At 35.1% G+C, this 71,639-nt stretch overlaps 5 protein-coding genes across 15 annotated transcripts; 1 reads left to right on the plus strand and 4 right to left on the minus strand.

The window, feature by feature from the left end:
- Positions 1 to 290: 290 nt before the first annotated feature.
- On the plus strand, positions 291 to 14,022 carry FIP37 (FKBP12 interacting protein 37). The gene is made up of 14 exons (XM_068612467.1): positions 291 to 538; positions 615 to 654; positions 746 to 813; positions 1,213 to 1,277; positions 1,379 to 1,415; positions 1,827 to 1,914; positions 2,040 to 2,104; positions 2,206 to 2,283; positions 4,759 to 4,806; positions 10,659 to 10,712; positions 11,680 to 11,841; positions 12,108 to 12,177; positions 13,039 to 13,094; positions 13,718 to 14,022. Exons 1-14 carry the CDS (start codon positions 512 to 514, stop codon positions 13,871 to 13,873), a joined length of 1,014 nt encoding a protein of 337 aa, XP_068468568.1. The 5' UTR covers positions 291 to 511; the 3' UTR covers positions 13,874 to 14,022.
- Positions 14,023 to 21,286: 7,264 nt separating this feature from the next.
- LOC137810951 (26S proteasome non-ATPase regulatory subunit 4 homolog) lies at positions 21,287 to 28,002 on the minus strand. Its single transcript, XM_068612466.2, has 10 exons — positions 27,784 to 28,002; positions 27,559 to 27,672; positions 27,179 to 27,284; positions 26,336 to 26,450; positions 26,047 to 26,256; positions 25,635 to 25,947; positions 23,150 to 23,273; positions 22,482 to 22,585; positions 22,312 to 22,380; positions 21,287 to 21,630 (listed from the first exon to the last, which is right to left on the minus strand). Exons 1-10 carry the CDS (start codon positions 27,793 to 27,795, stop codon positions 21,580 to 21,582), a joined length of 1,218 nt encoding a protein of 405 aa, XP_068468567.1. The 5' UTR covers positions 27,796 to 28,002; the 3' UTR covers positions 21,287 to 21,579.
- A 10,783-nt stretch (positions 28,003 to 38,785) lies between these two features.
- On the minus strand, positions 38,786 to 43,430 carry LOC137810953 (MLO-like protein 4). Of its 9 annotated transcripts, none has more exons than XM_068612469.2 (15): positions 43,351 to 43,430; positions 43,118 to 43,257; positions 42,980 to 43,037; positions 42,661 to 42,878; positions 42,454 to 42,570; positions 42,310 to 42,370; positions 42,086 to 42,189; positions 41,517 to 41,591; positions 41,065 to 41,150; positions 40,804 to 40,853; positions 40,225 to 40,265; positions 39,844 to 40,128; positions 39,557 to 39,624; positions 39,394 to 39,454; positions 38,786 to 39,236 (listed from the first exon to the last, which is right to left on the minus strand). In XM_068612469.2, exons 2-15 carry the CDS (start codon positions 43,241 to 43,243, stop codon positions 38,904 to 38,906), a joined length of 1,683 nt encoding a protein of 560 aa, XP_068468570.1. In that variant the 5' UTR covers positions 43,244 to 43,257; positions 43,351 to 43,430; the 3' UTR covers positions 38,786 to 38,903. The 9 variants fall into 9 exon arrangements, with proteins under 9 accessions (XP_068468570.1, XP_068468571.1, XP_068468572.1 ...); XM_068612470.2 differs by lacking the exon at positions 43,351 to 43,430 and having other exon boundaries at positions 39,844 to 39,879; positions 39,958 to 40,128; positions 43,118 to 43,348; XM_068612471.2 differs by lacking the exons at positions 42,086 to 42,189; positions 43,351 to 43,430 and having other exon boundaries at positions 42,310 to 42,381; positions 43,118 to 43,348.
- A 674-nt stretch (positions 43,431 to 44,104) lies between these two features.
- Positions 44,105 to 45,549, minus strand: LOC137810955 (rhodanese-like domain-containing protein 17). Of its 2 annotated transcripts, none has more exons than XM_068612473.2 (5): positions 45,155 to 45,549; positions 44,942 to 45,021; positions 44,739 to 44,809; positions 44,555 to 44,608; positions 44,105 to 44,383 (listed from the first exon to the last, which is right to left on the minus strand). In XM_068612473.2, exons 1-5 carry the CDS (start codon positions 45,301 to 45,303, stop codon positions 44,288 to 44,290), a joined length of 450 nt encoding a protein of 149 aa, XP_068468574.1. In that variant the 5' UTR covers positions 45,304 to 45,549; the 3' UTR covers positions 44,105 to 44,287. The 2 variants fall into 2 exon arrangements, with proteins under 2 accessions (XP_068468574.1, XP_068468573.1); XM_068612472.2 differs by having other exon boundaries at positions 44,739 to 44,818; positions 45,155 to 45,429.
- A 20,808-nt stretch (positions 45,550 to 66,357) lies between these two features.
- LOC137810956 (thaumatin-like protein 1) lies at positions 66,358 to 68,268 on the minus strand. Of its 2 annotated transcripts, XM_068612475.2 has the most exons (3): positions 67,608 to 68,268; positions 66,853 to 67,513; positions 66,358 to 66,726 (listed from the first exon to the last, which is right to left on the minus strand). In XM_068612475.2, exons 1-3 carry the CDS (start codon positions 67,678 to 67,680, stop codon positions 66,468 to 66,470), a joined length of 993 nt encoding a protein of 330 aa, XP_068468576.2. In that variant the 5' UTR covers positions 67,681 to 68,268; the 3' UTR covers positions 66,358 to 66,467. The 2 variants fall into 2 exon arrangements, with proteins under 2 accessions (XP_068468576.2, XP_090154511.1); XM_090298385.1 differs by lacking the exon at positions 66,358 to 66,726 and having other exon boundaries at positions 66,849 to 67,513; positions 67,608 to 67,920.
- Positions 68,269 to 71,639: the final 3,371 nt, after the last annotated feature.

The raw sequence follows: 71,639 nt of genomic DNA on the forward strand, positions 1-71,639 counted from the left end.
AACAATGTTAAATCAGAAGGTTCCCCTCTAATCAAGATCAATATTTATTGGCTTGTCAAAACAACAAAAAGTGTAATATTGATTTTTTCAATAAAATAAAATATATAATTACGTGATAATTTTAGTATAATTTAACTTTATTTACAATTTATACAAGTTTTATAATTATATATAATTTGTAATTTTATAACTATATAATTTAATATAATTAAATGATGTTATAAGTTTTATTATATAAATGATGTTATAATTTTATAAGTATATATTTTAATATAACTTTTTATTTTTATAAATTTGGTATTTTATAGAATTTATAATTTATGGAATTGAGGCGGATGGAATGAGTAATCTTTTTTCGCATTAGTTAGTTCCTGCGGAGGCTTCTTCCAAGAGGAGAAAACTGCATTAGAAATCGCATATTGGGTGCATATTCTACTTTACCTAGCTTCTGTAGAGAACCATTGTGCAAAACCAACCTTCTTTCACATTGCTCTAGGGTTTCTCCAACTTCATGGCTTCCCCTACGCATTTCGATGATGTAAGTGGCACTATCCTCGCCATTAATTTTCCTTGGTAGTTCCCTTTAACCTCAACTTCGCTTCTGCCTAACACAGGAATTCGATTTCGGAGGTGGATTTGGCGGAAGGCATTCAGGTTTCAATTCTTCTAGCTGTTTTTCTGATTAAGGCTGCTTCAATTTGAGTTCTTGTGTTGAGTTTGGTTGTATCATTGCTTTGAAATCTAGCTAGTAAGAGGTCCTCTCCCGATTACGACGATGAAGATTACGACAACGATCCTTTTGCGAGGAAGAAGGTACTGTTTGCTTGAGTCTGTTATGCAGTGTCGGCGTTTAGGTGCAGGATATAGTAGAATGTGTTATTATTTTCTTTCTTTTATTTTTCTTTGACTGTGTTGGATTGTGGTTGTGTAGGTTGAGGATAGTTAGATAACTTGAATGATGTTATTGTTTTTTCACAATAATTTATTTTTTTCATTTTTTATGGAGGATATTGGCTTAGTTTTAGGGGTTGGCTCACTTTATGTGGTGTGCACTGGTGATATATGTTGGGTTTGGGATTTTACTGTTCATGTATGGTGAGCAGTGGAAGTTGATGTGGGTGAAGGGTATTCAACCTTTTTTCTTGCTGAATTGCTTATGCGGCTTCTAACAATATGCTTTATGAAAAAGAAATTTAATGATTTGTGATGCAGGCTCAATCAAAAGCGGAAGAAGCCTCTGGTGTTACAACAGGAATGATTTTGTCACTGCGTGAGAGGTATTTTACATAATAAATGGTGTGTGGAATATGGTAGGTTGTGAAAATTGCGGTTAATTATTTGGGTCTTAAACATGTTTGTGATCTTTATATTTTTGCAGTCTTCAGAACTGTAAGGATACACTCGTGACATGTCAAGTACGTTTCCTTAAAGAATTGATCTTCTTTGCTCCCTTCTATTCTTGCTGCTATCTTTTTGGTTTTCTTTCCAATATTTATAGTTCTTTCTGTATGAAAGAATTTGAACTTTTGTTATTAGAGAAGCAAACTTTAGTTAAGGTTGATGTGATTTAAGACTTGGTTCATAATGGTATTCGTGATGAAAAGGTGTCAATCTTCATCTATAATGTTTGGATTGTAATGATATGGAACAGAATGTTCGGGCACCATTCTCTTCGATCTCTATGTTCATAGCTGAGTCTTGTATGTTAGAATGGAGGGTTGTTTTCCTTTTGTACAAATTTTCACATATGATAGTCTTATTCTCATATCAGAAGTTTGAGCTGTACATTTTCCTTAGAAATATTGACAAGACCTTGAATTTTCCAGAATGAACTGGAGGCTGCAAAATCTGAGATTCAGAGTTGGCATTCTACACTTAAAAATGAACCTTCTGTACCAGCTGGAATCACTCCAGGTTTGTTTGTACTCTGTTTTACAAGTGAAATATACCTCTATTAATTGTTCAAGAAATGACTCTTTATACAGTTATTTTATGTGTTCTAAATGTATACTTTAACATTATTTAATCTTTCTTTCTAGATCCCAAAATGTTGATCAATCATCTTCAGACCTTGAAAACCTCTGAAGAATCTTTAAGAGAGCAGGTTTAGAATCTAGTTTTATATATTGTTTTTTCGTTCAAAATAATTCATCATCTATTCATCTGGTCTCATTGATCCTTTATCATTTTCCTTTTGAATATTAGCTTGAAAAGGCGAAGAAAAAAGAAGCTGCATTCATTGTAACATTTGCAAAACGAGAACAGGAAATAACAGAGTTGAAGGTAATATCTTAAAATAAGGTTCTTGCCGGTGATTGTTTATTATGATTGTGTGACTTGAGAAAACTACAAAAGAATTATAATGAATTTGAGAGAGTGAATTTCCCTCTCTTATGATCTCATATTTATAATAACTCTCGATACATCAGATACAATGTACGAGGGGAAGATAAGAGAATATGATAAGATATATCTAGCCACTAGGTATAACACAAAGCACACAACACCTTTACAATAAATTCTATTTAAAACTTCTCCTCAAACTGGAGTATACAAATTGTATATGCTGAGCTTGGAAGAAATAAATTCAATCTGAGGTCCTCTCAAGGATTTTGTTAACATATCTACAAGTTGATAATTTGATCTGACAAACTCAGTGCAAATTTCCTTGGACAACAACTTTTTTGAAATAAAATGACAGTCAATTTCTATGTGTTTAGTCTTCTCATGGAATACTATATTGGAAGCAATGTGGAGAGTAGTTTGGTTATCATAATATATCTTCATTGGCTGAATATAACAGAAATCTAATTCTTGGAGGAGTTGCTTACCCATATAAGTTCACAAGTGAGGGATGCCATTGCTTTATCAACATTTTTCTTATTGCTTTTCCAAGAGATAATATTTTCTCCAAGCAAAACACAATATCTTGTAGTAGAGCGTTTATCCATAGGAAAATCTGTCCAATCAACATCACAATATCCACATATTTGAGTATTCCCTTTATCTTCATAGAGTACTCTTTGTCCCAAAGGTTTTTGGAGATATCTTAGAATATAGATGACAACATTCCAGTGATCAATACAAGGATTATGCATGAATTGACTCAACACCAACTGCAAAAGACAAATATGGTCTAGTAATAGTAAAATAAATAAGTTTTCTAACTAGTCTTCTATATCTTTCTGGATCAGAGAAAACTTTTCCCTGTTCTGTCATTAATTTCTTATTTGGATCCATGGGACAATTTACTAGTTTACAATCATATAATGCATGTCTCTTTTAGGATGCCATGAACATATTTTCTTTGGGAGATTACAACTACTTCCTTTGATTGGGCTACTTCTATGCCCAAAAAATGAGATTTCCAAGATCCTTGTTCTGGAAATGTCGGCATAGGTGTTCCTTTAACTAAGATTTTAGAAGCATCATTCCCTATAATAATTATATTGTCAACATGCAGTATTAATTACACACATCTTGCAAGGGAGGTATGACAATAGAAAACCAAATGGTCTTCCCCATTGCCTTTTAGCTAAAAGGATTGCACAATGTGGCTGAACTTTCCAACCAAACTCGTGGAGATTGCTTTTTGAGACCATAGAGAGAGCGACACAACTTACAAACCAAAACAGACTTCCCCTGAACAACAAACCTAGGAGGTTGCTCCATATAGACTTCCTTTTCTAGATCCCCGTGCAGAAAAACATTTTTAATATCTTATTGATGAAGGGGCAATGACGAATGGCTGCCATGGCAATGATATTAGTTATTTCCACCGGAGAAAAATTATCACTGTAGTCAAGCTCATAGAACCGAGTATATCCTATAGCCACCAATCGAGCTTTGACGCGATCAACTTCATCGTTAGGTCTAACTTTAATGGCATAGACCCAATGACAACCTACTGTCTTCTTCTCAAAAGGAAGAGGAACTAACTCTGATGTTTTACTATGTTCAAGAGCTTGCATTTCAGTAATCATGGGTTTTTGCACCCAAGATGATCAAGTGCTTTTGTCACATTTAAGGAGATGACTATGACCTAACAGTTTAGGAGATGAGGATGCAACACAAGATACAAATGAACTAGTACCAGGTAGTACATGCCTCTAGATTCATGTCCTTAGCAATTCATTCGACCCTTACCACATTCATGTATATCAAAAGAGTTGGCATCAAAAGTTAATGAACAATTCAATGATTTAGTTAATTGGCTTAAAGAAATCAGTCTAAAGGGACGGGCAGGAACAAAAATAATATATTTTAAGTTTAAAGAGGGAGAAAGAGAAACTTCACCAATTCCTTAGGAAGCTACTTTAGATATGTTGGCTAGTGTTATGAAATGAGGTGTTTTAAGAAAGGATAGAGAAGAGAACAGAGATATATTACTAGAAATATGATCAGATGCACCTGAGTCAATTATCCATGGATTTTGACTCTATCAATTGTGAAATGCTAGTTGTTGACCTAGTTGGGAGTTGTAAAACATTTATAGGGGTTTATTATTCGTAGAAATTTTACCTCTCTTTTATTCTGTTTGATTGTGAAGTGTATGGGCACACTTAGTAGTTTGTCTGGATTCATGAATGGTCACCTAATAACTTTCAACAACTTGACGTCCATCCAATCAAAATATTCTTGGCTGCTCAAGCACTAGAGTTGGAACCTGTTGCTTTCGTTGTTGCTGCTGTTCTCTTTTTTATTGTTCTGATTTGTGTTTTTCCTTGTTAATGATTGGTTTTCTGATAACTTCTCCAGTCTGCTGTGTGGGATCTGAAAGTGCAGCTCAAGCCACCATCTATGCAGGTAAGTTTATAACATGAGTGATTAAGTGGATCTATAAATCAATATGCATGCTGATGATTCTTCTTTACACATTAATTTTAGAATCCTGTTTTTTTTTTTTTTGAGGCATTGTTGAGACTGCTCTTGATTCCTTGCCCAATTGCTCGCATTTCAAATTTTTTTATTGTATTGTAATGCATCTAGCTTAGCATATATGTACATGTAACTTTAGTACATGTCTTTCCGTACTAAAGAGCAAGGGTGGTGCAACCTGCATCAATTATTTGATTTTTTGCAAATTGTTTATAACCAAAATGAGTTGTCTAAATTTTTAATGTATATAAGAAAATTGTTGTGTTCTTTTCTTCCTTGTGAACAATGATGCCATTCCCGATAAATTCACCTTCAATTAGGCTAGTTGTAATAGTTTTGCAGTCTTTTACAATAAATGGAAAATAAATTCAAAATGTCCATGTTCTAGTGGCTGAGCTAGGACCTTAGGTTAAAAGTTGACAATAATTATTATTATAATATAAAGATTATAAAGATAAATGTAGTAGAGATTTTAAAATCATATAAAATTTTAATATCTAATCAAAAACTGACATGACTATTAAGTTTGCATTTTAATATTGAAGCTCCCTCATCCCCCTTTTTTTCTAGTGTGCCTATCCTTTTATAGATTCTCACATCTTCATTTTTTCTCGTGAAATTTTGAATTCTTTTTATTAACAATTATTCACTGTTGATGATTGTAAAAAAGTTACCATATTTTCTTATATCTAATTCCCTATGGCCATTATCTGACCCCTTCGTTTTCTCAAATTCAAATTCCTTGGATAACTTTGCATTGTTCATAAAAATTAAATTGATTAACATCATTATGAATCTTATGGATCATGTTCCTGATCATTTATTTAAAAGGAATTTCTCTTTTGTTCCTTTTTAATTTTGAAACATGTTATTTTTTATTTTTCAATTTTTAGTACTATGAAGCTGGAAAAGTAAATTTAATTTTGAAACATGTTATTTTTCAATTTTCAACATGTACATTTATATTATGCAACAAAAGTAAAAGAACATCATATTGTTTTATAAATAAAAATTTGAATTTAATGTGTTCAAGATCTCAATTGGTTGTTGGTTAGACGACGATTAATGGTTGAATTGTATGAATCAGTATAATAACTCTATATAGTTATATATGGTATATATATTAAATTAATTAACTTTATGCTAACTTATAGACTTTGGCTTAGTGGTGAAGTTCACTAAGCTTAGCATAGGTGCTGGGTTCAAACCATGATGGGTGCTACTTTTGTATTTCTAGTGATTGTTGGCAATAAACTATGAAACATGATTGTGATGGAAGAGAGCATAGGATGACTCCGTGTGTTAAGTGCACATTGGAGTTATTTAATTTATAGGGGAGAAAACAAAATTAGAAAACATTGAGGACATAATTACAGAATATCCATTGTCACTATGTAATTAGTTCAAGGACCCTACTTAGTGAATATATCTACTAGCATGGGAGTTGATAAAACTAGTAGAAATATCACAATTTGAGGCAATATGCATGGCAAATTGGTTATTCCATATAACTTATAAGTGACAATTGTGTAACCTCCCTAAACCTTAGTTGCCTTTTGACCATAAAAGCTCCTGAACGACTATAGTCGTAGCTCGATAGTTTCTAAAGCAACTGTTTGACCATATAAGCTCTTGAACAACTATAGTCGTAGCTCAATACTCTGCCTCCACAATGGACTTGGCTATAATATACCAAACCAACCTTTTGTTAATTGGGGAGCCTTAGTTTGCGTTAGAACATCTCACAACTCAAGCGTGTTTGTTGTTTTCATACAAAATACCTTTTCTTGGAGCTCCTTTGATGTATTGAAGAATGCAAGTCATTGCATTTCAATGTTAATTGGCATACAACACTTATTGAGAACGAGATATCCATGTGGGTGTAGCATTAAGGTTGTTTGACTTCCCTACCACCTGTTTGTACCTTTCAGCAGCTGGAAGGGGTTCTTCTTGATGGTAAGAATTTGACATTAAGATATATTGAGGTGTCATTTGTCTTGGAATTTAACATTCTGTTTCTTCTAGAATATCCATTACATGCTTCCTTTATGATATGATGATCCTATTTATGACTGAGCTACCTTTATTTCCAAGACATATGATACCAAGATGATCAATACTCGTGATGACAATGTCATCACCACAAACAAACATATAGATTCAACTACTAGGTGAGTGGCGATAGAAAACAAAATGGTTAGTTTTGCTTCGAGTCATATCAAATTGTTGAATCACAATACTAAATCTTTTGAATCATGCTTTGGAGCAAAGGTCCCCCTTGAGCAACAAAACAAGGAGGTTTCTCCATGTGGATTTCCTCGAGTAAATCACCATGTAAAAAGGCATCCTTGATATCCAACTAATGGAGAGGCCAATGACGAATGACAACCATAGACATGAATAGTTGCATTGAAAGTATTTTGGCAATTGGAGAAAAAGTATCCCCATAATCCAACTCAATGATACGAGTATAGTCTTTTGGGATTAGGCGAGCCTTAAGTTGGTGGTAGTAAGTATTATGGGATCCACGATACGTTTCGCACAAAATGATACAATTTGACCCTCCCCCAATATGAATCGATTGAATAATTGTTTTTGCTCCCGTATCACAACTGCATCATGCGAATAGTAAGAAGAATCGCAGGACCGTTCCGTTTCGTATTGTGTGTATCAATGGGGATTTAAAAACCCTAATTTCAAAATTTTACGCACGTGAACCTCTTCTCTCCTCTAAAAATGACGACCATCAGACTCGTGACAGCGGGAGGCGCGACACCGAACAACGACAACGGAAGGTGCGCAACTACAGAGACTCGATGCAGGACAATGACAGTAGGAGGCGCGATGCAGGACAAAGGCGCGCGACTAGAGGTGCAATAGTCGGGGGAATAGCCAGAGGACCGAAAGTAGGATGCATAGATGAGAAAAAAACAGAGAGTGATTTTTTTTTCTGCTGTCTTGGATTTTTAAAAATGAGTAAAACATAAAAGAGAGGTAGATATTACTTGGAAGTATTGTGAAAGTCTTCCTACTTATGCAACAACCACACTTTTCTTTTTGAGGTTGTGTTGTTGAAATTGTGTGGTATATATATGTAGATACAACACTTGGGATGAAATATGAGGCTGTTTTGTTATTAATTGTATCGTTGCATGTTTACATATCTTATATATTTAATTTTATGTTACATTTTTTAATGTTTATGAATCTTACGATTCATGATTCAAAATATCAGCTCTCCGATACTCTACTTGTATCTCGATCCAACTACCATGATAGATACATATTGTTTGACATAGATTTTTCTATCTTAGATACACAAAGACATTTCTTGCGTACTTCTGAATAGAAAAAGAGGACAAGGAAGAATGACCCTAATAAAAGGAAGGAGGAATATGATGATAACCAAAAAAAGTACAATAAGAAGGATTACAAGTAAAATATATATCTTTCATAGAGCAATGAGATTTTTAAACTTAGGAGACCAAATGATGATGTGAAGGAGTTGTCTTTGAAGGTGGCGGCGATACAATACAAGTGCAACACTGTTATACCTGCAGGGGTGGAGAGGGGATAGAGACTCTCTCGAGTACAAAAATGCACCAAGATAGGTACAATTGTAGAAGGAAAAGCCTGAGATGTAGTTGGTACAAACCCAAAAAAGGGAACTAATATAAAGAAGGTAACATCAACAAAGATAAAATACCTATGGAGAGTAAGGGACGGACACTTTTACCCTTTTTGAGATTGTGGATACTTGAGAAAAATACACTTATGAGACCAAGGACAGAATTTGTCAATGCTAGAGACAAGAGCATGAGTGAAACATGTACTATCAAAGACTTGAGACGGTTAGGGATGAAGAGAGTGGTGAGGATATAGAACTTGACAAGAGATTTTACCTTTTAGAATAGAGGAAAGCATGTGATTGATGAGATAACATGCAGTAAGTACTGCATCACCTCAAACCTGATGAGAAACATGATTGCAAAAGAGTTCGGGAGGTCTCAAGATGTTTTTTGTGTTTAAGAACCCCATTCTGTTTGGGGTATGAGGATAAGATTTTTGATGCAACACACGTGAGATGCCATAAAAGGATTGAGAAATAGAAAATTAATCGGAACAATAATATGACCTAGAAATTATGACTTGAACCCCTTGACGCTAGTGTAGAGAATCATTTATAAAAGTACAAAACATCTTGACGCTAGTGTAGAGAAAATATGACTTGAACCCCAAACTTTTGTTTGAACAAAAACAAAAGGGGGCAAAGCTCGACTAATAATATCTCTTTGAAAAAAACCTTCAATACCTAATTGACATGACTCAATATAAAGACTTGGATATCCTAACTGAGCATGAACTAGAAGTGGGGATAGTATCTCCAATCCAACAAATTGAAGGGAGCCCTAGGGACATAAAAGACATTATGAATGGAACGAGAAGGTACAGAATGGTTGCTAGCACCTTAGGACTGTGTTTGAGAACCATTTGTCATGGTGATAGGTAAATGACTAAAAGTGTAGAAAGAGAAGAAAAAATGGATTTATTACTTGTAATATGATTGGTGCCCCAAAATAAGGACTGAAGGGCCTAAAAGAGTAAGAGATGTAAAGAAAGGAATTATCCGAGTATGCAGCAACCATTGAGTGTCAACCTTCTTCCATAGAGATCTGCTGCAGGAAAAATTGTCTTTTGTTTCAGTGAGATGCATCTCATTGCTCTCTCCAACAAGCCAAAGTTCAATGTGAGAAGCCTAGGAGGAACGGGGTATGGGTTCATCGGATATCCCAGATCAACTTCTTGTTAGGCTCTAGATGCTGTGTTGAGAGAGGGAAACAAGAGAGCCTAGTAAGAATTGTGTGTTTAGATCACATCGAAGCTGTTGAATTTATAGGTGAGAAAACATAATTACAAAATATTGACATAAATACAGAATAGTTAGTTATCCTAGTTTAGGCTAATAATATAAGTATAGAATCAATTGTCAAGATTCTAGCACTGACTTTGGAATGTGAGAAAAATGTTTACAGGCATTTGTGCAACTCACTTCAAATGACAGCAACCGGTGATTCAGTGGTTGATTCTGGAACCTGGGCAGGCCAAACCAGGTCGCACCAGGTCAATGTCTTTGCTGATCCAATTAGAGGCTGGACCATTTGTGCCATATGTTGCTGTTTGGACCAGTTTGTCTGGCTGGTCTTAGCTGGTTTTTAAAACATTGGCATGTGCCACCACCGGCAACAAATACCCACCTCACAACAGTGTGGTTCTTGTCTCGTTATACTGCTAATGTGAATTACTGCACTGTTAAGGCATTAACTACTTAGAACACACCAGTGTTTTTTTCCTCTTTGATTCACTGTAACATGTGCCTTGGTATTGACTCTACTCTAGGGATAGAAGGTTTTTAGGTATTTCTTGTTCATCAGGTTAATATAGGGTGGTCCACATGGGTTTTAGTGCACAGGTTATCCTGTCAATATAATAGGTGGCTGTACTTTTTTAGTATTAAAATTTTGCATGAGCATTTCCTGCTTCACTAAACTTTGACAAATAAGATGTTGAATTTGTTCTTATAGTGTTTCTGCTGTACTTTCTCAGCCTGGTTAGTTTCTGCTTTATGTTTGTGGTGTCTTTATTTATATCATCTCACATCATTGTTGAAAGTTAATCTGCTGCAGAAATTGCACATCATGTTGGTTGTATCTTGTATTCTATTTTTGATCTTTTGATTCTCGGAATTGTTGCCTTGAAATTCTTTAAAATATAATTTTCAGGCTCGGAGGTTGTTACTAGATCCAGCTGTTCATGAAGAGTTCACTCGTTTAAAGGTTTGCTATTTGACTTGACGCTGACTTCTACTGAATCGAGTTTGGTTGATCTTTTTAACTCTTTTCTGTCGGAGTAACACAGGGAGGTGAGAAATTTGAGTGTAATAATTCCTAATTCATGTTGGAATAGGAAAAGGTTAGTTAGTTCAAGCTGTCTACAGATTTTTTCACTGACTGATACAGTGCAGAAACATTTTGTTACTGTGTGAACTGTGTTGTCACACCCAAAAAGAAAAAGAAAATCAACAGTGTAACAGTAATAGTTTTGTATTTTGGAGGTCACAAAATGAAATGGAACGGAATTACCACAGAAGATGGAAGAGTATAGGCAACCTTTTTACTTTGGGTAGACAGTCCTTGTATAGTTGGAAGTACAAGGGATACCTTTTATCTGTAACCCTTTGTTTTAGTAGAGAGGAGGGGGAGGGAGAGGGAAATAATATTGGTTTTTTGGTTTAGGGATGAGGGTAGAAGAAATGGTGGAACCCATTTTTTTTATTTCCTAAATATTTCAATTCATCTATCTCCCTGTCCTTATTTTCCATCAAATCAAATTGCATAACTTTCAAAACACTTTGTCTATTTCTCGCTTCTTTCTACTCTACCAAACAGCTAATCATTCAAATTTATTGCTTACATATTTCTCTTTTCTCAACCTATTTCCATCCTCTCTATTAATTTCCTTTAAATCAAATACACCCCAAATGTTTTCAGATAATATTAGAATAGGAAAATTTCAGATTTGGCTTCCTACAGATGCTTTAGAACCCATAACTGTTACACTGTTGATTTTCTTTTTCTTTTTGGCTCGAGAGAGTTGTTTTAGTTACATTTTTCTTTTCTTTCAAATGCATCACATGTCGTCATTCCCTACACATCATAACCATTTTTTTTCAGTTGTTATGGGACATAAATTTTTTATGGTTACCCCTTTTTGGTTCTTACAAGATTTTTCATCTGATAATAGAATTTAGTCGAGGAAAAGGATAAAAAAGTAAAGGAGTTGCAAGATAACATTGCTGCTATGAATTTTACTCCCCAAAGCAAGATGGGGAAGATGCTGATGGCTAAATGTAGAACCCTGCAGGAGGAAAATGAGGAGATTGGAAATCAAGCTTCTGAGGGGAAGGTGCTACCATCTCTTTTCTCTATACCTCTAAATGTCACTTTCTCCCCCACTTGTGTTTTTCTTTTTTTTTTTTAATCAGCACCCCACTTGTGTTGTATTAGTAACAAGAAGTAATGTCACACTTGTATGCATTTGCCCAATATAGACATAAGGGCTTAATCCCAAAATGTATTATATGGAAGTAATGTCGCATTTGTATTCATTGTTACTGAATTGATGCTTAAATTGTCTTCATTTTTCATTTGTGCTTCCTTCTTGGTATGCAGATACATGAATTAGCTCTGAAGCTTGCATTGCAGAAGTCCCAGAATTCACAACTTAGAAGTCAATTTGAAGGTTTGTCATTGAATGGAACTTGTTTTATGTTGTATGTTTTAAATCATGAATAGTGGTTTGCAGCGGCCGTCTCCAAAAACACAAGACACTATTTTGAATTTTAGTTTATATATTGTGAACTATACACATAAATTGTAAAAAATGTTAAAAATTGCTCGAAATAATGACATTCATAATAAACAATAAAAAGTCATTTGGTATTAAACACCAATAAAAGTCAAATACAAGTTTCCTCGATAGAATTATCGATTATCATTTTCACTATTATTACATCTAGATCTATGGATTTCAATTTTGGAAATTAAAATCCCAAAAATAGCTCTCCAACAAGCCCTAATGTCTCTGTTCTAAGGTTTTTTTTTTGGAATAAACCTGGTGCTGCAATAGTTCCTGCTACGGCAGCTGTTGGGTCTGCTACACTAAACTGTTCTGCTAGAGTAGCCCCTAGATCAAACAGGGCCCACTCCGCACTGCTACACCACTATAGTAAACTATTTAAAACCCTTTTGCCTCTATAATTCCCTGACTCTTACAGCAGCTACATAGGTAATTGCTGTCACCTTTTTTTATATTTCAAATAAGTTTATCTATAGTTTTACTAAATTTCATGCCACACTGATAGAGTGAAATGATATTGTTGCGTGTGGCTATAAAACTAATCATTTGAAGTGTTATAGTATGCTAGAAATATTATCATAAATGTGCTAGTTTATTTTAACAAGTGTTTGTCAGGAGTAGGTAGGGATAGAAGTCGGTGTCTTGTATTTTCTTGTGTATAAAATTGGAGACTGGAGGGATTGAAAGTTATCTACCTTTAGATTTTTATATATAAACACTAGTTCTTGTTCATGACATCTACAGGGTTGCAGAAGCACATGGAAGGACTGACAAATGATGTGGAAAGATCCAATGAAACGGTTTTTACTTCTTTCTCCTTTTCTCCTTATTTGTTATTTAAAGATTGCAGTATGTTCTGCAATAAAAATGTCTCTTTGATTCATAAGCAACAATTTATGAACAAATGGTGAATTTTTTGTTTGCGGACCCTGCAACTCGGGAAAACATTGTATGAACTCAACTATTGCGTTGGGAACGAGGCTGGCATAAAATAAATGATTGCTGATATGAATTGCATAAATGATTATGCAGATTAAATTTTTCTGCCTCAAGTTTTTGAAACCCTTAATATAATTTGCTTAGATCTAAATTTTGAATAAAAGTTTGAGAGGATTTTTTTTTATTATGTAAAAAGAAAGGGTAAATATTTTTGTTTTTCAAAAAATTTATGCCATGATGTTCTTAGATTTGATAGAAATTGAGTGTTGATGTTTTTAAATGGACACATTTTGTATACCTTGAACCTGTTTATATCGAGTCAGTAAAATGTTTTCCATGGTTGGATAACGTGATACTTGCGTACTGTGTGAATGCGTTGATATTTGAACGTGTTATTTATTTAAAGAATTGTGAATCAATACTTTTTGGCAGATACATGAAAATTAATATTTGAGAGTCCATACTAAAATGGATGGAATTGCAGGTTCTCATGTTACAAGATAAACTTGAAGAGAAGGATCGGGAAATACAAAGACTAAAACATGAGCTTCAACAGAAAAACTTAGAGGATGCAAGGTCAGATGCAGCATTGACCAGAAATGACAATAATGAGACGATGGCTGGAGAGGCTGCTAACTAATTTCACATTATAATTTTTTGTAGGAAACAATTGTTTTTCTTTTCAATGTCTTTTTACTCTTGTAAGTATATTATGTTAATAATTTTTTTGCATATTTATGAGATGATTATGGTTCTATTTTGAGTGGAAATATAGTCCTCGTAGTTGAAGATGGTGCCATTTTTATAATTTAGTATCTGTTAGAAGGGAGTTGTGTTTTTTTTTTCAAAAAAACTTGAAAGAAAGGATTTTTAAATCATTAGATTGTATTTCCTTTTGAAATTGTAAGTATGAACACTTGTTAACATAGTCGTTGTGCTGATTCTAGGTTGATTTATCCTCTCTTGGTGTCCATTACACAACCACACAAGGGTGTTATCAGAATATCTATAGATTTATTTAATTTTATTATATAAGATCAGAAACTTTAAAATTATGAACACAATTAGGAGAATCAACTGAAACATCATCAATTAGGAGAATCAACTGAAACATCATCAATTATGAACACAATTAGGAGAATCAACTGAAATAACCTTAAAAAGAAATTATTTAAGAGATCTGATTAACAAAGCGTTAAACAGTGTATGTGGGGTTCTCACAATGTAGAGTAATAAGTCGTTTCAGATGATTAGTTTTGTAAACGGAAGGAATTATTCAGTAGTTGAAGGTTTTTGGAAGTTTGGTAATGGGATATTGGTAACTATAGTGAATGTTTATTGCTCTGGCACTTTACGGGAAAAGAATGAGGTGTGGAAGGAAATTAGTGTTGTCATAATGAATCAACTGTCAAAGGCTTTGTGTATTATTGGAGATTTCAATTCTATTAGACGGCAAGAGGAGAGGAAGAGTTTGATGTCGACGTCAGATTATTGTAGAGAAATAAAAGGTTTCAATGATTTTATTGAAATATCGAAATTGGTTGATATCTCGTTGGTTGGTAGGAAGTTTACTTGGTACAAGCCTAATGGAATGGTAAAAAGCATAATTGATAGGGTGCTTGTTTCAATGGAATGGTTGGAAGTTTGGCCAAATTGTCAGCAGTTCGTGTTAAGCATATCAATCTCTGATCATTGTGCAGTAATACTTAAAGAGGTGTCCTTGGACTGGGGTCCAAAACCTTTTAGTTGTTGGGATGTCTGGTAAAGAGATAGTAGATTTAAGCAGTTTGTGAGTTTGATTTGGTCTTCTTATGAGGTCGTAGGAGGTGGAATATTTGTGTTCAAAGAAAAATTGAAAAAGCTAAAAGTAGATTTAAAAATATGGAATAAAGAAGTCTTGGGAGATGTGAATCTTGCTAGTAAGGAAGTGCAAAAGAGGATTGAGGTTTTAGACGCACGTGACGATGATTGTGGGTTAGCTGAGTCAGAAAGGGAAGAAAGAAAGGCTCTCCTTGTTGAACTTAACAAAACAAAGTTTAAGCAGGAGGCGATTATGTTTCAGAAAGCTAGGCAAAAATGGTTAAAATAGGGGGACCTTAATACAAGGTTTTTTCATTCGACTGTTAAATGGAGAAGAGCAAGGAATCAGTTGCATGGGTTGTTTGTTAACGGTAACTGGTGTGAGGATAAGCAGGTGATCAAGGACAAGGTTCAAGAGTTCTTTAAAGACAAGTTTGCTAGGAATGATGCATGTCAGGTTCGACTGGATAATGCTAGGTTTTGCTCCATTTCGGATTTAGATAATGATTTGTTGATTGGTGAGTTTTCTGAAGAAGAGATTAGGGTTGCGGTTTAGAGTTGTGACAGCTCAAAGAGTCCTGGGCCTGATGACTTCAATTTTGGTTTCTTAAAATTTTGTTAGGACATCATTAAGAAGGATGTGATGGCGACAGTGAAGGATTTTGCAGTTAATGGTCGTTGGCCCAGAGGTACAAACGCTTCGTTTCTTTGTTTAATACCAAAAGTTGAAAACCCCCAACAGCTTGGTGAGTTTAGACCCATTTCCTTAGTTGGTTGTTTGTACAAGATCATTTCTAAAGCGCTTTCTATACGCTTGAAAAAGGTGATCAGTAAAGTTATTGACGGCAGACAGTCGGCTTTTCTTGAAGGAAGGGGCTTGTTGGACAGTGTGCTAGTAGCTAATGAGGTGTTGGAAGAGTACAAAAGAAAGAGAAAAAGTTGTGTTTTCTTCAAAGTTGACTATGAGAAGGCGTACAACTCAATTAGTTGGGAGTTTATTTATTATATGCTTTGGAGGATGGGTTTTTGTGATCTGTGGATTCCTTGGATAAAGGGTTGTTTAGAATCAGCGTCGGTTTCAGTTCTGGTGAATGGTAGCCCAACTAAGGAGTTATTTCCTATGAAGGGTCTTCGTCAAGGTGATCCGCTAGCTTCGTTTCTTTTTCTTATTGTGGCAGAAGGGCTGGCCAGGGTGTCAAGGATGGCCGAAGAAAAGAATCTGATTGACAGTTTGGAGGTTGGCAGGGATAAAGTGAAGGTAAACATGTTACAGTGCGCGGACAATACCTTGTTTTTCTGTGAAGCTAACACCAAAAGCATTTTCAATATTAAGGCGATTCTGCAATGCTTTGAGCTTGCCTCGGGGCTTAAGGTTAATTTTTTGAAAAGTAGAATTGGCGGAATAGGGCTTGATCAACATTCGCTACAGCGTTTTGCAGCTATCCTTAATTGCGACGTGATGGATTCTCCTTTTGTTTACTTGGGTATGCCTGTTGGTGGGAATCATAAGCGCGGTGACTTTTGGAATGGGGTGATAGAGAAAGTTCAGGCTAGACTAAGCAGGTGGAAAGGTAAGTGCTTGTCGTTGGCGGGGAGGATTTGTTTGATCAAGTTTGTTCTTTCTTCTATCCCGCTATTCTTTATGTCCTTATTCAAATTGCCTTCCGGGGTGGCAGATAAGTTGGTTAGGATCCAAAGGAATTTTCTTTGGGGGTGGAGTTCTGAAGGAAGGAAGATCGCTTGGGCTTCTTGGGAAAAGGTTTGTAAGCCTCGCGAAGTTGGGGGGCTTGGTATTATTGATTTAAAGTTTTTTAATCTGACTTTGTTAGGTAAGTGGATATGGAGGTTGGGTTTGGATAAGGGCGGTCTTTGGAAGGAGATTCTCGTTTCTAAATATGGTGGGTGAAAAAGTTTGAGAGAGGAAGGAAAAAGTCGTAGGAGTTCCCTTTGGTGGAAAGACTTGAAAGTGGTGTGGGCTTCGGAGGGTTGGGGTAGAAGTTTTGAAGATGGGTTCAAGTGAAAAGTTGGTGATGGGAAGGATATTTCTTTTTGGGAGGACAGTTGGCTAGGTAGTGATGCGCTGAAGAGAGTCTTTTCGAGACTGTTTTCTCTTTGTTCCGGCCAATGATGCAAAGGTGGTTGAGCTTGGGTCTTGGTCTGACGGTGTTTGGGTTTGGCATTTAGCCTAGCGTAGACCTTTTTTTGACTGGGAGAAGCCTTTGGTGGATCAGTTGTGTCAGGCACTTCTTGAGGCTAGGCTGGCTTTGGGAGAGGCGGATAGGTGGGTGTGGAAGGCTGGGGTCTTCAGACGTTTTCAGTTAATTCTTGCCTATTTTCTTGTTAAGAGGGATTGTGAGGTGGATTTTTCTTCGGTTTTCAGTAAGTTATGGAGTTGTAAAGTTGTACCGTCTGCTTTATTTACATCTTGGAGGGTGTTGGAGAATAAGATTGCTACTAGGGTCAATCTGGAAAGGCGTGGGGTGTTGGTGGAAAGTTCTTTGTGTTGTCTGTGTGGGAAGGAGGAAGAGTCTCATCGCCATTTGTTTTTCGCTTGCAGTTTTGCTTGGCGGGTTTGGTGTTTTTGCTTTAAGTGGTTGGGAGTGTCGTTTGTGTCTCACATTGATCCTTCGTCAAACTTTGCTCAATTCAAGTTGAGCATGTTTTCTGATTCATTTAATGATGTATGGAGCACAATTTGGGTTGGGGTTGTGGGGGAAATCTGGAATCACAAGAACTCTATCATTTTCAATAAAAGGGTGGCTGACGCTTCAGAAGTGTGTACAATGGTGCAAGCAAAGGTGTGGTCTTGGATTTCTGCAAAATTTCGTTCTACCTCGTTTTCCTTCTCTAGCTGGTGCTTGGAACCTTTGGAATGTATGAGAATGATTTTTTGACGTATGTTAGGTTTTTAGTAAGATTCGTGCTTTGGTTCGGTTAGTTTGGTGGCTTTAGGTTAGAAGTTGTTCATTGTATATTTTGTATAAAGGTTGAACTATCCATGAAGTGGTTCACATTTATTTAATTTTTATTGCTGATAAGAAAAAAAAGTTGTTACATCATCCTTCTAATGTTTCTAGTCTTAAAGTCTTCTTTCGTTCTTATTTTCTATTTTTAAAGTAGATTTGTATTTTATGCAAGAATTTAGGACTTGTACAAAATGTAATAAGAACGGTCTTTTATAACTTAATTTTGCATAGACTATTTAATAATTGCTTTGATCATTTGTAGAAACATTTTTTCCGAATTACACTTTGACCTTAGAAGCTTCAATAAAGATACTTGGACTATGAAAAGTAGAAAAAGTTGAGTCTAACGAGTTAAAATTTGCAAATTGCACCAGACACTCAAAAGTCAATGATCAAAATCACTAGACAATCAATTAAAACTTAAAGAAATTAAAGTTAGTTTTGGAACAATTTTGTGGGTCCAATTTCGGTTAGAACCAAGACCCATCCATTGTGTAGCCTTGAAACTGTATATAAAGATTGGTTGAACAAAAATATATACATAACATGCTTAGCAAGTAGATTAGACACTTTGTAACAGTGGTTTAGTTAGTTTACTTTTTAGTTTTCTCTACTTTTAGTTAATTTGAGGATGTTCTATTCAATTTCTTGGGAGTTATTGTTTTTCTCGCATTTCTTCTTCTCTTTGCGTTATGCATTTTCTGGAAAAGTGAATTCAATTTTGGATTTTTTTTTTTTTAGTGAATTCAATTTTGGATTTAGGTAATAATGAACCAAAAGTCATGTATGATAGGATGATGTTGTGTTTTTAGTGTTTTCTTTTTCCAAATTCGTTTCAAATTTCTATTTTCCATTGAAAGTGATTTTCTAATAATATAAAGTAATTGGTTATGTTTTTTTCAATAACAAAGAACTTGTATTTGGATTCCTTCTATATGAAGTGGAAGATTAGTGAATCACGACTTTTTATTCTTATTTTACGTTTCTAAATTATGTAGCAAATACACGGACACGGATACGAAGATACGTATAATCTCTAAAATGTAGGACACGGGGACACAGATCTATATATTATATAATTATGAATTATATAAATTGAAAATAAATATTTATGTGCACAAGTATGTTCCAGATTACTTTTTGGAGTAGAAAGATGTTTTTCATGACTAGCTCAAAATGAATTGTTTCTTATTTTTATAATCATAATAAAAATTTATACAATAAGTTTGAGTTTTTAGAAAATTAATATATTTTTTCTTTTTAAAATTATGTTAGAGCCGTACTAGAATTTTCATAAATCCAACAAATACTTATTGAATTGGATACTTCATGGATACGTGTCCTACAAGTGTCATGCGAGTGTCGGTGTCTGATACAAGTATCCGACACCGACACGCCATTTAAGAGAAATTTGAGCTTCATAGTTCTTGTTCTTGTCAGTTGACCTCAAAGGCAAGCGGTGACTCCTCCTATTTCTGGTGGATTTTGTGCTTCCCTTGGATGTTGGAAGGCGGCTCCGTTGAAACAGAGGGGGCCCTACCTGTTGATTGCACTCCGACGATCAAGTCAGTTCAGGGCTTATAGAAACAGTGGGATCTCAAGTCCCTTTTATGGTCTACTTTTAGGTTACCTCTTGTAACAACCTTCTCTCACGAGAGAACCTTACCTCCAATGAAACCATGTTTGATTAGTACTGCAACTGTACAAAATCTTATCTCCTTGGAGTGCATAAAATCTTAACAGAATAACCACCAGGATACCAACTCATGTACCAACATCAGGCGTCCAATTTGTCCCTTGGAGGCATACAAGCCTCCACGTACCATGCATGCAACCTATTCTCCTCAACCCTAGCTCTCTTGGGTTTTGGGCTCTATAGAGAATGTTTTACTTGTGCTAGACACCACATGTACTAAATGTACCCCTATATTCATAAATACCCTTCATTAGTAACCTTATGCTCACATATAAAAAAAATACTTCAACTATGTCATACTGACCAAACATTGCCCATTTTACTAGTCCAACAGTCGAGCTGACCTGCCTATACCATGCACCGAGATCCGACCCTCGAGCACTGAGTCCCAAACACTCTGTTGAGTACATTTCCTAAATTGAATTTGTTTATATTTATGCTCAATTTACCGTTTTAAGGAATAAACCGTCTTCATTCGTTTTTATTCATGTTAATTCAATTTCAATTACAATTTACATTAATCATTCAATTTGCAATTTACAATTTTAATCACGGTCTATTTTAAGTTTTCTGCAATTTAATGATCTTTTAGGGTTCTTTTACTTTATAATGGTTGTAGTTACTCTAAAAATAAATTATAAAAAAGTAAATTTATTTAATTATAGTTATAAAATATAATAAATATATAAATTTATTATAATTATGCAAATATTAAGTTCTCCTATCTACTCTTCTAAATTCGATTTGATATTTGAAAATATGTCTATGTTCATAAAGTAAAAGGACTATTTCCAATTGAAATCGTTAGTTTTCAGTTGAGAAGGGTCAAAATTCATTAAGTGCAATGGCTGTAAGCTTATATAATGTGAGGGCAATTGACCCTTCAATCCTTGTAAGCACAATCAACTGAAGGCGGTGGCTGGTCAGTGCGGAGAAGATGAGACAAAAATCCGATGATCCCTTCTACATGTACTGAGTGTTGCGCAGTATATGTTTCTTTTTTTATTTTTAAAATTAGGATGAGTAATAGATGGCCTAAGCCCAAACTTTATTTTAACATATTGTTTTATTATGTTTTTTTTATTAATAATAAATTAAGCAATACTTTTCTAATTTTGAAGTATTTGTAAAAAATTATCCAACGATTTAATTTTCTAATTTTCTCAATTCCTAAATTTTATTCTTATTAATTTTGTAATGTTTAACAATGTGTCAAAATGTATAATTCCAATTTTTTTATTAGTAATATTGACAAAGGTACCCATTATATTATGCTTTCGAAAGAGTTTGATTAAGGTTAAAAAATAAAAAACACTAAGTTAAAATTTACTAAATGCATTTTTTAATGAACCTGAGCATCTTCAAAAATGAAGAAATTACAGCTACTAGAAATCCCCCCTTTCAAAAATTATGCACGATAATCAATATTTAAAGTCACATGACCACTACTATTTGTTTTAGCGATAGAATTTATTACACTATTTCGATAACTAAAAAAACAAAGCAGTCACTGAATTCATTCACGGCACAGCATAACCTAAGAACATTATACTAATTAAATAAAAAAAATGTAACATTGAACTGAAACGGATTAGCATAAATATCGAGATGAGATTGAAAAATATATTTAACGTAGGAACTTTCTTCAGTATAATAATAGTTCTTTGAAGCACTTGTCACATTATATGCACCAACCAAGAATAAGACACGACAATGAAGACCATCTTTAATCGTACACAGTAATATTCAACAATACATGCATTGAGTTCCAATTAGCTACGGAGAGACAAAAATTGGAACATGCTAAAGTAGTTCCCAATTACTATCAGCCGCGAAAATGCTACCAACATAAAACCATACACAGGGCAAAGCGGCTCTTAAAGATTACTTCTTTTCCTCCTCCTCTGAAGGCTTCTCGTCGTTCTTCTGTTGAGGCTGGATAAACAACACAATCAGAAAACTGATAGCAGCATAGGATATATAGAGAAAAATACCATGTACCCCACCCCAAAAGCAAAGAAAAAGTTGAAATTTGAGATAGTAGCACTAGGCATAAAATATCAGAAGCTTAGTAGCAAATTAATCTTTGTACAAAAATCTTCTCATCCATTCAAAAATATAAATACTTCAGGCCAAATTTACAATAGCACGTATAAAAATATAATATTACAGCAAACATTTTTCACGGAACTGCAAGCACAGTATTAACCCTGAAAATAAAACTAAAAATAAAGCAAACAGCCATTGATGGGAGTGAAATAATTTCAAAACTTGGGCTATTAAGAACATTCATTTTCTAACTCAACCTAATAATCAGGTTTATGCTGTCTTGTTGTGTTTCAATATTAAAAATAAAGCCCACGACTGTCCTCATGGCCTTCAATGGGCAGACATCATAAACACTTCACTCGGTATTTCCATTATTAGTAGGATATTACCAAGCAAATTCAACTATTCAAATAATGAAAAAAATTATATCAATTAAAGGAGGGGAGAGTGGAAACTTGCTCAAGGTTATAATAGGCCAAGTACTGCAACTATGCCTGCTCAGAAATTTTCTAAAATGATTCCTTTCAAATCCAATGTATGTTTTTCCATAGTAGAAGAAAGACTAACCTCAGACTGATTTTGCATGGACGCCAGTAAATCCTTGACAGAAGGATCATTTGGGTCAACCCCAGGAAGCTGCAGAAGCAATGAATTATTACTTCGTGCAAAAAATACAGTGCACGAATATACTGCGTTATAAAAACTAAATAAATAATCATTGGATTTATTAGACATACAGATGCAAGGATAGAAGATACAAAGGATTGATCAGCCAACAATTTGCCCATGTCCGACTGACTTGCTTGATCCTTTGCACTATCTGCTATTGATAACTGGAGAGCTGCAAGCAACAGATGACCAAAACCAGAAAAGATCATAAACACCACCAAGGCTTTAATTGACTTAGATTCTAATATAAAAATTAACACATTAACCCTGTGTACAGATCATAGTAAGCTTATCAAAATCCTCAAAACAAGTAGGAGTTAGCTGAGAAAATATGTAAATGCAGACAAAACAAACACTATGCATTGGAATCTATCTTTTCACCAAAATGGAATAAAACCTATCTCCTAGATCAAAGTGCAAACACGTGATCAAATCTTCTCAGCACCAAGATATTTGATAACTAGTTCAATCATCAAGATATATAAATAAGGCATTTATCTGCATGCTTCATGATTTGTAAAACAATTATCCGTGTTTAATGGAAGAAAGAACTATGATCCACAAAATGTTGGACACGTTAAAAAGGAATTGTGTCTGTGTTTCCATGCTGGACAAATAACAGTCATCATGCAACACTTCAATGCCCTATGGGACACTTAAATTTTACTGTCTTGCAGAGTATCCATGCCTATATCTGTGTTTCTTACATGAAGATTGTATAAACATAAAAACTCACCTAGAGCCAACTCGGGATCACTTGCAGATGCTTCTGACATATCTGTATCTTTTACATCATGGCTAATGGCAGGATCGTCCATTGACATTGCAAGTGCCTGCTGTAGAAGGGCATTCTCATCGTCCTGTTTCCATTACAAGGTCAACACAGATAACAAAAATACTGATGTAGTAGGGTATTTTCATACCCCTAAGATTTTCCCAAAATTACACTTACATCCCCTACTTTTTTTCATGATTACAATGACTTTATTAGGGTGTGAAAGTGTAATGTAATAAAAAGGGTGAAAATGTATTTTTTTTTAAACAAAGGGGAGGTTTGTGTAGAATTTTAAAATACTGGGGGGTCAATGTAATTCAAGAAAACTTTGGGAGGTGCTAGTAACTTAATCAAAATAAAACATGAGAACTAGTTTGAAACTATTGGAGATCCTACGTCAACCAAAAATCATGATCAAATTATAGTATACAAGTAGGCATAAATCTTATCTTATAAACCAATTTTTTGAGCTTGAATTAGACTTAAAGTCCACCTTTTAAAAAAAACAAAGCAAGTAGGAAGAAACAATTTTTTTATTGAAGAATATGATGCTTTTTATCATCTAAACTGGTTCAGTATATTGCATAATAATTTTGGTTATTCATAGATTGGTACAGTTTGTTTCATGATTTGATTTGTTTCATAAGTGAATTTTTAACATTCCTATCTGGGCTAGTGTATGAACATGAGTAAACCATAACTCTCAATCTTGGAAAAGGGTGCAGAGTGGTACATACAAAAACACTATAGCAGGATGGCTGCTAACCAAAGATTATGTTACACTTTCTTGCACATAAATGCTCAGAAAATTTTAAATAAAAAATACCACCAGAGATTTTATACTTCATCGTCATCATTAATAATTTATAAGTCATAGTAACTTAATATACATACATAGTTAGTCACCATAACATACGGCTGTGACTAAACAACACAAAATAATAAAACAGACAGATGAATTTGGTAGAAAATCATAGCTTATCTTGAAACATCTTGAATGTATGTTAGAATAATTTAGAGTGTCTTTAGTAGATCTCCCATCTCTTAGGAATAGTGTCGTCCATACTTCATTATTTTCTTGATTTGTTTCCTTTCCTTATATGATTTGATTAGGAATCTAATACTACTTCAAATAGGTGTAGTGCTTTGCCTTTTGTAACACACAGTTATCTAATTACAAACAATAGATCAATAATATACTCTACAGCTATTATTCAAGTTTCCCCCCTGCCTAAATCCCTAGACTTTTAATATAGGCCACAGACGTAAGAAAACAGAAAGCTGAGAAGAATCACAGGAGACAGGACCTGCTAAAATATAGCAGAGGCGGAGCAGAAGGGGATGCTCAGTAACAGACAGGGGCAATGGACGGGAAAGTGAAGATGATGGCTTTCCCAAAAGGGGGATTAGATCAACAGAGTCATGAGGTCAAACCCTAAGAGTGGTGCTGGACAGATGTAGATGAATAAAGAACCCTATGGTGATGTTTGGTACCAGGAATTTTTAATTATAGACAAAATTTATAAAATGTTAGGTCATCATTCGACTACCTTGGAAGTAATATAGTTATGGCCAAGTACCATGGGACAATTTAGTAAGCTTATAATTAAATAATATGGAAAAGTGTTTTTGCCCCCACCAATGAAGACGTGAGAACTATATTCCTACATTTGAAGAATTAACATTTCTAGAAAGCTTATCAGAAAACATTTATTCTCTTCTACCAAACATGGGAAATTAGTATTGCCATGTCATTTTCCCAGGAATGTTGAAGCACTCCCAGTAACATACATCACCTAAACACTGTAGCCTGTTTGGTTTACCGAAATGTAAAGAAATAATCACTTTTTCAAAATATTCTCCGAAATAACAGGAAGAAAACTGAGGTTCTTACCTGCTTGATGAAACAGTGGTAATTAATGACTTAAAGCTACGACATCACAAACACAATGCATTGCAATGGCCAGCCCATCCAGAAATAGTCACGATTAACTACTCAGAAATAAAGGAGATGTAGCTATACGAATGGTAAACAGAATAGCAATGGTGATTCACTACAGAGGTAGATTGTCCAATAGATGGGATCTATGATGGAGTGGAGATGGTTCTATTTTGACCAATAGCATCAGTAAACAAAAGATTACAATCAGTTAAGTGCTTCCACAACAGCAATGTGGAAATATTATTTAAAAATAGGTTTCAGAAGTTTCAGTTACACACCTTCACTGAAATTCGAAGGCTCTCCTGGAATCACTATCTTCCTAGAGAAGTTTAAAGTCTAGATTATAATATGACTTGGCAATTTAATCACTCAACAATTACTACAAGTAGCCCAACCAAGTGCACCAAGAACTAACAATTATATGCAGTAAATTATTATATTCCAGTTGAGCAAGAAGGAAAGCATGCAATTACAGCAATAAATAAATGCAACAGAAACACCAACCATCAAAACACTTGTCTTATTCTCAGCTTCAGATGTTGATGCACTGGCACGCTCACTCATTGTTGCATCTTGAGAGCTGGCTTGCTGCTCACCTCCCTTCTCTTGCTTGGCCGCATCCTCTGCAGCCTTCTTTGCAGCTGCTTCCTGCCTGGCTCTCTCTTCTTCCATTGAAACTCTTAGAGCAAGAGCCAATTCTGGATCCAAGTTTGGATCCACACCAAATTCAAATCCAGATACACCACCAGCTGCTGCTGCAGCAGCAGCTGCAGCAAAACCACTTCCACCTTCCCCATCACCGGTAAAAATAGGTGTACTGCCACAAAACGACATAATATGAATATCTTTAAGTTCGACAAAAAAAATTAAATTGAACTAAAAAAGAAAAGTAAAAGATGAAATTGATCCCACAAACCTTATAAGTACATCAGAAAGAGCATTTGGACCAGATGGAACATGTACGATATGGCTTGTATCATTATTGTTAACAGCTGCAAGGAGTGCTTCAAGCTTCTCTGACTTCCCCTCGTCTTCTTCACCAAAATTAACAATATCAAGTGCAACACTATTCTTTTTCAACTTTCTCCCTATCATCTCCAACATCTTCTTTTCATGCTTGATAGGACTGAAAAACATTGAGATAAAGAAGACAGATAACTACAAAGAATACAACTTCAATAAGGAAAAAACTTAGATACACATACCTTCCAGCAAAGACAATAATTCTCTGCTGTTGCTTTTTATTTTGCCGATGCTTAAGAGCCAGTTGTGCCACCTGAATGCCAGCAGCTAGGTTCATCTCACCACCTGTTTCTAGTCCTAAATGAGGGGGGAAAATGAAATCATTTTTCAAAAAAAGCAGAATCCACCAGGACACGCTATGGTAGAGAAATATGCAGCAGAAATGTTTGATTATTAATATCGTATTAGTAAGCAAGCAGAATCCGTTCCCTGCCAACTTTGTTGAATAGCTACAATTAATATACTGTTAATTTTTGTTTGGATATTCTGATAGTGTTTTAATTATTAGATTTTGCATTGCATACTCTTACGAGTTTACAAGTTGAGTGCTTGAGTCTACGTTCATGGAAGTTCTGAGTTTGGGTAGACTCTGAAGTTTGACAAACCTACTATCTCCTTCTATATATTAACGGGTGACTTAAAAAAATACAAGTGCATCAGCATTAAATCATGAAGAAATTACAGGTATTTATGCAACAATCCTCAAATTATAATTTTAATGTGTTTTGTCAATATTTTTATGGAACAAACATTAAAAAACATTTCCGTCACACACAATTTTTCTGTAGAGAAAGTACAGAATGATTTTTGGATTTCCATGATATTTGATGTTTGTACTAGTCATTTTAGTTACTACTCTTACTGTTTTAACCAAAGTAGTTTTCTAAGCGCACATGCTAACAAAACTATAAAAGAATTATAGCCAATTCATAAGGAGGTTAGATTTACCAACAGGGCATGATCCATATAACAATCTAGAGCAACAAAACAATAGTAAAAGGAACAAAAATGTATGAAGTACTGACCATGCATGCAGGCTAAGATCTTTCCCAGATCACTGGTAGGGGTGACCAAAACTCGAACGCCTTTCCCTGCCATTGTGAGAACTCCCACTGTATTTTCTGGATTAGACTGAATGTATTATTAAAATCAAGACAATTCGTCAGCACAAGTGAACCTACACAATTAGTTGAACCTCGAATTTGAAACCTAATCTGAATCACAACATCAACAAAAAACGCTTAGTTCACCTATCTCTAGCCAGCTATAACATTCCGATTTCCGAGTCTTATCCAATTCTAACTAATTTTCCAAAACTAAATAAATTAATGAAACGATAACAAATATAAAAGAGAGAGGGGGGAAATGTAAAAGCAGAATACTGTACGGTTTGGCATAACCTAACCTGGGTTTTTGCCCCGCAAATGAGATTGACAGCGTCTGCTTGAGCTTGAAATCGAGAAGGAGTATAATCCCCGTTACGCATCCATTCAGAATTGTCGATACAGATCATGGTCGCCTGATGAAGAAAGAAACTCAACGAAACATGTACCGTAACATCAACCAAAAGTCTAAAAATTGGTATGCTAGAGTTGGTGAAATCAAAGCGAGAGGGGAAATCGGGAATTACCTCGAGCACCATTGTTGAAGATTCAGAAGCTAAAGAGTGAAAGAACTTTGCTGTGAAACCAAACCGGCCTAATTCTCTGAAACCAATAATCTGGTGCACCGTAATACAAAGGGGGACGGAACTTGTTGGAGGCCTTTCTTAATTTATTACAACTGTTACTGATAGCAAAAAGAAGGTTTCTACTTCCTGCACCCAACAATTTCTAATTGCAACTCCATCATCTTTTAAATGATCATTTCACCCTTTATAAATGTGACTTCTGATTATTTTGTTCTGAAAATCTAATCTTTCCAAACAAGTTTTTTTAGAATTTTCAAAAAAATATTTTCAGTATATAATTTTTAAAATAGAACCCTATCAGATCATATCAAATGCATTTCATAGCGAATTTTTTATGATAGGATTTTCAAAATAAACGTATAAGATGTTTTTGAGAATGAACCTTCCATAATAAACTTTCTGAGATGTCTTATAAAATAGAATTTTCAAAGCAAATTTTCCAGAACATATAAGAAGTAAAACCGCAAAAGAAACAAAGTGCCCTATTATTCATACACAAGTATTTCCAGCTAATTTTTTTTACTTTTATTAAAAAAATAAGAAGGGCATGGCCCTTTTGAAAATTCATATTTATTCTTTGAATATATAAAAATTACAAGTGTTTGTTAATTTCTAGGATCATTAAATTGTAATATTTACACTTATTTCGCACTAATTTTTCAAAGACTAATTTAATATAAATTATAAATTTTAAGAACCATTTATATTTTTTACATGTGATTAAATTATATTTATTATTTAAAAACAAATTGTCTTCCAAAAACTAAAATGATCATTTATCTTAAAAAACTACTCTCGATGGGATCCATTTACTGTAAGAGTAACTAAAATTAATTACTCTTAATTTAAGTCTTTTATTTAATTTTAAATTATCAGATTAATTAACAAATAACAATAATGAGGTGTATTTAGTTTCTCTTTCATGAAAAAAATAACATTTCATATAAATGTGTGCATCATCAATAACATGTATTGCAAATTTATTCTCTCTATTGTCTTTTCCTTGTTAATAAAAAAATAACATATATAAATAACATTATATATACACACATTTACAATTGTAAAAGCAAAACTTATTTGAAGAAAAAATAAAAGTAAGAATTTAGAACATGAACAGACATATATTTAAATTTTTCTAAAAATTATTCTCAATTTCGTACCATTTTATTCATAACAAGGTAAAGAAATTCATTTGAAGAGGTAATGCATACTAATTCAACAACTTCTACATATAAAACAAAGTATAATATGCCATTTTTCTCATTTATTGGATTGAATATTCATTATCAATCAATTTTGTTTGGTAGTGCTTTATTGTAAAATGAGTCCAAAAGTTCTTTTACATGATTGTTTCATACTTGGTTGGAGACAATAAGTGAAGAAAAATATGCATCTATCCTAATAGATCAATATTTAGAAACTTATTGCGAAAATATTTTCAGAAACGTGTCATTGTGTTTGCTTATTAAGAAAATAATAATTATCAAATTATATGTAATTATTGTATGTAATATTGTAAGATATTGTACCCAATTATATATAATTAATTTAATAAGGATAGAATCTCATGATTAGTATCCTACCTAATTAGATTGTAATTTGGAGAGAGAAACTCCTTATATATTTTCTATAAATGTAACTATACACATAAGAACATAGAACATAAGAGAATAAGAAACATCTCTTTTTCTTACCATTTTTTATCATTTTCTTACATGGTATCAGAGCACCTATTTTGATGCCCGACAATCTCTCCATTTTTATCTCCTAAATAAAAGATATGTCTGACAAAGAAGGCATCAATAACGAGTTTGATAGAAACCTCGTACAAGGCTTCAGTGCCGAGCAAATTCAGCAATTGGCAAAGGCTATTTACTCGTTCAACAATAACGGTAAAAATGACACGTTTGTTAGCTCTACAGGTCTGCTTGCCCATAACTCCTCTTCTAATTCTGCTTTTATGAAACCATGGATTTTGGATAGCAGAGTAACCGATCACATTGCATCTTATTCACAATTTTTCACATACACTTCATCATTATTTATTCCAAATGTTAATCTGCCAACCGGCTCAACTGCACCCATCTCATCTACGGGCACAATTAAATCCAATGATAAAATCACTCTCAAAGATTCTTTGTGTTCCTTCTCTTAATTTAAATCTTAAGATAACCAATTGACTAAATTATTGTGTCGTTTTTACTCCACATGGTTGCGTTTTGCAGGACTTGGCTACGAGGAGGATGATTGGCTCGGGGCAGGCTTATACTACATGTCCCCTCTTCCAAACCAAGCCCACGCATCTCAAATATTGACCAACCCTGATTTGTGGCACAAACGCCTCAGACATCCTTCTTCGGCGTGTCTACAACTTGCATCTTCCTTACTACCTATCCCTATCAGTAAACATCTCATTCTCATTCATAATAATGGTAGTATTTGTCCCAGAGCTAAACAGATAAGGCTACCCTTTTCTTTAAGAACAATAAAATCTCATTCTCCATTTAATCTTGCATTGTGACATTTGGGGTCCTCATAAAACCCCAACTCATTTTGAAAAACTTTTTTTCTCACAATGACTATACTAGATGTACTTGGTTATTTACAAGTCTGAAACCCAACATCTCTCAGAATCATTCATTACTTTTTCACAAAATCAATTTCAGGCATCTATTAAAACCATCCGCGTTTACAACAGATTGGAATTTATTTCTATGCGTAATTTTTTTTTCAAAAAAGGTATTGAATATTAACGCACTTGTGTGTACACTCATCAACAAAATGGAGTAGTAGAACGCAAACATAGACACATTTTAAACACAGCACGAGCCCTCCTATTTCAATCCCATTTACCATTAGAATTTTGGGGGAATGCGTTTTAACTGCCACATATATCATTAATCGCTTGTCAACACCTTTACTAAAAAATAAATCACCTTTTGAGATGTTATATAATCGCCCACCTTCACTTTCTCACTTAAAAACTTTTGGTTGCCTGTGTTATGCAACTGTTGTTTCACCTAAGCAAAAATTTGATTCGCGCACTCGACAGTGCATCTTCATTGGTTATCCTCTCAATAAAAAAGCATACAAATTATTTGATATAGATGCATGTACTTTTTTACAAGTCGGGATGTCATCTTCCATGAAAGTGTTTTCTCATTCTGCCAATAGTCACATACACAATCCTCACCTCCATTACAAGGTATTTTGCCCACTATTGACATTGACTTACCCACTCCTGTCCAACATTCACTCGATCAACCTTCTCCTCCTACTCATCACAATGCACCTGAACCTCCATCAAACCAACCTTCTTCTCCTACTCATCATAATGCATCTGAACCTCCAGCAGACCAACCTTCTTCTCCCACGCCAAGAAGTCTAACACCCATTACCAAACCTTCTCCAACTGACCTTCCTGTTCGACGATCCAGTCGCACATCAACCCCACCTTCTTGGCTTCAAGACTACGTAACGGGATCCCAAGCCAATCATTTGACCACTGCCCAAGACCGACCGAATGGAACCAGGTATCCTATGCATCATTTTCTTTCTAATTCACAATTTCTTCTACACATAGTGCATATCTTGCTAACATCACAACCACCAAAGAACCTCACACTTATGCTCAAGCTATCCTTGATCCAAATTGGCAAAAAGCAATGGGCGAAGAGTTTTCCACCTTGCAGCTAAACGTGGACCTTGACACCGTTAACCGTTGGGCAGAAACCCATCAGATGCAAATCACAACCACCAAAGAACCTCACACTTATGCTCAAGCTATCCTTGATCCAAATTGGCAAAAAGCAATGGGCGAAGAGTTTTCCACCTTGCAGCTAAACGTGGACCTTGACACCGTTAACCGTTGGGCAGAAACCCATCAGATGCAAATGGGTCTATAAAATAAAGTACAACCCAGATGGCAGCGTCAACAGATATAAGGCGCGCCTTGTCGCAAAAGGGTACACTCAGATTGAAGGTGTCAACTGATGGATTTGTGTCCTCCTCTTTTTGGTTTTGTAAATGATTTGTGGAAGCTTCATGGATTGGAGATGGAACAAGGTCCTCCTAAGAGTGGTGATGACCTTGAAGGTGCATGAGAGGTAGGATTTAAGAGTGGTGAGGCCAACTCTACTTGGAAGGTGACGGTTTAGGAAGATTAAGAGGCTAACCTAGGAGGTTTTGGGCAAAAAGTGATATTGGCACAATTTTGGCAACAATTTACTCATGTATTAATCTTGCATTTACATGACCCAAGCTCCTCTATATATAGCAAGAGTGGGCTGAATATGAAAAGAGAATTGGAGGGAAATTCAAATGTTGGCACATGGGAAGGTGGCTCCTAAATTCAACATATGTGAGGTAGGTTCTAGAATTCTTCCATGTGCTAGGAGTTCTAGAACCTTACGCTCCACTTAGGCAAAATGTGGGCTGGACCTAAGTTTAATTAGGAGTAGGAAACTCTAATTAAACTTAGGTTAGCATTTTAGGTACCACTTTGCATGTTTCAACAAAAATACAAAAGAATTAAATTATGCTACTTTTGACAAAAATGTAAAAACTACTCTACTGAGTTTATGACATGTAGAATGTGTCCTCTTGACCTCTCTTTGACCATAACTTTAGTGGTTGCCTCAATTTGACATTTTGGTGGCCTTTCAATGGATTGGTGTTGGGGCCTCTTCCATCATCGACTATTCTGAAACTTTTTCACCAACAACAAAATTAACAACTTTGAGGTGTCTCCTCACCATTGCAACAACCAGAAATTGGTTTACTCACCAGCTAGATGTGCAAAATGTCTTCTTACATGGCACATTGCCTGAAATTATTTACATGTATTTGCCACCCGCGCATCATCGACAGGGGAAAACATTGTATGCCGACTCAACAAATCTGTAGGATTTCAACCGTCCAAGACAGACTACTCTCTATTCACAAGACAAAATAACTCAATATTTATTGCCTTTTGATTTATGTGGATGATATTTTTTGACAGATAATGATTTGACAGAAATTCAGCGTGTTAAAGACTGTCTATTACAACAATTTCGCATTAAAGATCTTGGAGACTTAAAATATTTTCTAGAGATTCAATTTTCCCGTTCCAAAGCTGGTATTTACATGTCCCAAAGAAAATACGTGCTTGATATTTTGTAGGATACGGGACTCACAGGTGCTCGTCCAGACAAATTTCCAATGGAGCTACCTAAAACTCACACCAGACGATGGAGAGTTATTAAAGGATTCAGTCAAATATGGGCGACTTGTGGGACGAATAATATACCTCACGGTTACTTGGCCTGACATAGCATTTTCGGTTTGGACCCTAAGTCAATATATATAGACTCCACAGAACCTCATTGGGATGCCGCAATTCAAGTCCTAAAGTACATCAAAGGATACAAGGATTGCTATTTTCATCCGAGAACAATCTGACATTGACAACTTATTGCGACTCAGACTGGGGAGGTTGTCAGACAACTGGTATTGCATTTTTCTTGGTTCTTCTATTATCTCATGGAAGTAAAAAAAAATAGACAAACATATCAAGATCATCAACGGAAGTAGAATACCGTACGATGGCCAATACTTGTTTGGAGATAGTTTGGTTGCGATCTATTGCAGGATTTAAAGGTGCCATGTAACTTGCCAGCTCAACTTTTCTGTGACAATCCAGCGGCATTACATATAGCAACAAACCCAGCATTTCATGAATATACAAAACGAGATAGACCGTCACATTGTGCGAGAAGGAAGAGAAACCAGGCTCCAACGGAAGTCGGAAAACAACTCTTTCTTTCATGTCTTTTCCATAAGTTTTATTTACATAATACACTATTTCAAAAAAACTTTAACAAGAAGAGTACGCTTAATCCACATTCTCAGCCCACGTCCATTGGATCCTTCCCAACATCGTTTGACTGATTCTCTACAACGTCAACTTCGATTCTCTACAACGTCAACTTCTTCTTCCAATTCTTGAATAAGAAGGCGTGGTTAAAAAGAGTAATGTTTAATACATGTCTTAATTGTGATAAAATTACTTTCTATTCCTGCATAAAGATTAAATTAAACCAAAAGAAAAAAAATATAAAACACAAAGAAAAAAAAAATATAAAGAAAGAAGACGAAAAGAATACCAATGATTGACGACAAAAACTACTTTCTTGAATGAAAGTTTTTAAAATATATAAACTTTTTCTTTATATCCTTGTAACCCATTATTCTCTCTCTGCTTATCACGCTCCCTGTTGAGCCTATACCATGCATTACAAAAAAAAAAATATTGAAACATTATTAATGTGATGACATAAGCATCAAATATTTCTAAAGAAAATGTCAAAATCTTTTTAAAATTCTGAATTCTTTGACTGGAATTAAAGAAAATGTTAAGAAATCGTATAAAAAACTTTCATGAAGATATGTGAAGACGAAAGGTGGGGAAATGGAGAAGAAAATAAAATATTAGGAAAATAATAATACCGACGGGACCGATGTGAGGTGAGAAGAGCGACGACGACGGACGTTAGGTAAGAAGACCACCAACGGAGTGAGAAGTAGAAGCAAAGGTGAGTCGGTCACCGATACGAAAGCAGTGAGGAAGAAGAGTGAGCAAAGAAAAAGTAAAACTTCAATAAAAACGAAAAAGTGGACGTCACGTCACGTTAGACTTTCTTAGAAGATTAGCAAACTTTGTAAAGACTGAACCATTTTAAATAGTTTTAGAAATTTAATTTTCACTTGTATTTTTATTTAAATACATTTACTTCTAAAGTCACTCTAAATGAATTTTTATTTTGTAAATTATTGGTGGAGTAATTTTTTTACAGTTAATTCATACATATCATAAAAGGTATATTTTCAAGTGTGACTTTAAGAGATGCATTTGAGACTCACGTGGTATTCAAATATTTGAACAAGAATGAAGTCATGGAATAATTGAGTATAACTTGGAAGGATATGAATGACTTCAAAGGTATATACATAAGAAAAGGATGAGATCTATTGACAATAGAAGTACTCTTTTTTTTTGTTGGGATGAATGCTACTCAAAGAAGTGAAAGTATTTGATAACATGTTTTGTTTTAGTTATTGTCTTTTCTATTTTAGTTCCTATTTTTATTTTAGTTATTGTTTGTTTTTATTCTAGTTACTGTTTTTATTCTAAACTATTATTTTTTGTAAATAAGCAGCCCATACCTTTTTGTACCGCTCCATGGACTATACTCTGTACTCTCAAATTAATGAATCAATAATTATATTCTCTTTGTTACTTATTCGTTGTTGTGCATTTTATCACTATGATAGGGTTTTCATACCCCTTCTCTTTCACACTGTGTCGTTCACAATTGCATGATCACTGCTCATCGTCTTCCTTCAAGAAGCATTACTTTGCCTTTATCTTATTCTAAAAGTATTAATGTGTTTTTATTCTTTTGTGCATTCAATAATAACCCTTCAAGAATTCATGGTTAAGTTTGAAAAGGTTGTTAATAGTCAATTGGAGGCAGAAAGAATGAAAGATTATGAATCTAGCACAAATTTTATATTTTTAGTATAGATCCAAACTTGGGCACCATCATGTATATACAAGGAATATTTAAAAAAAAAATTCAATATGAGCTTAGGAAGATCAATTACCTTACTAAAAAAAACATAAAAGTCAATGAGCTTATGTCTACCAAGTGTCTAGTTGTTATGATGTTTGTGATATATTTATTCTTGATATAAATTTGAACTTAAAGATTTCTAAATGTGATGGTCAACTTTATAATTTTATGGGAATATTATACAGTGACATATTGATAATTTTTCAAGAAAAAAAGATTATTGAAATTCCTAATTAATTTATTTAAGGATGCAAACAAAGGTCTTGAAGACATTTATATTGAAAATAATTCATCCACCACACCTAGATTTGTAAGAAGAATACAGCACAACAACAAGCAAACATACTAGTTGATTTTGTTAAAGAATTAGAATAAGAAAAAAATATATAAGTTCAATATTTTAAAATTGGTCAAGAATCACATTAGATTCTGGAAGATCCACCTATATCATAAACAAAGGAAAGAAGAAAAGAATGGAGAAACAGTGATTTAAAATGGTAGATTTAAGAGTGGTCTTGAAATATCACTTAATAAGTCATTAATAAAAAGAAGAAACATGTCATAAACATGGAGACCACATTAATAATAGGGCGTGGAAGAAAAAAATGATTTAATTTTTTAAAATTTTATTATTACACTTATTTTGATTACCCATGTAATAATATGTAAATAAAATTATTTTTCTCATCGTTCATAAAATATACGCGGTTTACTTGAGTTAATAGTTTATTGTAAAATTGTGACCAAATACTGGAGTGAATTGAATTATTTATTACAGAATAGCATCAAAATATATTAGAAAATTTTGAGATACAAATGAATGAAAATAAAAGGGAATGAATACAAGGAAAAAAAACCATAGAGGTAAGAGGAGGGAAAATTGTTCTTTCCATCTTTATTTTTAAATATATATATATATATATATATATATATAAAATAAAATATGAAAACTTACTTCTCTCCTTTTTTTCTATCTTTTTCTTTATTTCTTCCATGGTTCTTTTCATTTCTTTCTTCTTCCGTGATTATCCTTTACTCCATCTTAATATCTTTCTTCTCTTTCTTTACTCACTCTTTATTTTTTAACAATATTAATTTAAAATGTATTAAATCTTATATTTTTTAATCATTAAGTGTTTTTAAGATATTAAATATTGAAAAAAAAATGTTATAGTAAAAATTAAATTATCCTTTTCAAATTAAGAATTTAAAATTTAAAAATATGAGTTATTTATCTAAAAATATTCAAAATAAAAAATAATTCAATAATCTAAATTTTAATTCACTACAAGAAAATCATGAAATAGAAACCAATTTCTAGAGACCAAAATAAATAATTAGTTGCAATAGTAACTAAATTAGAGACCATTTTAAAAACTAAAAAACAAATTGGTTTCTAAATTAGTTTATATTATTGTTAAATAGTTTCTAAATTGATGTCTAATTAGCAACCAAGGTTTTAACTATCAATTATTTAGTTTCTAAATTTTGTTAGCAAAAACATTGGTTGCTAATTAGATACCAATTTAGAAACTATTTAACAATAATAAAAACTAATTTAGAAATTATTTTTTTTTAGTTTCTAAAATAGTCTCTAATTTAGTTACTATTGCAACTAATTATTTTGGTCTTTAAAATTTGGTTTCTATTTCATGATTTTCTTGTAGTGATGTTTAAGATCCTTTTAAATTTTGTTATTGAAGTACAACTTAAAAGGTAATTAAATAATAATGCCTTAAGTTAGACTAAACTAGTGGGATGCCACATATGTATATTGATTTATCATTTCAAATAATAATTGTGTATTTTATTTATGGGATTATAATGAAATTTGGTTCAACAAATAAAGAAACAAATATGCTATTCACTAAAGCAAGAAAACATTATTTTGCATTTCATCTTCAAAATATGATTGATCTGAAAATTATTTTAGAATAATTTTTTATTTAAACTCCCTCTATCGATTTTCATGTAATGATTCTTAACTGAAGTAGGTTTTGAAGAAATAATATTTTATTGTTCTAACGTTACAAGAAATAATGATAGTAGAGTCCCCAAAAGAGAGACACAAAGAGTAAAAAAGAGACTCTATATGGGACTAGTGTGGACTTAGCGTCCCAATAGAAATGGAAACTAATATTTTGGTGGCTATGCATTAGAGACGACCTCCAATGGGACACAAATTTACAAGGTAATGTTGGCTAAGCCTACATAAAGAAAAAATACATTATTTAACTATAACGTAGGTTTAGGGGACACTAAAATGGCTATAAAATTAAATAATTATTAAGAAGTGGACTTTAAGTCTTTTCACCTACTTATATATTGTCGATGTGAGACTATATATTATGGCTGGTTCGATAACAAACCAATAGCATGTGGCCTGATAAGCCCAACAAACAATCGTTAGGATAGGCTTAAAATGACTCTGATACCATATTAAGAAGTGAACTTTAAGCCTAACTCAACCTTATAAAATTAGCTTATAAGGTGAAGTTTACACCCACTTATATACTATAAAATGTCCTAATATCTAGTCGATGTGGGATCTTCAACAATAATTAAACTTAGCGTCGCCATTGAGAACACTACATGAGATAACAAATGAGAGTAAATTGTCGTCATTGGAGACACTACCTGAGAAACAAATATTAGTGTCGCCTAGACCTTCGCTACATTTAATAAAATATTAACTTGTATCCACTTTGTGTCCACATTCTCGACATAGTATCATCATGCAACTTATTTTTTGATTGCATCTACTTTGTGTCCACATTCTAAACGCTAACTTATTATTATTTTAATAATTTTTAACTTGCATCCACTTTGTATCCACATTCTAGACACAAATTATTTTGTCACTTTTTCATTATATCTACTTTTTGTCCTCATTCTAGACGCTAACGCTAACTTATTATTATTTTAATAATTTTTAGTGTGAGTTAAATGTCTCCATTGTGAACACAATGTTTGACATTTATTTTTGTGGCCAACTTGAGTAGACTTCACTCTTTGTTGGAAGCTAAAATTGATTTTTCTTGTAGTAGGTCTCAAAAACTAATAAAAACGAGTGATTATTTCTCCAAATTAAGAAAACACACTTGAAAAAGGCATTTAAAATTTCACAACCGGGCTATCAATATTTAGTTTTTGCAAAATTTTAATCTCTCTTATTTACAATATGTAACCTTGTTTAATGTTACAAATTTTAAATTACCCTCTTCTTCTTGATTACAATTATTGTTGCATGGCTGTTTTTGTACTTTAAAGTTTCTTGTCATGTCATGACTCTGTGTCATTTTGTTATGCTTTAATAAGGGAAAGAATTAAAGAATGTGAGGTAGATATGGTAGGTTTGTGGTGCACTAAAATAAAACATGAAAGGATGATATAAAGTATTTCAATTTAATTGATCACACTTTCCACAGCAAAAGGAAAGCAATCTCAAGACAGTGGAGGGGGAGATGAATGATGGATTATATCATGAGAATCCTGATCATTATGATCATTTTCATAACTTGGAAATGATGCATTTGCTTGAGTCCTTGACTCATGATCAAGATAAGAGAGACAAATATCTTTAGTCCCTGAGGAGCTTCCTTCCTCACTGATTGAGGCACGATCGTTTCCATAGATAAAAGAACTAATTGATGTTGGTGATGTTGCAGTAAGGAGTGCAGAAGAATAGCTTTGTCTCCCCTTCACTCTTCTCTGCCATTTAGAGAGTGATTTTCTCACATTTTCAGAGACCACGGTCTTTTTGAACCTTGAGCCCATCTGCATTCACGTAACAAAGTATTTATTGAAAAGAGTATTAATACACTACCCCAAGAGTGTTTTGATAGCATTTCTCAGCATGATTAAATGTAAGGTTCAGCAGTGCAGGCTACAAAACGATTTTTTTTAACTCCAACAAAAAGAGCAAGAACTTGACCTGTGTGATGATAACGTAGAGAGGGAACGTTATAAAGCTGCACCAGACTTGGGAGATGACCCTGTGGCAACCAAAGAGCAAAAGTGCATACTAATTTTGGTGAATTTGTGTTTCAATTTAATCTGTGAAAAGAGTAAGAACAATGATAAAAAGCAAAGCATACCCGAATGACAAGCGAATCACAATAAAGGTTCGGTTGTTCATGAAGCAAGAAGGATCTTTAATTTCCCACTGAACCCAAAATAAAGGCAAGAATTAAAGATTATGCAAGTATACCATTTTTGCCAAACCAAAGAAAAAACTATGGCAATATGGTTAGTCCATAAAGCTACAAACCGAGATGTGGCAGCATGGAAAGGTGTTGGAGAACTAACATACTTATGGTACACTATCTACTACATAGAGGCCATAACTATGTATTGCAATATGAAAACAATGTTAGTTTCTCACCAGAGACCATAGGAATGTAGCCATTTCAAATGCATTCTGAAAGATAACAACAGGAATAAGGAAATTAAGTGTATCAGCAATGAAAAAGCTAAATGGAAGAACAATAATACTTACCAAGAAGGAAATCAATTGAATTAACCGTAATAGGAACCTGGGCTTTCCAAACCAAAAGAGCTCATCTCTTAAGTTAAATTGGTTAGGTTTCATATCTGGGCAACGATTTATTATTTCAACAGCCAACTTTACTACCACTCGATGCAATTTAGTACCAATAATGAGGATCAACTAGAATGCAAGACAATAAAACAAAAATAATTAGTGAAATCTAACTACTAGTATATGGTAAGAGGAAAAGCCTTAGCAAACAATTTCAGGACTTACAACTGCTGGAACGAAGGAAAGCCAAAAGTAAAAGTTGCTACCTGAATGAAGATTATGAAGTTTAGTTTCGAACTAGGTCACCAAAAAACTAGCATAATATTTCAAAAACATAAGACTATGCCAATGTTAAGCAAGACCATAAACATGCTTAACAGTCTAAAATAAAGTAATACTTTTCATCGTCACAAGACCCTGCAATATGGCAAATGTTATCAGTTATCACCAAATTATCATGTAATTGCACGAACATCTTTATAGAGTAGTAGTTATTAACGATATGATTTCTGGTGATAGCTCTCTCTTACTGAGTTTTTTGTCCTAATTCAAGGAAGAAAAATGTTTACCCAAATAGACAAAAAAAAATTATGTTGCTTATGATTTCTGCATGTCACTCTTTCTCACAATAAAAGAACATCTACTCTTACATTTTCGCTCAGAAGGGTTGTTCACGCCATCAACTAAAGTTCTATCGTCTATACAATATGATTTATCGAATTGGTACTGTTTCAGACATTTTGAGTATCCGTTAGCTGAATTCACCAAGTTATCTGAGCAACATACTTTTAAGCTAAAGCTTACCGTGAAAATTTAGGAAAATACAGCAGATTGCATATACCCAGAGAAGTACACTGCAAAACAAGTCCAGAAATTGTCAAATTTGTTTCACGAACCAGAACAACATAGAACACAAAGAAATTTTTTACAAAATATAGCTAATCATAGAAAAAAAATCCTATATTAAGCTATTCCTCCTAAAAATCTAATTAGTATGACAGTAGAAAATTTAATAAGATAAAAAAAAAATAAGCCACTAAATTCATCTGAATAAAGAAGCAGTACCTAACACCAACTATGTCACGAAATTCTTCATCCATGCTTCGAAGCATATAGTTGTGGAAATCGTATGTTGTGGGAAGATCATGGTTCTATAGAACACCATAAGAAAGAAGAAAAGGAAGAAAATATTAGCTAGTAAACTTAAAATGTCATCTTCAGTTATTCATTTCCCACCTTTTTTTTTTGCACAATGAGAAAAAAAAAAGGGGAAAAAAGGTAATACCGGTTCACTCATGAGTCATGCATGACTAATTAACTTTCCTTTCTTTGTTTTATGTGATTGTAAAGCAACCTATAACACGTACTAAAGGAAAAAAAAAATCAATATCGCAATTAATTTTCTCCATCAACTTGGTGTTGTTATTCATTGAATTCAAAACTATGGACTTATGGCTTATCTAAACTTTTTTATTTGATCGAAGATACTGTTATGCTGTAACAAAAAATTTACTCACAGTAATGAAGCCTAAGCGCAATGCCATGTAATCAGCTCGATGAATGGAACTCCAAAATTGGCGGCTGAAGCATAGCTGCAATACAGGTTCATCAGTATTCTAAGAAGCCAAGGAAATTGCTACTGAAAGTGTCAAAAACCTATACAAGAAGAAAAAACACATTTCATTTTGCTGGCATGCTGCTTCTGAAAAGTAATGCAGGAGACAAATTATGGCAACTAGCAAACAAGCAGCACATTGACACACTTCTCTTATTGGAAACAATCATTACTGAACATGTTCGGCAGAAAGAAATTTTAATTGAGCAGGTACTATAGTTGACAAACTATAGTTTGACCTAAAACAGAAGTATAGTTGGACCGATTTTTTCCTTTTGGAATTAAGATATAATTAATGAAATCGATCCATTCCATCAACTTTTAGTTCAAACAATGAAATAAGAACAAAATGTAGTATTAAAGCACGAGTAGATTCAAAATTTCTTGCAGATGCAAAACTTCTTACATTTTCAAAATATCTTATTGCCTAATGAGAGTAATAAGACAGAACAAAATGACTGTATAGAGTACCAGCCAAACAAGAATTTTGTGATGACTCCAAGGATGGGATGTATGGTGAAAGATGAATGTATTAAGCCGCCTCAATCTTATGCTTGATGTACTTTGTGAAGTATCTAAACTAAGACAATTTGATCAAAAGGGATTATTATGGTAAGTATATCAAGCTTATGTGTTGCAAAATAATTCTCGTCTCATTGCAAATTTGCAATTATCAGATGCTTAGAAGTCAGAACCTTGAATGCTTTGTACAGCAATAGTCTTTGCTTCGTTTTCCCATGTTCTCCAGCTATATATCTGAATATACTCTAAAATAAGATAATCAGTGCTTAGCCAACAAAATTAGAATAGGAAGAAGGTTTGTTCATGACTATTTTAACCTTGATCAAGGCCAGGGCAACAGCAAGAAAGCTATAGGTAACATGGGTTATCCCAAGAACAAACACAAAGCGATGAAGCTGCTCAAGACTTTCATAAGAGGCCAATGATTCGCGACCCTGCAAAGAAATCGATTAGTTTTCAGTGAAAGTGGTATAAGCTTAGCAAATTTACAATTGAAACGTCACTGGAAGGGATAGGACAACTACCTCAGGGCAATAATTTCTCAAACCATTATTCACTTGCCCTTTAACAACTGTTCTATTTGAATATTCTGAACTCAACCAGACAACATCTTTCACAGAATTCTTTTCCAATGCGCACGGAAAAAATCTGCTGCTTAATACCGAAGACTTAACGCAAATCTTTGCCACAAAAATAATCCAATGACCCATCAACAATGATAGAAGCCCAAAAAGCATCAATTCTGCTTAAAAATCATTCAAAAAACTTATAATAGTAAGTTCCACTACTATATATAACAGAAGAAAAACACTAATGAAACCGTTTGGGGTTGCAAATCCTTACCTTCTTTGATCTTTTCCAGAGCAGAAAGCAGAGATTTTCTCTTGGTTCTGTCCAACCACTGTGACATTATTCAATATATAAGGAACCTATAAATGTGAGATATTGGAAGAAGAGAAAACCAATCATAAACGTACGTACCTTTACCAGCTTTTTTAACGTGCCCTGAAACAAGAAACTAAGAGAAACAAGGACAGCGATCACAGTTGCCACTGCATAGGTGGGGGTTTCAGCTAAGGATCTTCCTTCGCCATTTTCTTTCCCCATGTCTGGTATTCGTCCTAAAAACAACACGCACTGTCATGAAAATTATGTCCTTCAATGGGGCTTATAATGAAAAGAAAAAACCATCAGAAAAGAACAAACAGCCCTACAGTGTGTATTGTCTCTTCAACGCATTACATAGTTTGGGCCATTAATACGGAGATAGAGTTGGTGGTGGCTTTTTTGAGGCAAAATGTTGAGACTATGTCCTCAGAAAATTAATATGCACATGCATGTGCTGCCACGAACTGGTTGAGAATAGTGGTCCCATTAACTGATCTCCTAACCATGTCAGGTTCGGTTAACCAGTTACTTCAAGTGGGATCTGTCGCAAGACTACAGTTGAACAAAAACACAACGTTATGGTCACTTATCACTTGTTCACCAATAATGCATCATCAAATCATACATATCTACGTGCGTTTAAAGCTGAACAACGTATTTATTATTTTCATATTCATTGAGGAACAATTAGGTCCATTGACCCGATGTCACTAAATCTTGCCCTTGCTTTCCATCACGTAGTACCGGTTGGTGTGAATTTTAATATTGAATTATTGATCTCCTCAACTATGTCGATCATGTCATTCCAACTCCAAATAGTGCCAAATTATTTTACCAAATTACTCGAACTTCATGGATCTTTTTTCTTGCTAGAAACGTTATAATATTAGTAGAGTTTGTTTACTAGTAAATTGAGGTAATGATACTTCACACTTGTTCTGGGAAGGAAAACAGATACACGTATCTGCCCTTATTTTGCATTAGTTCTGAACCGATATATAACATTGTATTCAAGAAAAAAATCTGTTATCAAGAAAACTGAAAAAATCTAGCAAGTCAAAGTTAAAACAAAGGACAACATTTGTAGACACCAAATAAATCGGTTCAACGACCTTGATATGAAACCAATTTAGTTTTTTTCAAGTAAAATACCAAGACAATATCAGATCATAGGTCCATCTTATATACACACAAGAAAAAGACTAATGAACTTTATGAAGTTGTACATTTAGAAGAAAGAATTAAGCTCCTATCTATTGCATATTATAGCTCCTCTTTGGCTAATGGTATCTTCACTGCAAACTTGTTTTGACTCCATTCCGCATAACCACCTCCCATGTCCTTCACATTCTTAAAACCCTGAAATTCAAATCAAACCAATACAAGTTAGTATCATCAGCCATTAATGAAGTAAATAAAGGAAAAATATAGCTAAAGTGATGTTCAGATTTTTACAGCCACAACTATATATTTTATTCAAAACTAAATTGAGATGAATAAGTATACTGATGTTGACATGAACCAACTTACATCAGACAGAAGAGCAGCAGTTGCATACAAAGATCTCCCCCCAGTTTGACAACCCTGAAATGCAGATTCATACAAAATATAAACAGATGTTGGCTTTAACTAGCATTAACCAGTTGAATTTGAAGATTGTGTTTTGAATGCAAATTAAAATGAATAAAAAGGAGCAAGAAAAAAGGATAGTTACCACAATGAGATGATCTTCTTTGTTACAAGCCAAGGAAACCTCTTTCAGAAAATCTGGATTCATTACCTTGCCTGCCCTCCCTTCAAAATCACAAAGTTGTTAATCGTAGAAAAACTGTAACCTAACTGACTGATAAATAAAGATACATACATACGCATCCCAAACTGATCTTAGTTATTATTAGGGGTTAAAAAGTTTCTTACCCTTAGATGTATTCAACATGTATGGAATGTTAACGATATTAACTGCATCCACATGCCCTTTCAAGAATTCTTCCACCGTCCTATATATTGTTTACCAAAAGATTTAACATTTTTTTAAAGAAAGAAACATACATTATCAAACACTGAAAAAAACAATTACAAAAAGGAAAACAATAAAACTCTTTAAAACATACTACGTATTACATGTGTTACCTAACATCAAGATAAATGGAACCGGTCTCGATAAGATCCTTGGCTGCGCGCACATCAATGGTGACAACCTTTGCTCCTGAGCTACAAAAGACAAGAAGCAAAAGAAGAAAAACCGACCAACGAGGTAACTGGGCCACCGAAAATGCCATATTCAAGTTGTATAAAAGCTGAGCACAAACACGTTATTTATGTGTACTTAGCACGTGGATTTGAGTGATCAAATCTCTGTATCAGGGTGCTCTGTTGCATGGTTTAACCCTTTGAAATCAAACTTCCCGGGAAAAACAAAACAACGCCGTTGAATTAAGATACGAGGAAACATACTATGCTGCTGGTGCTTGGATGCTGCACTGCAGCAGCTGTTTTGGTTTCGCTTCTGTGGGCGTGGCGTCGCCAAATTTCACTCATTATGAAATTGTTCTTTATATAACACTTGGATAAATTCAGTGAATTAAATTAATTAGATTTTTTACACAACCGTATCTAATATGAACCACATTGATGATTCCTGGTTTTTACCAATTCAAGTATCAGATTTATATATTTTTTAAATTACATGAAAATCAAATTAAATTCGGTTACATATTAAATAAATATTGTAGAATGTTATATTTTTTATTTCACAAATATATTTTAACTAATATTATTAACTTGATGTTATTGCTTTTTAATGATATATTAATATATTTTTATAGCAAATTTATAAAAATTTCGTGTACTTTTAAAAAAAAATATATTTAGAAATTGTCCACGACCCCATCATCTAAATTCAACTAAAAATAATGGAACTGTCTACAATTTTAATAGGTTAGTTTGACTTCTAACTCCAACTTTCAAAGTAAAGTGAAACAGATTATTCTTAAAATCGATAGTTTCCACGAGTTTCACAATAGAGGCATTCAAGTAAGAAGAGAATCTCATGCAATAGAGATAAAAATACAAAAATTAAAATATGAAAATATCCAAAAAATAAAAATATAAAAGTACAAATAAAAAGTTAATAATGAAATAAGTAATAAAAATGGAAAGCTCACTTCCTATTGTCCATCCTGTTTAAGCCCGCATCCTTCCATTCAGGTCCAGACACAACGACCTTTCGGCTGTTTCTTTCAGCAACTCGTACATATAAAAATACATTCCACACGCCTGGAATATGTTTTTGAATTTTTTTTTCATAATAATTTTTTTGTATTGTGTATTTTTTTATCCGAAATGTGCTTTTGATTTTTTTTTCTGGATTTTTATTTTCGGAACACAATAATTTTTTCTTTTAGAATGTATTGTTTTTAATTTTGAATTTTTTTATTTGTAATTAGATTTTGATTTTTGTTTTCAGATTTTTATTTCCGAAACACAGTAATCTCTTTTGGATCTATATTTTTTGGAATGTATTATTTTCGATTCTGGATTTTTATTTTCAGAATAAAGAACATTTTTGGAAACTTAAAACTGTGTTGGTGTAGGTTCAAAAAGATTGAGTGTAGGAAGAATTTACCTTGAAACTATAGTAAAATTAAATTGGGCTACCAGCTGTACTATTGGAAACTTTAAAATAGGGTGTTTCATTCTGCAACCCCTTGATTTGAAAGTGCATCCAGGGAAGTTATAAAATAACCAAAATACCCTCGAGTCAATTTATATACCACGTACTTTCATTTATATTCCACCTTTCTTTTCCTCAATTGTCGGAGCACCCCTTCATTTATTTATGTGTGTGAGAGTTCTATTGGACCAACATTAAGAACCAATCATATATATTTTTTTGGATAAACGAAGATAGACTATTTGTATTGTCACATTGTTATCCACATTATTCAAATGATAACAAGATACAATCAGTCTTACAAAAAAGTATATTTGTCCAGTGAGTAATTTCTCTTCTTTTGTATCTTTTATTTTAGCATGGTTATTTGTATTAATATTTTAAGTATTAATATTTTAAGTGTCTAATGTTAGTTTAATGAGTATAAAATATATACAAGAAGGTTGTCGACATCATACAATGCATGATTGATTGTGGACATGTATTAGAAGACACTTAAGCATATGTTGGACCCAAAGTACATTGCAATTAATTAGTCAATCTCATCATGAATGATGAGGTTGTCTACACTAGACGCCGACGTATTGGTATGAGCCAGACGACACAATCATAATTCTTAGATAATTTTCACATGCTTTTAAATTTTGCATTTTAAAATTAAAAAATATATTATATGACAACGTATAATCATTAATAATATGAAATACTCTCGTTATTTATGGTAAATGTGTTATAGATTTCCTTTATGTGAATTTTATATTAACAATTTATATTTGACTAATTTTTTATTTATTTTGTATTAATCGATTACAAAGAATAATAAAAATTAAAAAAATATTAAATGATGTATTATGAGATGTATAATTCGAAATAACTTTTAAAGGATAAATTTAAATTTTCAACATATACGAGAGAGTGTGGTTTCAAATTAGGAAAATTCTTCCCCTAGCATATCAATTTGAACCTTCACTTGATTTTTCAGAAAATGTTTATGTAAAATGACAAAACTAACCTTAAATGAAATGGGGATGCGGATAAAAAAAATATTCTTGGAATCAATTTTTTGAAATACATTTTTGGATTTAGATTTTCGGAACACATTTATGATATCTAGAAACTTTTTTCCAGAATATATTTCCACATTTTATGTTATGGATTTTCTTTTTTCGAAATATATTTTTTGCATTTTGAAATTATTTGTCCAAAATGATTTGATTTTCGAATTGTATATTTTAAATTCTGAATTTAAAAATCCTGAATAGGAAATAATTTTGGAAATTTTAAAAGGTGATAAGGTGTGGGTTTAATAAATTGGTATGGTGCAGGAAGAGTTTTCCTTCAAATTATGGGGGTGTATAATGCAATTGACATTTAAATATTATTTCAATTGGGCTCGTGTTTTCTATAACATTAGGTTGAAAGGAATTGCCTTTCACGTCAATGTAACCGAGCACTGAAAATTGTAATATAAGAACAAATAACGAACTTCAGAACTGTTGCCAATTTTAGAAAATGGCCCTTAATAAATCAGAATTAGAGTTTTTGGCTATGATGTTATTTTTTATTTTTTTTTATCAAAATGAGGTCCGTTTAAAAAAAATTACAAATTTAAACAAGTCGTGTCAATTTGGCACGACTTCATATGCACAAATCGTCATAATTAAACACGATTTTGCCATGTCATACTGAAGTCGTGTCAACTTGTGCATATGATCCTCTATGTATTTATTCATTCAATTCAACCATGATCCATACACGATTATCCAATTTTTTGTTCCTTAAAACTAATACTCTTAGAAAATTATGTATCAAATTAATTTTTAACATTACATAACTTACTACCTAATATATAAACAATAAAATTAAAAATAAATAAATTATGACTGGTAAAAGTCGTGCCAAGTTAGCACACGATTTGTGCATATGAAGTCGTGCCGAATTGACATGACTTGCCTAAATTTGTAATTTTTTTTAACCGAACCCCATTTTAGTAAAAAACAAAAAAAATAACCCTAGTAAAAAACCATGAGAATTACCCTAGTCAAAAACCATGAGAATTACCCTTATATTTACCCTTATATTTTCTTTTTGAATATATACTATGCATGCATGGGGAATATTTCCTTTGTTTGTAGACTCTTACTAGACCACACATAACATAACGTATGTATTTCCATAGGAAAGTGCAGACAGAGGCAAACCACAAACCCGACAAATACGAAGTACTGTTCTGGTGTTACATCATACAAAAGTTGCCAAATGAATTTGCATATATTTTAGGGTTCACCTTAATCGAATAAATTTGACTCCAAATGAAAGTGGTACACCAGGATTTAAAAACACCAATCCTTTTTAATCCACTTCATCATTGCATCCAAGAAAGAAAAAAAGGAAAGTAAAAGTTCTTTTATATTGCTTTGAATATAGTTGTCTCCGTTATGTAGAATGGTGAGGGAATAGTAGATATTTGTTGACGTTACGGTTTTCGATTTGCTATTGGTTTCTACAATCAAAACTTAGAAAGAAAAAAGTTTGTTTATCTTGAAACTTCAAAGTAACAAATGTCCATGAGTTTAGATAAAGCAATAGAAGCTAAACGAGGGGTTTAGCTAGAATTTAGATTGGTGTGCATGCTTTTTTCTACTGTACGTTACAACAATGGGATTCACTTTGTTATTTCCTAGGTTTTAAAAAATATTCATGCCAATATAAAAGGTTTTTTTATACACACAGCATGTGCTAGGTATTACTTCAAGAACTTGATTTTCCATATGGAACATGTAAAAGTTCCATGGTAAACCAAATTATTAACTATCACAAGCCTATGTCAGTTACGAACTATGGGGCTGAAAATAAACTCTTCTTACACCAAAAAAGAACCGGAAAGTAGACAATCATAAATTTGGCTAACCGGAAAGAGATTCTGCTGGCAATTGGCAGATAACCTAAAACTTTTTTCTTATCTCATATAATATTTAGCTATGCCTAAACTTAAAATTGCAAAAAGATAAATAATTTTTTTATGAAATGGAAAATTTTTAAAATTACATTAATAAAAAATTTCAGTTGTAGTAATTGTTAACTAATAAAAACATGTCTTTCTATTTATAATTTTTAAAGTAACATCTAAAATTCAAAAACACTAGTTTACGACTGAAATTTTGATTAATTTAAAATTGTTTTATTTCATAAAAAATTACTTTTTTCAGTTGTAATCTTGGTTGGTTGAAGATAGTATATGTATCAAATATTTGTTCACGTTCTATACCTATTTTTATGCACTCTTTCTAAAGAACTACTTGGCATTTGCCTTTGGCGTGAAGAAACATTTGGGAAAAAGTTGAAATTAGAAAGAAAACAACCACTGAGTGAAATGGACATAAGTCATCTTCATCATCTCTTTGGGGCCAAAAGATGATTTGCTTTTTTTCTTTGTGTTACTAGTCATGTGGGTTTTTATCTCAAAGGCCAAAAGATTCTATTTGGTGATAGGATCAGTAGCATTCACAACAACTCTGTTCTTGAAAACTTGAAATGGAATCTCGTATGATCAGAAGGGAGTGAAAATTTGGATCCCCCAAGTTTTGTCATCTCTGTAACTTTATTTCATTTTTGGATAACAACTGGTGTCTGAAATGTGCCTACAGAGATCCTAAAAAGCAAAAGCTTTTCAACCATCTCATGTTGAATGCGATAACAAAACCCTTCGATTTACTTTTCTAGCATGGGATGATGCAGTTGTAGACCTCACACTAGACCCTTTAAAATTGTCCTTAGTGTATAATACGCTTTTAGTTCTTTCCAATATACAATAAATATATAATTCATATCATGAGTTTAGTTACATTAAATACTTTAAAAAAATTATAATGATCTTATCTTATAATACAATATACTTCGATTTTTTTTCTGGAAAAAAAAGTTTCAGATACTTCAAACTTCAATTTAAATAAGTTCTTAAAACTAAACCAACCTTATTCTAACTTAAACACTCTTATGTAAAAAAGTGTTTTCCTTTTTCTTAGATATATTGTTGTCTGATTCAGTGGAAGTCAATGTCAATGTGAGGAATGTGTTGTAAATGAAAACATGAATAAACGTACAATTGAACACATACAATAATGTTCACATACAGATTTTATCATATCATGATTCTCACACAATTAAAAAGGAATAAACACTTACCTTAATCTATGAGTGATCCTACTTGAACATCTCCTTTGTCCCAATCTATCTTGTAGCAATTTCGTTCTTGTCACACACTTTCGTGATGGTTAACAGTGAGACAACTATTATTTGCAAATTGACCTTAATTCCAAATTTCATCAGATGTAGGTTTTCATTAGGTATATCATCAGATATATATATTTTTCATGTTAACCAATGTACCCTTTAATTCTATTATTATTATTAAATCATATTTGGGTCCAAAGCCCAAACTCTAAGTCATATGAGTCACTTTATGGGAATTAATTTACATAATTTTTTACATGTGTTTTCGAGTAATAATATTTCACATCCGTATTTTATATACAAATATTTAATAATTTTATTATAATAATACAATAATATAAAACCTAAAATTTTTCTTGTTCGTATGTGTGTATATACATAAATTGTTATAATTAGTTGTATATAAAATAATGATTGTGAAAATATATTATTCTAAATTAATTAAGAATTGTATTTTTTTTTCTAAAAGATGTCCCTCAAAAAAGTATTGAAATTGATTATACCAACAATTTACTCACCTAAATAATTAACTAATTAACGCGTGGAGAGAGAATAATGATTATAAAATTATCTTAGAAAAAGAAAGACAACGTTATCTTCGTACAACATTATAAATGAATTAAGAGCATTTTAGTAAAACACCATCAGTGTAAGAAACATGTACGAAAGAGAATTTCATAAAAAGTAAATATAAATAATTATATTTTCTCATTATTTTCTATTAATTCAAATCTTTCTTTTTCGTGATAATGTAACTTTAAATTAAGAAAAATACAGTTCTCTATACATCATTTTTATTAAATTAAATATTGATACCCATTATTATAGACATATTTAATCATATTATAAATATATTCTTCTTATGCTAGTATAATTTTTTTATCCAAATATGCATGTGTGTTATGTCAGAGTGTACATGGAAAGTTACGCATTAAATGGAGGCCATTATTGTAGAAAATAAAAACAACAAATATAAATTAGGTTTAAATGTTTTTTTAGCTCAAAAAGGCACGTGTTTCAATGACTAAATGATCAAAAATTTTGAGACTATAATAATCAAATTTGTCAAGTACTCTTTTTCTTTTGGAATTGTATACAAAACTTTTTAATTGTTTTAGAAATATTATACTAATACCTTTCAACATCATACCAATTGTTTCAATTATTTAAAGAAAAAGTATGATCTCCTGCATCCCAATAACAATAATTGTTTAAGCATTAAAAAAATTAAGATATTGTGTGAAAAAAAACAAAACTTTAGGTATAATTGTACCTGTATAGTTTTAGTGTATATTATTATTTGTTATTGGATTATAATTGTTAATGTGTCGGTGGATGTATAATCATATTTAAATTATCTTAAGTCTCACTCCTTCAATGTTGATGTTCGGTCGGGCGGGGTACTTGCGAATTGTACTTTGACGCTTAATTCAGTGTTCTGATTTAGGTGTATTTTAGCGCAAGATAAAAACGGACCTCATTCCTCAACATAGAGCTCTATTTATAGTATTGGTTCATGGACCCTCACTCTGATGGATCAAATATCAGTTATTAACTGACGCGTAATGATCCCTTAATACTAGGAACATGTATCTTTCAGTTAGTCAGTTTTATCTGTTATGTTGGAGATATTTCCCGTATATTTCAGGATGTTATTTCACTCATTCAACGTTATCATAATTGTTGTTGCTCGTTTATTTATTCTATTCTTTTACGTTATTTGACTCGGGTGACCAATCACCAAGACTGAGACAGGCTCGTTTGAAACTTACCGGTACACTTGCCCTCCAAGCTTAAAGAAATGAATTTCTGATGCAAACCCACAAAGACCCCAAAACCAAGTCCACAAGAAGATGACCAAGGATACCAACTATGAATGGTCATCTCAACAATCAAATGAAGACTCCATCAGTAGGAGGAATGGACAAGGACCGAAGCACCTAAAGTTCTTCCTGCTAGTTTTCTTAATTGTTTAGAATATTTTGTAAATAAGTTGGGCTCACATGAGGGGTCCAAATAGTAAAGAATAAACAAGAGTGGGTCCATATAGCAATATTAGGAGGTGAAGACATAAGAATGGGCCATAAGAAGTCCATTAGGGTAGAAAGAAACCCTACCTTCTAGAAACACATATAATGGTGCGACATTGACCTATGGTCAACACCTAATAACTTTCTTTGTGACTTGTTTTTGGCGCCAAATTTGAATAATTTAGTTTGAATTTTGCCTTTTCATTTTCGGCCCTCTTCTACTTTAAATAGAGAGGCAATGCTCATGTAAATTCAAAATTTAGAAATTGAAGAAAGGAAACTCTACTCAAATTGAGAGAGATTTGATCTCCTTCACTAAGTCTTATCTTGTGAGCTTTGGAGGGCTTCAAGTGGCGGCAACTAGCACTCATCTTGGAACTTTCACCATCCAAGTGGCGTGTCCATCCAATTAAGTTCCTTCTTCCTTCCATCTCCATTTCCATGTTTCTAGCAATTCAAATCGGTAGTTTGTCTTTTTAGGTGTTGTTCTTAATTTCCACCGTTTGTTCTTGTTTCTCTTGTGTTTCCTTTTATTTCCAGCACTTAATTCTCCTTTCAATCGGTTTATATGTGTTAGTTGCTGTTTTTAATTAGTTTAATTGTTATATATTGTGTTTCTACTTGTATTCATGTGTTGATCTTGCTTTCCTTTCCATTTCTGCCCTATATTTGTGTATAAGGATATGGCACTCATCATTCTTATGAGTTTAACTCTTCATTTGGAAGGCAATGTCCTCCATTGAACTGTCCTTAAGCCTTCTTATTGTATTGTACCTTGTCTTATGCCAATTCAACTCTCATCACTTCACATCTACTTAACACTTGTTAAGTTAATGTCCAGTGGGAATTTTTCTTAGGCTTCTCGCCTATATTTGTCCTAAAATCTAAATCTAAGTAAAGTGTCACTAATCAAATGAACAATCCTAAAATCAACTCACATCAATTTCTAAAGAGCCAAAGATGATTGTTGGGGTTCTCGAGGTGAGATATGACCGCCTATGAGCATTAAATGCTTGGCAGAGATGTGACGTTTGCTTTTTAGAGAAAAGCACCGCCATTTTAACAAACACTATTCAATCAGATGTATCTAACAGTTATGATTTTGTGTCGTTTTGTATGGTTATGATGGGAGCCGTTGGATGAATATGGATTTGACGGTTTCGAACGGATGATAGAACAACCTCTCTCCTATTTGATTTCTATAAATAGGACTGCATTTGAACATAATAGGGTTTACACTTTCTTTGCCACTATAGAGCTTAAGTCGTGTGCTCCGAGTGTCGAGTTTGCCAACTTGCTTTCATTCTTCGTCTATCATTTAGGTTAGTGGTCTTCCACTTCTGATTCCTCTTTTTTTTTTGTGATCAACAACTTCTGATTCCTCTAATAGTGTTGTAAATATAGAGTCATCGAATTATACTGGCATTGCATTTGGTAGTGCGAGAGACGCTAGTGGATCGAACGATTCTAGATCGGACGGTCCGAGTTACGAGTGGGTTGATCCACGCGTCTTGGCTATCCCTACTTGCTTCAGGGATTCCAATAATCTAGATAAATTTTTATCTAAAGTTGCTTTCTTAAAACTCGACTCACCTTCGAATGTGCTGTTGGCTGACATTTGCAGCTACACTGACCGAGTTTTCCATGGTCGGGAAAATGCACCCCACAATTTCTTTTTTGTCTATAATAATTTTTTCTCGGACTTAAATATTATGCTTCCCTTTGATGACTTTACCATGGGGGTCCTTCGGATCCTCAATGTGGTGTCGATCCAACTACACCCTAACTCATGGGCGACTCTTTGGGCGTTTTGGATTCTTTGAGATATCTTTAAGATTATTCCTACACGTCAATCATTTTTGTTTTATTATAATTTCTGGCCAAGTTCTCCTGTGAGTTGGTTGTCTTTGTCGAATCAATCGAGGAGTATTCATTTTTCACCTTTTACTACCTCGTACAAAAATTTTAAAGCAAAATACTTCAAAATATTTGTGGAGCTGAACGATCGAGATTATTTTTATAATATGGAGGGCGAACAAAATTTCCTTTCCATTGGACTTGAAATCCTATCCAAGTTGTCACCTGGCCGAGGTCGTCAATGTCAATACTGAATCAGGTAGTTCTTGTTGTTTTTTACCAGCTTCCGTATAAGTTACCTACGCGAGAGTTGATAGCATTATACAGGTCGTCCAAGAAGTGGATGTACTTTACTGGTATGTAGATTTCTTATGCGTATGGTTGTATTCATTATGTTGATGTTGTTTAATTCATTTGTGTCTTGCAGATATCATAACCTAGATGGACCTAACTTTGGGAAACTTCATGACCAGTTTGAGACGCCAAACGACTAACAGAAAAATAAGTAGTTTCGAGGCGATTGGGAGGGTAACTCGGTCGTTCCGGTTAATATTATCCCCCCGAGCACCAACGCTCCTCCAATAAATTGAAAGAGGGGTCGTCCGGCAAAGACGATCTAACCAAATGCAGAGGCAAGGTCATCCTCTCGGCAACCCTCAATGTTGAATCCACTCCTTCAAGTGTCGCAGGGCATACAAATTAGCATGTCTCCAAAGGATGAAAGTGTGTTGGCGGCCTTCCCCCAAGTAATTTGATCTCAGAGTTAATGGAGTTGCAAAATCTGGTGTTGGTGGTCGGTCAGACTCTTGGAGAGGAGTTAGAAAGAGCCACAACTACAGTGGCGACTAAGCCGAAGAACGAGTTGGCCGAGTCAATTAGCTCATTGAAGGCAACATTAGAGGCGATGGAAGCTTTCAAAGAAAAAATGCGCCAAGATAATATTGCAGCCGAGAGGGCCCAGGAAGCCTTAAATGTTGAGATGGCGACGATTGAGACGGAAAAGGTCAAGCTCGTCAAGGAAAGGGTCGAAGCTGAAGAGAGGGAGAAGGCATTATCCGCCGAGGTAAAGAGGTGTCACTCCTTTATGCTACGCATAAGTGAAGAATGTTTTCAACAAGGTCTTCGACAAGCGGCCTTTTATCACGATGTACCTGTCGTAGACCCTCGTTATGATTTGGACAAAGATGTTGTTGATGGGAAGTTGGTGCAGATTGGTGGGAATGTCGATACCACCATGGAGGAAGCTAAAGGTGAGGAGAATGTTGTCAACTCCGGGTCGAGCCAGAGCCATCTTTCGAGGAAATATTTGAACCTCTTTAAATGATTTTAACGTAGTTTCTAATACTGGGGGCTAGGAAACACCAAAAAACATTTAGCCGTCAAGCCTGTATAATCTGTGTGTGTATTCGCGTAAATGTTGCGTACCTTATTAGGTTTGTCACTTCCCTTTATATACTCTAGGGTTCCGTTGTTTCCGCTACCCGTATTAGGGTTTCTGAGGGTGTGCCTTAGCGCCACTATCACCCACTCTTAGGACAATCTAGCGTGTAAGGCTCCCTCACTGGAGTGCAACCTCCGACGGAATGACCACCTGAATACCAACTTGTGCACCTAATCTCTGGGGTCATTCGTCCTGGGAGTGCCCTAGCTTTTCACGTGCTATGCATGCAATCTACCCCTGGAACGTAACCCTTATGGGCCTTAGCTCTTCGAGTGGCTCTTTACTTGTGCTACGCTTGAATGCGCTATTCACACCACACGCATGGGCCCCTCGTGATCTAGGCTTCTCCCTACTGGTAACTAGTGTGTTGTCTGAGATTTACCTCTCGTGGCCCAGCTCCACTGTTTGACTCGCCGATGTTTGATGACACGTCAGCACATTCTGATGACTGACGCCTGAGCACTCCTCGACACTCTGGGCGTACCGTCTGCGAGGCACTCTGGACGTACCGCTTGTGGGACCCAGCTTACGTGACCCCTGACCACTCCTCGACATCCTGGGCGTGCCGTCTGCAAGGCACTGGCTCATGCCGCTCGTGAGACCCAACTTACGTGGCCCCACGTCTACTAGCAGTCAACGACGTCCGAGGACTGGTCGGTACACAAGCCCTCCAGTCTCGAGCTGTTAACTTATTCAGTGAAGAGACTAAGTCCTCGTCTCTAGCGACCTACGTGGCTTTGTGTGACGGGACGCGAACAATGCAGCGAAGTGACACTTCTTTGTGCCCGTTTTAACCTGCGCACACGTGTCTTGATCAACGACAAAGACTTAACGTCGCTTGCGCTTCTTTGTTTACGTTAAGCATTCAAAAATGCGCGCTTCGATCACTGTTCCATCACTTTTTGAAACTCCTTTGCATGCTTCATCTTCTTCCTTCGAGCGCTCTCACTTCTCCTTCTCCAAAAACCAAAACTTTCAACTTTCATCAATCAAAAGGTATGATTTTTATCCATTGATCACTCTCATTTTTCGATTCCGCTGCTTGATGACTGTCTGGGACTGTTTAAATTCCTGCATTTTAGGTTTTCTCTGTTTTTTCCTCTGTTTTTCTGGGTTTCTTCTTTGAGTCTTCTGTCTTTCTGGTTTTATTCAGTTACGCCATCACCTTCTCCTGAACCCTCATTTTCTTCCTTTCTTTTCTTGCTTTTTAGCTTTCTTCGAGATGCCTCGAACGAAAACCACCTCCAATCCTCTCCCCAGCGTAAACTACAAGGCCCTATACCCTTGGGCTTCCACTAAACTCCTCGCTGAGACCTCCACTCTCACCTTCAGCGAGGATGTAAGGAAATACCAGGACGACGAGCTTGATTGTAAAGGGCGCGTCTTTGGGAGAGAAAGCGACGCCTACGTCTCGGTTTGCCCTTGCGCTAAGGGCGAACTAGTATGTGCTGACGATCGCATCAACGAAGGAGAACCCTTCTTCTTCCTCTACTCCACCATTTTTAAACGGATCAAACTGCATCTCCCACTCACCGGCTTCGAGAGGGCCTTGCTTAGAGATTAACATGGCCCCCGTCCAGCTGCATCCCAACAGCTGGACCTTCATGAGAGCATTTGCCATACTGTGCAACTACTTTGGGCACCCTCCCTCCCTCGACGTCTTCCTTCATTTCTTCGAGGCCAAGAGCCCCGGGAAGAACCTGTGGGTGAGCTTTAGCGGTGTGGTAGGGAGAGTCCTCCTCACGCTCTTCCAACAATCCTATAAGGGCTTCAAAGGGAAGTTCTTTAGGGTGTGCTGCACCGATCACGACCCCACCCTACTGGATGGGTTTCCCCTTTACTGGGTGGGGAAGTTGAAGCTTAAGAAACCCAAGACCCTTGAGGAATTGGCCCCTCCTGACTGCAAAGTGTGCCAGGTTCTCGCCAACCTAGGGGAAGTGTTCAACACTGCCCAATTGATCAAGCACGAGTTCAACTCGTCGGACCTCAAGGGCTATATTGGTTTGTCTTTGCTTCCTCCTTTACTTCTACTGTGTTTACCTGTTATCGTTCTGTTATACTGCTTCTTCATGCTTATGTATTTATTGACCTCTTGCATTCTGATGACTACTACCTTCTCATGTCTTCTTATCTTGGTGTAGGCATGGTACTGAACGAAGAGAAGATGGCAAGGCTGGCTTATGCACTTGCCCGCCGTCAAGGGGCACTTGGTGGTGCGGGTGCCTCAGCTCCTTCTTCCCCCTTCGACACTGCCTAAGCCGCGCCTGCTCCAGCCCCTTCTGCTCCCATTGCTGTAGTCCCCCTCGCCTGCTCCAACCCTCCTTGAGAAGAACAAATGGGTCATGGAGATTGACTCTAAAAACGAGGACTTTGCGGAGGGGCCCGTCATCAAGAGATGAAGGGTGGTTGTAGCAAAGACCTTCCACTCTACTACCATCGGTCGCCCTGCATCATTCAGGGATCATCCCCTAAGTGCTTCCTCCCCCCGCGGACTTCTCGCGCTTGAGGGAGGTGGGGAAAGCGCACCTGGGGATGACCGAGTGCCCCCAACTCCCGAACTGCCTTCCGTTCTCCAGTATGCCCTCAAAAGCTTCCAAGAGAAAGGGGTGGATGAAGGTTTGGACGAGGATATGATAAGGGAGCACATGGGTCATAGCCTAGGTTAATTCCTTGTCCATTCCAACGCCCTCACGAGCAAGGTCAAGGTGAGGATTTAGGAGTTGCTGGCTCTGGTGGAGGCAAAGGCAAAGGAAGATTTGGCCTTGGCGAAGGAAAGGAAGAATGATGAATTGGCCCAACTGGCTCGGGCCTTCGCTACTCGTGAAACTGCTTTGGAGCAAGAACTAAGCAGTCTCCGCTAGTCTGAGATGGACGTTAAGAAGCGGCTCTTCGACAAAGGTCAAGAGTATATCGATCTTGAGTCGAGAGTCTTGCCTCTGCGCACTAGGGTGGTGGACATGGAAGAGGAGGCAGAAGTAACCAAGGCCAAAATGGCCAAACTTTAAGAGAGGGCCACTAATCAAGAGGTGCAGCTTGGCCGGGTGGAGGCTGAACTTACCCAGCAAGCTAAAGCCTTCAAGAAAACCGAGGCAGAACTCATCGAAGACGAGGCCGACGCCTATGATGTAGGGTTCGAGGATGCCCTTGCTCAAGTTGCATGTGTGCATCCTGAGATGGACACCTCAACCTTTGCGATGTTGAATCATGTCGTAGATGGGCAGGTTGTGCCTAGGGCCCCTCCTTCTTAACTTGTATTTGGTCCCCTGATGAACAACTTCTTTATATTTATGAATTGTTGTTGCCTTTAACTATTTTAACTGCTTTCTCGATCTTAACCTGTTGAATTCCACGTCTTTATCTTGCTTTAACTTACATTCTTCGTCTTTGATCATTCAATATCGTGCCTTGCACTAACCATTTGCTAACAACACTTCTGACGATCATGCATAGTCTAGGTAGCACGCCTAATCACCCCCGCCCTACCTTATTCTCCTCTTTAGGCAACAAAGACGTGCATATGAAACTGTAACTGAACTCACCCCCATACCCAAAGGTGTTGGAACTTCTGGTATTCGCTCTCCGAACCTGCTTCATAAGGCATAAAAGAGAGGGACCTCCTAACTGACCTCACTCCTATCTTACTGAATAAGGAGACACTTTACTGATGTCGTTGGCGAGCCGTGTTGTCGTCGCGCTGACATTTTTGCTCAGGAGGGAGACGCACTCCGCGCTATCCCACTTCGGGTTTCTTAGTCCAAGGAGAAATCCGTGTCTGTCCCCTATCTGTCCACCATGGGTTTGGGGAGAATTCACCTTTTGGACCACACTGTCTCCATTACGACGCTCTCACTCGAGAGAGGGGGGTGTCCTCTGCGAACCAACCTGCCCAATCTCGAGTCTACTAGCCCGAGGAGGAACTCATAATTGACATTGTCCCTGCTGTGTAAAGTCAAGGGAGGATTTAACTAGCGAACCTTACCTCTTTCCCCTAGTGTTCTCACTCAAAGGAGGAGGGAGGCGTTCTCTACAAACCATCCGACCCACCCTTGAGACTTCTAACCCATGGGGAAGGTTCTGAACTGACCTCGCCCTTGCTTAAAGTTAGGGGAGGATTTAACTGTGGACAACACTGTTCAACGTTGGCATTCTCACTCGAGGGTAAGGTGTTCTCTGCGAACCTACCTTTCCCACTCTCAAAACCTCTAACCCAAGGGAACAACTTATAACTAACCTCATCTCCGCTCAAAGGAAAAAGAGGATTTCACTGGTGAACCATACTTGTTCGTTCTTGGTGTTCTCACTCAAGGGGGAGGTGTTCTCTGCGAACCTACCCTTCCCACTCTCGAGACTCTAACCCAAGCGAACGGTTCGTAACTGACCTCATCTTCGCTCAAAGGCAAAGGAGGATTTCACTGGTGAACCATACTTGTTCATTCTTGGTGTTCTCACTCGAAGGAGAGGTGTTCTCTGCGGACCTACCCTTCCCACACTTGAGACTTCTGACCCAAGCAAACGGTTCGTAACTGACCTCATCTTCGCTCAAAGGCGAAGGAGGATTTCACTAGTGAACCACTTTGTTCAGCCTTAGTGCTCTCACTCGAGGGGGAGGTGTTCTTTGCGAACCTACCGTTCACTCTGCCGAGACTTCTAACGCAAGTGAACGGTTTGTAATTGCATTGTACAGGAAACTCAAGAATATTCTTCAATCGAAATTTATTGGGTGACCTCATTAAAAAACTCTTATAAGGGAAAAATAGTGTCCCCTAATAACTATGTGTAATGCTAAAGTTCAACTGAAGTAAAACTTGAGGTTGGTCGCGTTCCATTTACGAGGAATCGTGCCTCCCTCCAACGTCTCAAGCCTATATGTCTCGTTCACAAGGGCCTCTATCACTCTGAATGGACCAGTCCACTTGGGGGACAACTTGTTCTCTAGTTGGTATGGGTGGGCCTTCCACATCACTAGGTCAGCGACCTGGAACTGGCGAGGCTTCAACTTTGAGTTGTGCTAGTACTCCACCCTTCTCATTAAAGCTTCAACTGTAATTCTTGCTTCCTCTTTGACTTCATCCAGTAGGTCCAGGTTCACCTTTCTCTCTTTGTTGGACTCTTCCGCCAGAAAGTTCTAGAAGCGTGGCGAGCTCTCCTGGATCTCCACGGGAATCATCGCGTCCGACCCATACACCAAGCTTAAGGGTGTCTCTCTGGTGGTGGACTGGGGAGTGGTGTGGTAAGCCCACACAATTCTAGGAACCTCCTCTGCCCAAGTTCCTTTGGCCTTCTCGAGCCTTCTCTTCAGACCTCTGAGCAGTACTCAGTTGGCAAACTCGACCTGCCCATTCGTCTAGGGGTGCTCGACTGATGCGAACACCTGCTTTATTCCAACTTTTGTGCATAACTTGCCCAACTATTGGCTTGCAAACTGTGTGCCATTATCAGACACCAAACGCTTCGATACCTTGAAGCGGCACACTATGTTCTTCCACATGAAGTGCTGGATCTTGTGGGTCGTGATTTGCGCCACGGGCTCAACCTCTATCCACTTTGTGAAGTACTCTATGGAGACCACGAGGTACTTCATCTGTCGTATCGCCAAGGGAAAGGGTACCAGGATATCGATTCCCCAGGTATGAAATGACCAGGGGCTGTAAATCGACCCGAGTTCTTCTGGTGGCACCTTGTGCCAGTTATCATGTTGCTGACACTGCTTGCACTATTGTGCGTACCTCGTGCAGTATTCCCTTATGGTTTCTTAGTTAGTTCACATTGTTCTAATTAATTTTCTTGGGCGCATGATTAAAGAGAGAGGAGATAAACATTCCCATGGAGTATACGCATGGAACAAAGTGAGTATTGATTAAACCAGTAGACGCATGCTTTACTAGTGAGTTTCAATTGAATAAGATTGGCGCATGTTCAATCTGGTTTAACTCTATTGGAGGATTGAGAAATGATTAATCTTTAGAGAACCTGTGAAGGATTCAATAGTGGAAGAACTTGGGATGAACCGCTTTTTAATTGCTATTTTAATCTCTTTTCTATTTTCTGAACAACTATCTCAACCCCCTTTTATCATTATTATTATTATCGCTAACTTTTATTGCTTGCAGATAGATTCTAAACACTTTTACTCTTTGGGTGGATACCGATCCCTTTGAGGAGATCGATATGTGTTGGTGTCCATCTTTTTGGCCGATCTCTTGATTAAGCTTTTAGTGAATCGACTTGGTCGGATTGCCGAGATGAGGTGATGCATGGCTATCTCGGGCATCAAGTTTCCGATACCCATGCAAACTTCGTTGAATCTATCCATAAATTCTCTCAAGGATTCTCTTTTTTCTTGTTTCACATTAAGGAGAGACATGGATGAGGTATGATGCGGTCAACTTGTTGCATATTGTGTAATGAACTTCGTTGTCAGGACTTTGAAGTTTCCCACAGAGTTGGGAGGGAGTCCAGTGAACCAACCGAGCAGTCCTTCTTGGAGGGAAGTTGGAAAGACCTTACACCATACTACCTTGTTGGTTGTGTACAAGGTCATCTGTGTTTTGAAGACGTTCAGGTGCTTTGTGTTGGTGGAACCATCATAGAGTTTGATAGTTAATCCTTTTCACTTTGGAGGGAGTGGTGTGTGCATTATGTCGTCCTTGAATGGATGTTCTCTGGGATCTTCCTCGTCATCCGGAAGTGGAATGTTTCTAGAACTTTGGTGAGTTTGATGGGTCTTAGGGGCTGGATGGGTTTGAGGGGCGGTCGGCGGTGCTCGGAATTGTCCTCCCGTTCATGTCCATCAAGTCGTTGCTGTAAATATTTATTTTGCTCCTCCAAAAGGGACATCTCCTCCATGTATCGACGCTGATCCTCCTTATTGCGTAATTGATACGCAATGCCTTTTTATCGTAACTCCTCCATTTGTGCTTGGAGGGTTTGGATCATAACTATCTGCTCATCCGTCATATGGTTGTTGTTAGCATTATTCCTGTTGACACCATCGTTGCTGGTTGTTACTTGCCGCTGAAAATTGAATACTACATCGGCCCCACGGTGGGCACCAATTGTACCTGTATAGGCTGAGGGGCCCATATAGTACCTGTGATTGGATGTACAATTGCTGACGTGTCGATGATCTCCAAATTCTTTCAAGCCCCCTTCCTTTGATGCTGATGCTCGATCGAACGGGGGGTGTGGGTACTTGGGAATTGCACTCCGACGCTCAAGTCAGTGTTCTGATTTAGGTGTATTCTAGTAGAATGTAAAAATGTACCTTATTCCTCAATAGAGAGCTCTATTTATAGTATTGGTTCATGGACCCTCACTCTGATGGGCCGAATATCAGTTATTAACTGGCGCGTAGTGATCCCATAATACTAGGAACATGTATCTTTAAGTTAGTTAGTTTTATCTGTTTTGTTGAAGATAGTCTGTTTTATTGAAGATATTTCTCGTATATTTCGAGATGTTATTTGACTCATTCAATGCTATCATAACTGTTGTTGCTCATTTATTTATTCTATTCTTTTGTGTTATATGACTCGGGCAACTGGACACCGAGACTGAAAGAAGCTCATTTGATATCGCGACCAATACAATAATTAAATTTATTCTAATATTTTATCATCCTTAAGTAAAATTGCAACACACAAAATGATGGGAATAATTTTACTTAATATGTTTTAATAAATTATAATAAACAACTAAAAAAAGTTTTAAAGCTTCAACTAACCCAATTAAATGTGTGACACCTTCCCCACCCAATCAAATGTTTTTGTATGAACACCCTATTCCATGATGCATAAAAGCCCCCATCGATCTGGAATTGACATATTAAACTTTCAATTCATTTTTTCTCACTTTCTCTATCCTTTTCATGTTCTTTCTTTTTTATAGAAATCACAATGAAAAGAAAGAACGCATGTAACTTCATGACACTTGAAAAAGGGTTCGAAAATACAAGTTAATATCTTAGCTGTTTATGATATATTCCTCTCTGCCAATTAAATCATGATAGATAGTTTAAGCTTTTTGTGGACGATAACGCAACATTCATCCCAAAGTTGTAACCATTATCCTTTTCAGATTCCCACAAATATCTTCCCAAATATCTTCCATCGGTTTAAATTCAAATAATTGAATTTTGTACTTTCTTTTAATTCTCACCCTCTTGTCATTTTTCTGCTATTTTTTCATAGATTGTACAAATACAATTATTTTTTTCAAATGACTATCATAAAGATTAATATTTTTTTTTTATCAAATTTATGTAATTTAAGAATGTCAAATTGTTCTTACATGTCGAGGTCGAGATCTCGATCTCATGTAATTGACACTTATAAATATAAATTTTTTATACGTCTTCGATCTTTAATAGTCAGTTCTTGATAGGTTATGGTTTTCTGTTTAGTTAGATGGAAAGGATAATTGCAAAATGTATTTTAATGTTCGATATATAATATTGAAAACGATAAATTATATTAAATAAGTATTTCTTATCTTGTTTTTAATAATATATTTAAAAGATCAAATATAATCCGAGTGGTAATAGATTTGATTTAACATAACTTACCGAATTAATTTTATTATTAAAAAAGATTTGGTACATATCATTTATCTTTAAATGGTTTTTAATATTGAATTATATGTTTCTTCGTTCGATAATGATCTCGACTATTAACGGTGTACAATTTATTTAATTTTTTCGTTATCTATTTATTAATATTTTTTCCATAAAAATCATTTTCTTAATATAGAAGAATAAAGTTAAAAAAATTATGTTGTCTAATTTTATGAAACCTGAAGGAAACTATTGTAGTATTTCTTTTAATATAAAGAAAGAAAGAAGTCCAAGAAATGTAAACTGGTGTCTCTTGTTTATATAAACATGATATGATATGATAATATAATGTGGCGAAGGTTAAACCCTTGTGCATTTGTTTCTCGAATATTATTTTTTATTTTAAATACATTTTCGGTCAAAATATATTCTGATCAAGAAAGAATATTTGGTGTTTTTGTAAAGTTCAGATCAAATTTCTTATTCGATTTTGCTTTTTCAATTAAAGGACGTCAACTTTTAGTTTTTTTATGTCTTCTATGTTTCAAAAATAGTTTTTTTTAAAGTGTTCTATATGAATGAAGGATAAAAATTAAAAGAAACCAAAGATTTACAATATTAAATATAGTGTAACTTTTTTAAAATTTTAATATTACTTTTAATTTATTTATATAAACAATATTTACTCCTCCTATACAGTTATGAATCTCTCAGTTTATCAAAGTTTATTTTTAATTTTAAAAAAATTAATCCATCAAAGTTCAACATACATGTAATAAGTACTGTTTTTAATACAATATCACATTAACAAGTGATATAATTGACACTTTATAGTATAATTTTTTTGTATTAGTAATTACATGTTAATTATTATCGATTAACTGAAACACAGCAGAGTTGTGGCTATATATCCACATGTTTATTGCATGTTAAAATTAGTACATTGAGAAAAATATAATACAATAACGTTTATATTAATTTTAATTAATAAATATTTTTATGAGCTATTATTTAGTGGTTGTCCTCGACAATGTATTAAAAAGATTGTTATATACACACAAATAAGAATAGGTAGAATACACAGTATGAAAAATATTTAAAAGGCAAAAAAACGAATAACGAAAGTGTCTGGATCACCTTTGGCACTGATTGAAAGTTATTTTCCAATTAAAGTCACCCATTTTGATTTTATTCTTTGCAAAGCTCCCTTGTGGGATACCTATTGCTTTTTGTTTGATCTATAATTTGGGAATAGAGTCTCTTGCTAATGTGTATAAATTATACAATATTGATCTCTTAATTGTGAGAAGCAAATGCAGGTGTAGTGGCATTTGGAAAAAATAAGTGAGCCAATTTTGTTTGCTCTTCTCTATTTATAGATTTATTTATTTGGGGTGATAGGATATGGTTGGTTAAATTTTGGTGGTGTTCTTATTTAAAGTTGATGATGGGCCTCAAAACCCACTATGGATGCTATTTGTTCCCATTTTGATCATTAATTCCCTCTATACCCTACCCTCCAATTCCAAAGGTTAAAGATTAAACAAATGATTGAAAGGCTCATATCATTACTTTTCAATTTACACATATAGAGAATTTAGCCATCACCATAGTACTCTGTGTGTGGCGAGATAGAGAAGGAGACTGCTGCGACGTCACTAGGAGAGAGAAGGACCCACCGAAAGAGAAAGAATGAAAACAACAAACACCCAAAAAGTCACCTTTGAAGTGACAAATGGCCGTACTCGCGTCGAGGCCCCTGTAGCCGTTGCCATGTCGGCTAACCACGACGTAGAAGCCAATTCAGATTGTTCCACCGATGAACCTGTCCCCGTTACACTCCCAGACCCAGACCCAGACCCAGACCCAGACCCAGAATCTGTGTCCTTTGGACTCGAATCCGTTGAAGACTTCAAACTGCAAAAACACCAAAACGAATCTCAATCACCGACCATCTTACTCTTCCATGAATTCAAAATTAACAAGTAAGAAACATAAAACATACGACTAAGCCAAACTAAGGTTGTTTGTTACTTTGTTTACCTAGGAGAAGAGGGACAAAATGTGATTGTGTAGTCGGCGCCGGAACACGTGAACGTGCTAGTGGCATCATCGTACGCGTAACTATAGGCTTTGGGACATGCGGACTTGAAAATTTGCGAGTACGTGGAAGGCTTGCACGTGGAAGGGTTACCAAACGCACCGTTGCAGCAATACTCCGGTTTCCCAAACGCGCTGCACGCGCTCTGACACGCGTCGCCGCCCTCCACCCTTAGTTCCGATGGGCAACGCCGATTGAGATCCTCGCCGCACCCCGTGGCGGCGCAGGACCCCGACCCGCCTCTCGGAGCCACTATCATCGGCAGATTATAGCCGTCGACGAGGCTCACGTCGTAATAGTCCATGGAACCGGTCCCGAGCGTGAACTCCGCGAGAGTCGCCGGCGGGGTGGCTCCGGCGCCGTTGCAGTTGACCTCTCCGGAACCGCAGTCGGCGGTGGAGCACGTCCCGCGGCCGGAATTGTCGAACTGGCAACCGGTTCTGCCCCAGAATCTACCGGACCAACCGGTCGGAGCCTGGAAGCTTCTGGAGCCCCCCTTCGCGAGTTCAAAGCCCGTGCTTGCGAGTTCCGGTGTCCCTAAAATCCCTGGCCACACCGTGTAATCGCACTTGTTGACGAAAGTAAAGGTTGCCCCTGAAACCCCTGCATTTGAAAACATGGTGGTACAGTTTAGTTATTCCATGTATGGATTCTCCAACACCCATTTTATTAATTTCGTAAAAGATTTTAAATTTACCTCTGAATACGAGGAAGATTGCGATGGCGAAGAGCACTTCATAAGGGTGTGGGGTGTGTGAGAGCAGAGCCATTTTTTGTTAGTGTGTGGGTTATGGAAAAATAGAGTTTGGTAGTATGATATGATATGTGTTGTTTATGATAACAAGGGATAAAGAATGGGGATGATGAGAATTGAAGCAGAATCTCTGCTTTATGAAGTGCTGGTACTAATAACATACATATAATTACAAGCGTAACACTCACTCTCTTTCTAGGAAGAAAAAGAGTGAAGAGATGAGAAGAAGAATTAGGGGAATCTGAATGCTAAACTCTGCATCGTTATTTATAAAGAAGGTATAAGCTAAAGAGTGTCACAGCCACGCTTTTGTTTACTGTAACTGGACGAGTGAGTGAAAGAGACAGAGCAGGGGAGAGAGAGGTGAAACCCAAGTTTCCACCCGCCACTGTTTTATTTTTTGGTTTTTTGTTAGTGAGTGCAGCGGAAACAAAAAAGAAAAGAGAAAGAAAATATTGGTAGTGTCGGTCAAAAAATGTGCAGCGAAGTGATTTTTCTTCTGTTGCAGCTGGGTGATGTGTCTTAATACTCATGGCTCTCTTGATTGCCACATCCACATTTTTCACCCGTGCAAGTAAAACCAACCCTTACCTTATACTATACCATTTTATAAATCAGACCCTGTTACTTTTATGTGAATATAAAGGCTTAATTTCATTTGTAGCCTCTGTTGATCATGATCATGCAATTTTATTTTTCTCTGTTCCTAAATTCGACTTATCTTATAAAGATATTTGAAATGGACGAGAGAATGTTTTCTTATAAGAATATTACCACGTCATTAGTATAACAAAATTGTATCATTAATTAGTTCAAAATCATTTTAATTATAAGATATAACACAATTATTTTGCTGATAAAAGAATATAGCACAAGTGATACCTTTATATGTGTGATTCTATATTTAAATTGAAGGTGATGAATCACTAATTAATTACATATAATAACAGTAACTATATTTATAATATAATCTAATAGTATATTATAATATATAATTTAAAAAATATAATTACATTTTAAAATTATAATTGAAATATTTCTTATCAACTAATGATACAAAAATCTTTATGAAACATAACGTTTTATAGTATAATTTAATCATAATTAAACAAACATAATAAATTTATTAATTTTATAGCCACGAGGATGATGTTACAGGTGTACCAAAACTTTATATCCAAACAACCTAGCCAAATTTAGTGCCGACAACCACACCGCACTCTTATTTTGTACTATACTTAGTTTCCGAATTTGAAGTATGATGATGTCATGCACCAGCAGGATCCTGGTAGAATAGAAGAGTGAAGAAGGTGTTCAGGATGAGGATAAGAAGAAGGTATAAAATTCTCTTCATTCTTATAATTTAAAACAAAAATACCTATTCATATAGTCAGATAGCGTTATACTTATCTTATGTTGGTTCACATCTTTTTTACTCTCATGTGAAGTACTCACTTTTTAATCAACACTTCACATTAATTCTTTGTGTATTTTTCGTTTTTATTTACCTTTTATATGTTATTGGATTTTTTTTTCTTCATTTTAGTCTATTGTGATAGTGTGGTAGAAGGTGTATGTAATTGTGAATTTATTCCGCTTACACAAGATATATAGAAACTAATTGAAGGAAATAATGGAAGACAAAAGGTTGTAGAAACTGATTGAACGTAATTATACAAAAATTGCAAAACTGCTGAACTGATACATTCATTTATTTTGATTTACTTCAATAATATATATAATAAAATTTACAATTACTGGAAGCTATAAAATAGGAATACTAACAACTTTGTAATCTGACCATTAGTGCAATAATAACGCTAAATAGTTTAAAGGTAATAAAATCATAATTAAACCAACATTTAAGGCTAATAAAATCTGAATTAATAACCAACATCCTCCCTGATTTGGAACCACCTTCATGCCCAATATATCTCTAACTTGATGAAAGCATCAATCTTCAATGGCTTAGTGAGAATATCTGTAATCTGATCTTTTGATCTACGGTATTCCAATTTGATCATGTTCTTCCCAACTTGATATCAGAGGAAGTGATATCGAATATCAATGTGTTTACTTCTTTGATGAAAAACCGGATTCTTTGCAAGATTAATTGCAGAGACATTGTCAACATAAATCTTGATTGGAACATCTAGATTAAAACCAATTTGAGTCATGATATTGCTGAGCCAAACTGATTGACAAGCACTTGTTGCTGCTACATATTCAGCTTCACAAGTAGATAATGCAACAATTGACTGTTTCTTTGATGACCACAAGCAAACAGTCTTTCCGATCATAAAACAATGACCACTTGTGCTCTTCCTCTCGTCTAAATCTCCACCCCAATCACTGCCTGAGTATCCGATGATCTCAATCTTCTTAGATGAAGAGTAAAATAGACCAAAAGTTGTAGTACCTTTGATGTAGCGCATAATTCTCTTTACAACTTGTAAATGAACTTGTTGATGTGACTCCATGTATCGATTGACCAATCCCACATCATAACATATGTCGGATCTAGTACACGTGAGATATCTAAGGCTCCTAACAATCTGCTTAAAATATGTTGCATCTATAATTCGCCCACCACCTTCCTTCGTGAGCTTAATTCTAGTTTCAATTGAAGTCTTAACTGAGTTTGAATCCTCCATCTTAAACTTCTTTAAAAACTCAGCAATAAATTTCCTCTGATGAATGAAGATTCCATCGTCTCCTTGGATGACTTCAATGCCCAAAAAGTAGGATATAAGACCAAGATCAATCGTATCAAATTTCTTCATCATAATATGCTTGAATTCACCAATCATTTTGAGATTACTTCTTATAAAAATCACATCATCAACATAAAGACATAAAATTAGCAAATCTCGATAATCATTAGTCTTTACATAAAGACCATGATCTGATGCACATTTTTTGAATCCAGTGGCATAAAGATATGAATCAATCCTTTTTTTTCCAAGCTCTTGGTGTCTGTTTAAGACCATATAAAGCCTTACTTAGTCTGTACACCTTTTCCTCTTTGCCAGATTGTATGAAACCTGACGGCTGCTTTACATAAACCTCTTTATCAAGTGGGTCGTTTAGAAATGCAGACTTGACGCCCATTTGGTGAATTTTTCATTGCCTTTGTGCAGCTAAAGCAATGATTAATCTCATTGTTTCCATTCAAGCTACAGGAGAAAATATTTCTTCGTAATCATAGCCTTCTCTTTGCTCGAATCTCTTTGCCACCAACCTTGCCTTGTATCTATCAATCTTACCATTTGCTTTCATTTTAATATTGTACACCCACTTCACATCAATTGCTTTGTGTCCTTTTGGAAGATTAGTGAGCTACCATGTATTGTTTTTCTCAATCGCCATCAATTCTTCATTCATAGCCTCTTGCCATTTGGGGGTGTTGAATGACATCTGCAAGTCTCACGGGTTCTGAATCTGCAAGAAAAGCAAAGTGAACCAAATCTCCATTGTCATCAACTTCATCATCAATATTTACTTCGTAATCTTAAAGGTGTAAAAGTTGTCGTTGCTGCCTTCTTGGTCGCTCCATCATAGTTGCAACTTCAGGTTGAATTACAACTTCAGGTTGAATTACAGCTTCAGGTTGAACTTCAAGTGCTTCAAGAGTGACTCCATCTTCCACATCGTTCAAAATGTAAATATATCATTTTTTTGAATCCATTTTAGCTACTGCATTCCATTGTCATTCATCATATTCGGCAAATGTAACATCACGACTGACAATCACCTTCTTTGTTATTGGATTATACAGTTTGTATCCCCCATACTTATATCTAATGAAAATGGTCTTCACTGCCTTATCATCCAACTTCGATCTTGCTGCCTTGGGAACATGAACATAAGTAATTGACCTAAATACCTTCAAGTGTTGCACATTGCGTTTGAATCCGCTCCATGCCTCAATTAGAGTTGTGTTAGGAACACTCCGAGTGGGTGATCTATTTATAA

This window comes from Phaseolus vulgaris, chromosome 2 (genome assembly GCF_051622355.1).
Source record: "Phaseolus vulgaris cultivar YP4 chromosome 2, ASM5162235v1, whole genome shotgun sequence".
NCBI lineage: Eukaryota > Viridiplantae > Streptophyta > Magnoliopsida > Fabales > Fabaceae > Phaseolus > Phaseolus vulgaris.

Coding starts and splice junctions, on each gene's coding strand:
- FIP37 (XM_068612467.1), top strand. CDS start 512: ATGGCTTCCCCTACGCATTTCGATGAT. Junction 10,713..11,679: donor AAGAGTTCACTCGTTTAAAG/GTTTGCTATTTG, acceptor ATCTGATAATAG/AATTTAGTCGAGGAAAAGGA. Junction 12,178..13,038: donor ACTTAGAAGTCAATTTGAAG/GTTTGTCATTGA, acceptor TGACATCTACAG/GGTTGCAGAAGCACATGGAA.
- LOC137810951 (XM_068612466.2), bottom strand. Junction 25,948..26,046: donor CTTTCTGATGTACTTATAAG/GTTTGTGGGATC, acceptor GTTTTGTGGCAG/TACACCTATTTTTACCGGTG. Junction 22,586..23,149: donor TGATCCCGAGTTGGCTCTAG/GTGAGTTTTTAT, acceptor TGTTGCTTGCAG/CTCTCCAGTTATCAATAGCA.
- LOC137810953 (XM_068612469.2), bottom strand. CDS start 43,243: ATGGGGAAAGAAAATGGCGAAGGAAGATCCTTAGCTGAAACCCCCACC. Junction 42,371..42,453: donor TTGCCCTGGCCTTGATCAAG/GTTAAAATAGTC, acceptor GAGTATATTCAG/ATATATAGCTGGAGAACATG. Junction 40,129..40,224: donor TTTCCTTCGTTCCAGCAGTT/GTAAGTCCTGAA, acceptor CTTGCATTCTAG/TTGATCCTCATTATTGGTAC.
- LOC137810955 (XM_068612472.2), bottom strand. CDS start 45,303: ATGGCATTTTCGGTGGCCCAGTTACCTCGTTGGTCGGTTTTTCTTCTT. Junction 45,022..45,154: donor TCCATTTATCTTGATGTTAG/GTAACACATGTA, acceptor AACAATATATAG/GACGGTGGAAGAATTCTTGA. Junction 44,819..44,941: donor CATGTTGAATACATCTAAGG/GTAAGAAACTTT, acceptor GTGATTTTGAAG/GGAGGGCAGGCAAGGTAATG.
- LOC137810956 (XM_068612475.2), bottom strand. CDS start 67,680: ATGGCTCTGCTCTCACACACCCCACACCCTTATGAAGTGCTCTTCGCC. Junction 67,514..67,607: donor AATCTTCCTCGTATTCAGAG/GTAAATTTAAAA, acceptor TTTCAAATGCAG/GGGTTTCAGGGGCAACCTTT. Junction 66,727..66,852: donor TTTTGTCCCTCTTCTCCTAG/GTAAACAAAGTA, acceptor GTGTTTTTGCAG/TTTGAAGTCTTCAACGGATT.